This window comes from Centropristis striata, chromosome 22 (genome assembly GCF_030273125.1).
Source record: "Centropristis striata isolate RG_2023a ecotype Rhode Island chromosome 22, C.striata_1.0, whole genome shotgun sequence".
In the NCBI taxonomy this organism is placed as follows: Eukaryota; Metazoa; Chordata; class Actinopteri; order Perciformes; family Serranidae; genus Centropristis; species Centropristis striata.
In genome coordinates this window covers 6,382,842-6,454,930 of record NC_081538.1, presented here as the reverse complement: position 1 = coordinate 6,454,930, position 72,089 = coordinate 6,382,842, and the positions used below count along the sequence as shown (strand labels likewise).

At 40.4% G+C, this 72,089-nt stretch overlaps 1 protein-coding gene and 7 non-coding genes across 8 annotated transcripts; 1 reads left to right on the top strand and 7 right to left on the bottom strand.

Annotated features, from left to right (window-relative positions):
• Nucleotides 1-41,579: 41,579 nt before the first annotated feature.
• trnay-gua (transfer RNA tyrosine (anticodon GUA)) lies at nt 41,580-41,684 on the bottom strand. Its single transcript has 2 exons — nt 41,648-41,684; nt 41,580-41,615 (listed from the first exon to the last, which is right to left on the bottom strand). It is a non-coding gene; the product is annotated as a tRNA-Tyr (tRNA).
• Nucleotides 41,685-42,678: 994 nt separating this feature from the next.
• Nucleotides 42,679-42,783, bottom strand: trnay-gua (transfer RNA tyrosine (anticodon GUA)). The gene is made up of 2 exons: nt 42,747-42,783; nt 42,679-42,714 (listed from the first exon to the last, which is right to left on the bottom strand). It is a non-coding gene; the product is annotated as a tRNA-Tyr (tRNA).
• A 516-nt stretch (nt 42,784-43,299) lies between these two features.
• trnay-gua (transfer RNA tyrosine (anticodon GUA)) lies at nt 43,300-43,404 on the bottom strand. Its single transcript has 2 exons — nt 43,368-43,404; nt 43,300-43,335 (listed from the first exon to the last, which is right to left on the bottom strand). It is a non-coding gene; the product is annotated as a tRNA-Tyr (tRNA).
• A 617-nt stretch (nt 43,405-44,021) lies between these two features.
• trnay-gua (transfer RNA tyrosine (anticodon GUA)) lies at nt 44,022-44,126 on the bottom strand. Its single transcript has 2 exons — nt 44,090-44,126; nt 44,022-44,057 (listed from the first exon to the last, which is right to left on the bottom strand). It is a non-coding gene; the product is annotated as a tRNA-Tyr (tRNA).
• Nucleotides 44,127-44,617: 491 nt separating this feature from the next.
• On the bottom strand, nt 44,618-44,722 carry trnay-gua (transfer RNA tyrosine (anticodon GUA)). Its single transcript has 2 exons — nt 44,686-44,722; nt 44,618-44,653 (listed from the first exon to the last, which is right to left on the bottom strand). It is a non-coding gene; the product is annotated as a tRNA-Tyr (tRNA).
• Nucleotides 44,723-45,361: 639 nt separating this feature from the next.
• On the bottom strand, nt 45,362-45,466 carry trnay-gua (transfer RNA tyrosine (anticodon GUA)). Its single transcript has 2 exons — nt 45,430-45,466; nt 45,362-45,397 (listed from the first exon to the last, which is right to left on the bottom strand). It is a non-coding gene; the product is annotated as a tRNA-Tyr (tRNA).
• A 485-nt stretch (nt 45,467-45,951) lies between these two features.
• On the bottom strand, nt 45,952-46,056 carry trnay-gua (transfer RNA tyrosine (anticodon GUA)). Its single transcript has 2 exons — nt 46,020-46,056; nt 45,952-45,987 (listed from the first exon to the last, which is right to left on the bottom strand). It is a non-coding gene; the product is annotated as a tRNA-Tyr (tRNA).
• A 5,158-nt stretch (nt 46,057-51,214) lies between these two features.
• Nucleotides 51,215-69,639, top strand: gpr37b (G protein-coupled receptor 37b). Its single transcript, XM_059325813.1, has 2 exons — nt 51,215-52,791; nt 66,518-69,639. The coding sequence occupies exons 1-2, from the start codon at nt 51,691-51,693 to the stop codon at nt 67,334-67,336; spliced, it is 1,920 nt and encodes a 639-aa protein (XP_059181796.1). The 5' UTR covers nt 51,215-51,690; the 3' UTR covers nt 67,337-69,639.
• The last annotated feature ends 2,450 nt before the right edge of the window (nt 69,640-72,089 follow it).

Below are 72,089 nucleotides of genomic sequence, written 5' to 3'. Positions count from 1 at the left end.
ATTTTTTCATATTGTGACTTGTCCTCGAGGAAAACAAATCCAAAGTGAGTTACAGATGCCACACTCATCCATCACCATCACTTAGCTTCCTGCCACTCTCTGTACAGTCCAACACATCTACAGCATGTGCACGCTCACGCACCACATGAGCGGCAGTTTCTTTACATTATGCAAGGCCACATTCACATCAGGAAAAAGTCACATATTTGCAAATTACCTGCTTCCTACATACTGTAAACACACACTTCTATACGTACATCTCAGTCACATATAATCACCCATCTGTTCGTCTGCCTGCTGTGTATGGCGAAGGACACGTGTATTCTCCTGAGGGTTTGGATCACTGTGCTCACTGAGCTCCAGCACTCAGCTTCATGAAAGACTCCAGTTTTGTTCCACATGTCACAATACATGTTTGAGTGCAGCACACCTTCCCTTGTAATTACATGAAGGGATTCCTTGTGAGCGAGTGTCTATATGAGGCTGTGTGAAGTCATATCTTTACATTTGTACATGAATGCCTGTTTGTGTTGTTTTATTGCCTCCCTCTATGCATATGGTTATGTATGAATGTGAGGCATGACTGTTTATTGCATCTGCTTTTGTCTGTATGGATGTGAATAAAGAAAGGCATTGTTTGTGTGTCTTTCCATACAAAGAAAAAGGTTAATTCCTCGGTCATGTACATTATACTCATGAGCGGAGAAGATATAATCATCCTGGTTGTGTTAACAAACATTTACTTTGTGAATATTCATCATTCATTCATTCTTCTTAGCCACTCAGCTGAACTCAGGTTGCGGGCAGGCTGGAGCCTGTCTCAGCTGACATTGGGTCAGAGGCAGGTACACGCTGGCACAGGACTATTGCAGGGCAGAAACATAGAGACAGACAACCATTGATGCCCTCATTAGTTGTGTTTCCATCTATTCATTTCTAAGTGCATTTTGAAGATTTGCATGAGAAAAGCTTGATGGAAACACCAAAATTCAATCAAACTTTTTGTTCATAAAGGTTTTTACGCTCTCTTGACACCAGAATTTAAAGGCATAACAACAGTTTCCTTCAGTAGTTTACACTCCTGCGACTCCAAACCTCCTTAGTTTCACCTTTTTATGTTTTTAATAATTTGAGGGAGTCTTACTTTTTCATTCCGAAGAGTCAGCTTTTTCAAAACCAACATGGCTCAGTTCAAAATTTTGTTTCAAAACAAAACTTCTCATCTCTTCTCTGACATGATTTTGACATCAGATGATTTGCTGGATGATTTGGTTCTTGTCTTTTTAGAAAACCAGTTAATGTGCTAAACAGGAGATGGAATCGCTTTTTCTGAATACGTTCTAACTTGGGGAACATTTAACTCACATGACTGATCATCTGTTTCCGCTCTGCTGAAAAACCCAAAAGAAGAAGTTTCTGCTCCTCTCCATTTTCTCTCATGAGTGGCCAAATTGTCCGGTTAGCAAACTCTTTTTTATTGTTGTTTTTTCTCTCTTGCGTAATCTTCTTCTACTAATTACTGACAGATTAGTACAGCAATACATCACACTGCCATCTTCTGACGAAATATGTTTGTGCAGCTTTGCTTTTTCTCTCTAAACCAGTTGATGGAAAGGTCCCAAATTCAGATTTTCTTTAATGCAAAATTTAACTTTGACTTCAATGAAAACATGGCTATATACTGCTACAGACAATTTAGAGTGACCAATTAAAGCTTCATGTTTTTGGATTGTGGGCGGAAGCCAGAAAACCCTGAGAGAAGTCACGCTGACATAGAGAGAACATGCAAACAGCAAGCTGGATTCCCTGCTTTGTGAATATGTAAAGAATATTGGAGACTGGCGGAATGTGATTAAATATTAGTATATGTATATATATAATTATTTATAATATTTGTATGTGATTATACTGATTATTCATATATGTATGTATATACTCACCCGTTAAGGGGTAGGACTAGATACGTTTTTTTACTTCTTCCTACCCCCTTTCGAGCTTGCAGAAAGTGTCTGTTTCTTTTCAATTTTTTCGCTTTTTTGTTTTGTTTGTTATTTATTCATCTATTAATATTTAAACTTGTTTTTTTTATTGCCTGCATGTTCGAAATAAAGACAATCAATCAATCAATCAATCAAAAATGAATGGAGAAAAAACAGGCTTGCTGGATATTGTTCAATAAGTTAGAATAGTCTTTCCATTTTCTTTGGTATAATGCATTTCAGGTTTTAATACTGGGTCTGACTTGAGGCAATGAGGCATTAGTGTTTGGGTATATGCAGAGACACACATCACAGAAACCATGTAGAGAAATGTGGGTAGTTTAATTATTTCAACAATATCCATGACTGGCACCCAAAACATGGTTAAGCTATGTTAAAGGTTAGGTGATATAATGAGAAAACTGTAATGAGAGACATCACTGTTTCCTGGTTACCTGAGCTCACTTATATTTTGCTGTTGCTTCCTCCACTTACCCTTTCCCCTAAATTGCAGTATGTGTGCGTTTCAGCCCGCCAGCAGAGGAGTGCCTTTATCATGGAGCACAGGTGACACCTGCATAGTGACAGAGAGAGATTCTTCTGTGTGCTGCCATAATAAATTATATGCATGGGAACCATGGTATGTTCATGTGGGGAGGTGAGGGTGTTTCACACAGTTTTTGACCTTTTCTTGATGGACATTTACAGAAAAGTGTAGTAAAAGCCTGTAAAGCATCAGGAAAGGTATTACTGTACAGAAGTGTGTCTGTTCTGATGTGAGATACCTCCATGCTGAGCTCTTCTTGCAGAATCTCTTCAGGACCAAAAAGCCGTAAGGAAAAATTGTCAAGGAGAAAGTGCATGAATGGTATCCAAGGGTGGTTGCTTTTTTTCTTTTATGACTTTGTGACATTGACAATCCATTATCAATGGCTTGACATGAGGATTGAGCTGACTTTTTTCCCCTGAAGGACACAGAAACACAGTAATGCAGCTATTCAGAACGTGTCCTTCTGATTATGTGCTGTGTGGAATGTGTTGTATAATGTGAGCTGAAATGAAATATTACTGTTGAAATGTTTTTTTCTCTGGATTTTAAAAGGGAACACCAGTTAGCAACAGCATTACTGGACTTTATTATCTGATAATATATACTATATTTATTGATATTAAATTAAACCAGGCAGATATTAATAGAGAAACTAGACCCTTGTATGCAAGTGATTGTGTGGGAATGTAAACTAACCAAGCATTTTCCTGTGCAGGTGTGTATTTGTGCATATATTGCATTGTATTTTTGCATTTAGCACATTGTGTTAGACGTCATTTTTAGCTGAAAGATGAGATGGAAGCATTGGAAGGGAATTTGCAAAAGATTTTCCTGAGAAGTAGTGAGTAGGGTCTGAAAAAACAGGAGCTGGTAGAAAGGAGGAAAATGAACAAAAAACACAGGGAGCTTGAGACAGTGTGAGAGAGAGGGAGTGAAAAAGGAGGAGACAGGCTGAAAATGGATATCACAGAAAGTGGGAAATCTGGAGAGAGAGAGAGACAGAGAGAGAGAGAGAGAGAGAGAGAGAGAAAGTCGGGGTATGCAGCCAAAATATCAAAATTGTCTTAAATAAAGGAAGAGTAAAATAAGACATAGAGGAGAAATGCAAATTGCACTTAAAAAAAAAAAAGCTGAGCACACATGTTCCCCTCTCTCACGCGCACTCATCTAAACAGTGCTCCCATCTTGACATGACAGTGAAAGGCAGGCATGGGGGACGTCTTAGTTATGTAATCCAATGTCTCAGTTGCATAAACACACTGCTTTTAGATGCGAGCATGCTTTTGTCTGTAAATTCGATCTTCTGATGGTGCTCCAGCTCACCGTTCACATCTACTGATTTTGAATGCAAGCGGCAGCATGTGTGCAGCAACTGAAGTACCACAGCACCATCTGTCGACTGCAATGGGCAACAACAGCTGACAGCAGCAGCAGAGCAAAGCAAAGCTGTGCAACTAGAGGATGAAAATATAGGAAACCCCTCTCTGAGTGGCACTAAACCTCCTCTTATCCTGCCTCCTCCCAGTTATTTGCATAATCCCTTTAGATTGGCTCAGTAAGTTTATATACATTATGAGCGTATGTACTGTAAGCTATGAACTGGTATTAATATTCTCCAGCAGCCTCCCTCTGGCTATGTGATATCTCTGACAGCACTGTCTTTAATTATAGAAAGGAGCATTTCAATATAGATTTAATTGTAGGTGAATACTGCCTAATCCTGAAAGTTTTTTTTAAAGGTGCCATCACATACACAGAAATTGGCATCCATAAATAGTTTTTCTTTCTTTCTTTCTTTCTTTCTTGAAATGATCCCATTAAATTTATGGATGTCCATCAAATTCATAATATGAATAGTAGAAAATACATTTAACATGAAGACATTATATTTAACATCTTCAGAAACAGAAAAACTTCAGTAATGTAAAAGTGAAAAGTGAAACCAATGCAAAAGTGTATTAAACCTGCATTCTTTCACATGGCCAGCAGGGGGCGACTCTGTTTGTTGCAAAAACAAGTCTGATTGTAAAGAAATCTATGAGAAAATTATCCTACTTCTCACTAGATTTGTTACCTCAGGAAACATTTATGGTCTCAATCATTAGCTTGATGTTCATTTGGTAAATTATGGTCACATTTAGAGTAAAAGAGATAATAAAGCAGGCTATTTTGTGAGACACCAGTTTTTGGCACACTGTGTTTTCATCAAACTCTTTCAGTGTGTTTTCAGTTGCAAGCAATATTCATTATGTCATTTGAAATCCAGAGCCAGCACACAAAAACATGAATGACTGGCAGAAAACCTGCAGGATGCACTGTACATCTCCACGTTACTGTTGTGTAACTTGTTAAATGTTCACTGCAGTATTCCACATGTTGAACTTCAAGTGATCACATTTCCCTTTCATCTGCCTTTAATATAATCCAATTTTTTTCCCTTTCTTTCTTTATTGCAGTATTTCTGTCATTCCACTCTGTCTTGCCGAGTCTTTTATTTTCTCTCTCCATCTCACTGTCACCTCTCTCTTTTAATGTTGCCAACATCCACATCTCCCGATCCATCTCGCTCTCACCCGACTCCTGTCTCCAAGCCCCCCAACTCCATTCCTGTTGTCTCATTTCCTGTTTCTTTCTCCCAGAGTCTCTCCCTCTAATCTTCGTCCTTACATCATTTATCTCTCGGTCTCATCGCCTTGCTACCACAGGCACTGACAGCATGAAGGATTTATCAGGGGACAGAAGAGGCTGTCTGTTAGGATGTCCATCATCAAAAACTGTCACTGTCAGTGAACACACATACATATGGTGCATGTAACAAACAGGGACATGGCAATGAATCTTATGCACACAGCTAATGATTCCAAGGTATCTCACTGTTGAGGTAAGAAGGGACAATTTAAAGTCCCCCTCCAGACACGTTTGTAAAGAATACTTTGCTATGATTAATATTTAATATGAGTTTCTGGCTTTTCCACAATTTGAGAGAGGGATGGAAGTACATCTCATCTTTCTCCCTCACTGAGAAATCTAGTCTCTGTATCTCCCGTCTTAGGTTGACCGGTGACAGAGCAGTGTGAGCGGCGCGCAGCTCATGAGCTGCAGACCACAGAGGTAGTGTCTCTGTGTCATGTTACTGAGGTAATATCTCTTAGTCAGCAGAAATAACAGGACAGTAATAAAAACAAACAATTGTAAACAATAATAAATATAGAAACATATCAAATCGCACAGTAGTTAATACAAGTATAAAAGGTAAAAAAGGTGCAAGTCATTCTCCATTAGAGGAAACATCAGAGAGAGCCTCCAGTCTCATGAGGAGTTGGTTGTGCAGCGAAATCAGGCAAACGTATCAGAATGGTAAGTGAAGTTAGCATATTTAAATCGTTTGTTAGCTTGTTAGCTTGTACGGTAGTGGTAGTGTTTTTTTTGCCGTCTATACTGACAAGCCCGCTCTACGTCAGAAGTTTCAGGTTCATTTAATGCCATTTGATCTAGCTTGCCCAGCATACAATTAAATCGTAGATTTTAGGGAAGTGCAGAAATCTCCCCAAACAAAAAAACACTTGAGTGACAAACTCTGCATGGATACAAGTTGGAAAGGTCAAGGTCAGACATTTTGAGGGACAAACATGAGAAAACACAATTTTTGGTAACTACTTTAAGATAGTTAGCTCTGGACTGTCTCCCAGTTGCAGATTGCCTTCATTAAATTCAAAACCCTGTCTCTTGCCTACAAAATAGCAACTGGACCAGCACATTGAACTCCTTAATTCAGATCTGCACTACCTCCTGCTCACTACACTCTTTCAGCAAAAGCTGCCTGACTCCTCCACCACTACGGGCCCTACGTCTCGAAGCTAGACTCCTCTATAGTTCCCCTATTGTTGGAACGAACTTCTAAACTCCATCCAATCTGCTGAGTCCCCGTCAATCTTTTATGAAGAGACTAAAGACCCAGCTCTTTCACACATAATAAACACGGATGGAAAAAAAGAAGCACTATTTGCACCGACTTCTATTGGGCTCACACTTAATCTAACTTACTCATGTGTTGTCTTCTGACTTGATCTTTGCTTATGTTGTATGAACTCTCAAATGTACGTCGCTTTGGGTAAAATCGTCTGCTGAATGAAATTGTAACATTGGAACTCCAACTACTGCAAATAGGTAACACTCTAATCAATGAGAGCATTTCCACCGGGCGCAATGCGTAACGTTACAGCAGCGTCACGTCAGATCGCATCAGACAGGAAGTCCGACTCAGAATCAGCGTAAAACACTTCCGCCCCTTTCAAAATAAAACACGATACGCAGTTCATGCAGCCTAAAACTACTTCACATTAACATTATGTTATGACCGAGGCACCAGATCAGCAATCAATCAATCAATCAATCAATCAATCAAAGGGTCTCAGAGGATCAGCGACACGGACGACAAGAGACTGATTGTTGAAGTGGAACATCATACGATCATTTATGACATAACATATTGTTTTTATAAGGATAGATGGCCAGATCAACATATCTTTCACGTCAGAGAAGCAAAGTAAGTTGGTTGTTGTTGTTGTCGTTTACTTTATACACACAGTTTATCTATAGACTGTATAAATAGAGTTTAGAGTTTATCACGGGATCTTGCGGTCTCCTGTATGGTCAGGATTATCGCTGACGTGACGCTGCTGTAACGCGCCCGGTGTGAATTGACGCCGGGCAGAAGACGCAGCAAAACCGCAGTGGAGCCGTGCTGCTGCTGTAACGCGCCCGGTGGAAATCCCCAGTAAGAAATCCCTCCACATTGGAGAGCTGTTTACTTGTTAAATCGCAGAATCCCAGTTTCTATTCTTACACGTGTAAAATACAAAAGCTGTGAAGACGTTTTTAAGAAACTTGCCCAACGCTGCTGAGTAAACAAAGGGTTATTTTAAGGCTGCAGTATGTGAGAGTGGCTGAGGTATTCATTTACATGTGTTAGCATAACATGTGTTTCACTCAGCCAGTGTTTGAGGGCAAAGACAACAAGAAAGGAGGACAAAAGGAAGCAGAAACACACAGATAAAACAAAATACAATAAGAGAAAAATAATCGTGTATCTTTGCCAAAGTCCCTGAGAGTCATCTGCAATGTCTCTGTTTTTTTACTTCCCTCTCCGCAGTCTTTCAAAACAGAATCTGACAAAAATACACAGCCCTTGACAAAACAGCACACCATTTGAGGTTGGATTTGGTTCCTATACTTGTATTGAAGTAATTCAATAGGGTATTGCTGCTTTTACTCAAGAAAAGAATTTGAAAACTTTTTTTTTCCTCCACTGCTCTTGTGCTCACAGTTGGATGAACAGATTCAATTTTCTGTTTGGGTTTTATTTCTCAGTTTTCAATCTTTTGTCTCCATCTCTCCCATTTAAAAGCTCAGAGACGCAGCAAATACAAACACGCATCCTCACATTGTCCATTCAGGATTGCAATTCTGACGTTTTGATTAATAGCATTGATTGATCAAAGACACATTTTTCTGCTTCTGGCAATAAAAAGGCAAATTTGTAGATTAGTTTTCTGCACACAAATGCTCAGCAACATGGACTCAATGCAAAGAGAGTGACTCATTCCCTCACTGGTCAGCTACTGTATGAACACAGTAATATGCTGGAATTATTGATCTGATGAAAAGACCTGACAGCCCCAGCTGGTCTGAAACAAAGAACAAATCAATGCTTATTTTACCCACTGGACCACACACACACAAAAGCACTCCTACAGATATTCACCTTCTTAACATGAACAATACAGAGCCTTTTCCCACCTGCTGCGCCTAACACACATATACATACATGCTCTGCCTGATGAACACATGCCATTATCCCCTCTGGAGTTTTGGGGCTATTTTGGCCATTTTTGACATTTCATTCTGCCTTTATCTACCACTACCACAAGTATGTTTACCCTGCCACGTTGGTATATATTTTTTAGCACTACCTCACCTATATGACTAGGTAATTATTTTTTCATTTACATTTACATTTAGTCATTTAGCAGACACTTTTATCCAAAGCAACTTACAGGAAGAGTAAAAGCAAACAATCAAGGTATAGTGCAATAAGAGCTATTAGTGGCAATAAGTGCTAGTGACAATTCTTTGAGGAGTAGAATTATCGTGTGGTGCTAGGAGAGAAGGTCCTCTCTGAAGAGCTGAAGGTCTTCAGGAGTTTTTTAAAGGTAGAGAGGGACGCCCCTGCTCTGGTTGGAACTGGTAGTGTGTTCCACCAGCGGGGAACAAGAAATGCAAAGAGTCTGGATTGTCTTGGACCAACGGGGGGCAGAGCCAGGCGCCGTTCATTGGAAGAGCGCAACGGTCGTGAGGTAGCATATGTCTGAATCAGGGCGTTCAGGTAGGTAGGAGCAGTACCGGAGACAACTTTGTAGGCAGCATTAGAGATTTGAATTTGATGCGGGCTGCAACAGGCAGCCAGTGGAGCTCAACAGCGGTGTGACATGTGACCTTTTTGGCTGGTTGTAGACCAGGCGCGCCGCCGCGTTCTGGATCATCTGAAGCGGTTTTATTGTGCTGGCTGGCAGGCCTGTCAGGAGGGCGTTACAGTAGTCAAGTTTTGAGATGACAACAGCTTGTGTCAAGAGTTGAGTGGCATTTGAACATTTTGAACCCAAAAAATACACAATCATGCTCAATAAAGAATTTTAATTGTTGCAAATATAATGAAAAGAGGTGACATGAGGATAGCATCTATACTAACTACATTTGACCTTATCTCCGGTTTTACATTGATTATCATAATCAAACAAAAACTGGCATGGAGTTTCAAGCAGAGGGAAGTTGACAGCAGGGCTCGACATTGCTTTGTTTTTACATCTAGACGTCATGAAGAAGTTGTGATTGTGAAGTTTAAAGCAGATTGTCCAAAGATCCTTGTTAGTGTGCTATTCTTTAAAATTCTGCTCAAGCATGTAACACTGATACTGAAGAAGACTGACCTTTCAAGAATAGTTTGTGCCTTTCTCTTGTAAATTTGAGATGTTGACGTATGTTTACCATGTTTGGACCCTGTTGAACAACCTGGCAATGTACAAAAATAACTGCCCATGTGGCAGAGAGTACTACTCAAGCCGGACTCTTTCTTAAAATTGACTACAAACGCATCCCTACAATCATACTTAGGTTTAGAGAAAGAACATTAGTAAGAAATAATGGTTATTTATCATCTTTGAGGTATCAAGATACACCCAGTAGTCTACGAAATCTACCTTAATTAATAATTTATCCACAAAAAAGGTCTCTGTTCTTTATCCTTCATGCCTATCTTCATCTTTCTGTCCTTTTCCTCTTCTTCCTTTGTAGTTACACTTTGAAAACTGTTTTGTTTTCTCCCTTCCAGTTTAACAGAGTTGCTTCCTGCATGTTCTGAATTAAAGTCTCCCCTTGTTTTTCCTCCTCACAATTGTAAACATAGATAAGAAGTTAATCATTCCTTGAGTCTAATAATCAATTCAATTTGTCCATTTCTTCCCCCTCCCTTTCTTTCCATCATACATTCTTCTGTTATTGCATTTTGTTTATGCTCTTCCCAGCACACAGGGGGAATGAGTGTGTTATCTTTTGAATAGACCTACAATATATCTAGTCTAGTCAGTTTTTCTCTTATTATTTCTTCACAATATTCTCTCTCTCTCTTTTCCCCTTAGATTGGGAATATGACAAACCACAACAAAAAGACGCGGGCACACAAGGACAGTGTATGTACACAGTGTCAAAACTGTCTGCACATGTTGTACATGCATTGTCCTGTGAAATCTAAGGGACAGAGAAGAGAAAAGACATGTATCAATGCACACTATGATAACCATATTGAGTAGGGTAACAATGTGAACATACACGTGTGCCCACAGGAATATAAAATTAGCTTTTGCACACATACACATGTAGGTTTGCATACAGTCATGCAGAAGAAGACGCCCACACACAGTAATACTTTAGGGACGCATGCAGCCAGATAATTGTCAAACAGTTTCAATGGACTTATTTCATCTAGGAGCGTATTGAATTTCTCGCCTTCCCTTATTAAGACGGGGGATTGAAACTAACTCAGATATCAAGGCCAAGACAGAAGCTCTGATTGTCTCTGCCACTCAATGGGAGCTTCACTCCTCCTTTTAAATTTTTTTTTTCCTTCTGAGAGAGAACTAAGAACCAATGCTGAGATAAAAACTGGAAGAAACAGGTTTATGAAAATCTGCTTTGCAAATTTTCCTGTGACCGAATGATTCAACTTCTTTCTGTTTTGGATGAAAACTGAAAAAGTTTCCACTGGTGTTGCTGGTAGGGGAAGCAATTCAACATTACTCAGGTTGTTGCCGCTTGAGGCAGAGCTTTATTCAACAAAAAACTGTGGCTATGTTTCATCATAATGACAATAAGGGAACTTTCCAGTTTGGCATTTGGAAATTAAGTACCCATTAAACAAGTTTAGAATATTTGGCATCTTATTAAAAATGTTCTCCTAAGGACATTTCCATAGTAAAAAATGTATGTAATTTAAAAAAAATTGAGTTATGAATTTGTAGGTTTTATTTTACATACAGCAGGAGTGTTTGAAGAAACACTTACTGCATTCAAATATAAGTGTGTGTGTGTGTGTGTGTGTGTGTGTGTGTGTGTGTGTATGGCCCACAGCCACTAATAATCTTTCTTGTCCCAAATGTCATATGGTCACGGGACTGCAACGTGATAGGGCAACACCTTTCGTTTGTCCTTGTCTCACAGTCAACACACACACACACACACACACACACACACACACTAAAAGGTTTTTGAAGATCACACTTGAAAACACTGTCTCGCACAACAGATTACAGGTTTTCATCTCTCTCTTGATACTAATGTCAACACCTCCATCTCAAAAGTCCAACATGCATTAAATATGTACTGAAAGATGGTAAATGACTCATGTGGTAAGAGCTGCAGGCAAACAGGCTTCATGTGAAAATAAGGTCAGAGAAGTTGGCAAGTTGAAACGGAGGAAGAGCGGAAAGTAGGAAAGATATGATTATATCTGTGACACCAAACATACATCTTTTGCTTAAGTTTAAAGTTCAACATTTTTGGGAAATACTTGTATTTGTTTTCAAGTTCCAAGAGTCAGATATGGTGATTTATTACAACTTTCACGTCTGTAAGCCAAATATGAAGCTAACAGCAGCAAATGGATGCTTTGTTGCCGTAGAAAAAAATCAATGACTTTAATGGAAAACATCATGAGGTCGAGAAAAGATGTGAAGGAGAGTTCATAAGGAGAAAGATGGTCCAAGAGAATCCAACTGCACTCAAGCTACGTTTGCTGACTTAGAACAGCCAAATGGTGTCACATTGTGGGATGGTAGCATCTCCTTCTTTCATAAGGATGGTCCCGTGCATCCTATGCTAAAGGAGTTAAGAAGATAGAAGTGCTTAACTGTCATTATACTGATGCAGCACAGCAATACATGATGAATTATGATGGCACTCTCTGAGTTAAACAAAACGATGAGCATCAAAAACAATATTTAAGACTTTTAAAAGCAATTAAAATGAGTGCAATGTAATGTGCAAAAGGCAACAGACAGTTTAAATAGACATAATAAAGCCCATGGATATATTCATTTGGATAGAGATTCAGAGTTCAGTTAGTGGTTCTTCGGTGCGTGCATGCGTGTGTGTGTGTGTCAGTCAAAGGAAGCACCTTTCCTTAGCTCTTTGAGAATTTGAGCAATTCTCATCATGTCTGACACTTCTTCTGAGTCATTTCACTCAGTTAGGAACCTTCCTATGCAAAAAAAAAAAAAAAAAAAAAAAAAGACTAATGGACTGCAACCTTGTTTGCATACTATTTCTTAGCCAAGCACTTCCTGGAGTCTCTGCTGGCTCACACTGATGAAAAAAAACTCCAAAATAGTCTACAACAGAAAATAATGCAAATGTAATATTTAAAACATAACCCAAACTCCGAACTTTCTGTGTTTGTAGGAGCAAAACTTCCCACACAAACTAAATAATAACACAGTTGCACACTAACAGGCAGCATGTTGCACAAACTAGCTGATTTTTCAGATAAATTCTGCATAAAGTTATTTCAACAAGTGCAAGAGAAGATGACTAACACAAACACACTGTGTACTTCTCAGTGTTAAACTAACTCCAGCCTCACCACAGGGGAGCCTAAGCAGTAATCAGCAGTAGACGATATGCTGCCCATCACTCTCCTCATCATCAGGATTTGTCCTCCAGCTGTATTACATCAACAAGTCTAATTTAAAGTAGCCTTTAATGTGCACCAGGCTATAACCAACAGAGATGGGTGGAGAAATTGCTTCATTTTGCAGCATGTCAAACTTTTGTTGTTAAATACGATGCTGAAAATTAGTGTAATGGAAACATGCGCTGTCCGAAACACCCACTGATGTGTAGAAAATGGCACATCCGCTTAACATTGCATAATTACCACTTAGAATTAAATAGCCGTTGGCAGGCACACCGCTGTGCTGCGAATGGTGTTAATATAGCCAACCGCATTGAACCAAACACTCTGAGACAAATGGCATTGATTTTTAAAGTGTGTGACACATACAAGTCATACTCTGCCATTGGAATTATGACATAAACTGATTATCCTAGGAATTATCTGTGTGTATGGGCATATACGCAGGTGTAGAGAATAAACGAAGCAAACGTCAAAAGATATAATATTGTCATTGATTTCTACAGTAAGTAAGAAGCCTCTAACAGGCTTAACAGCAGAAAGATGGACAGGTAAACTGCATGGGGGAGAGGCTGCACTCAACATGATGATCACTTGTACTTAATTATCATGCAGCTGCTGTACACACAAACACACAGTGCCACTATGAGATTGTGTTTAATTCAGTCAATGATATCAGCATCAACACTTGTGATATCTTCTTGATGAGCCATTACCAGAAAGGACGTAAATGTCACACGCAAAGAGCGCAACGTGTCATTTCAATAACGACTCCTCCTTTTTCAGGTAAGAGGCAGAGCCACAGAGAGGCAGTGAGCATTCGGCGTGATGACTACTTAGACCCAATTTGCATACATCAAACTCGCATGCAGCCCTGCACTCTCTGGAGGATTTGAGTCAGTCACACCGCTGGCAACTCCTCTCATCTATTGTGGAGTCTTTTGTAAAGAATGACAAATGGTAATGTGCGATAAAAAGTCACATGCTCATTTCAGGGACATTGTTCCATTGTCAGTGTGTCAGAGAGGGTTATATGTTGGATGACAAATACGTCTAAAGCCCCCAAAGGCAGCAGAGACCTGAACTAGCACTACGCCACTTATCCCTAAACGCCCTACCACGAATCTGACCTTTTAGAAAACCATTTCAGCACCAGATGTGACGAGCTGCTCTCATATTTTCTCAATGTCTTGGTACTATCATCTTGTTTCTCACTCTAATCCCCCTCTTGTTTCATGTCTCTATTCTCACCTGTGTCACCTTTATTGTTTCAAACGCAGATTTTCTCATTCACTTGTTTGTTATTCTTTCTATTCTTCTCACATTGTTTCCCTTTCACCTCATTCTTTTTATTCTGTGCTTGCCTTTCTCTTAGTTTTCACCATCTTCCCCCTTTTTCATCCCAATGCCTCAAGCACTTCTATTCGTTTTACTGACATTCGATTGTCAGACAAGAACTTGCTCAAAACGGCCAATTTGACCTTATTTTGGTGTGAGGAGAAAATCGCTTACTCTGTTACTCCTCCCTTTTCTCTCTCCCTTGTTATTTTAACTTCTCCATCTCTCCCATATGACAGTGTGGGGTCCTAAAATCTGTCATAGGGCAGAGGTATGCATTACCCCGTCAATCTACCACATGTGCAAAGCAGAAAGTTGTATCTTTACCTGTTAATTCCAGCAAAGGTGGCCGAGCACCTTGAGTTCACTTTGTCAGAATATCTTTCACTGTTAATATACCAGAATAGGGAGTCACACCAACAATGGTATCAGCATTCTCCAACAGTAGAGCATTGATTTGAGCATTACAGCAGTATGGAAGCCAGCTTTGCATGAGCATTCGGCCAAAATGCATGTTCAGTTTTAATGGTTTGAATTCAAATAAATTTAAGCCAATATTCAAAACTATTGTTTTTAGCTCTTCCCACTAATTCAGTTTGTTTGCGCAGTGATGGTTGTTGCACAGCTGCAAAAAAACAAGACGAGTTAGCAATGGGGACGTCATCTTTCTGTGCAACAGCCAAGAAGACGGTGACAGAAAAATTGCGTCCTCAATGTCAACAGAAAAAGACAGAAATGTTTGGGGGAGGAAGAAACAGACAGAATTCAAACATTTGTTACAAGCAGTGAAAAGTGAGAAAATACATTCTGGAGATCCATTTTTTTAAAGTCTGGCCTAAATGGTTTTCTCTACAGTGAAAAAGGGTTTTGCCAGAATATGTTTGTTGTTGTAATACACATATCAGCCACAAGAGGCTGAAGTTCACTAATACCCTATGTTCTAATGGTCTAAAAGAGCCTAAACATCTTCAGACAACACAAAATATATGTACCTTAAATACATTAGAAAAAATTATCCTGAACACCGTTTTTCAACTAAAGACAAGTTTCCATTAGGTACTTTTCCCTCTAGTGAGCTCTGGGTGTGGCTTGGGAGAGAGGATCCGCCCGGGATCTGCCCAACTTCACCGGTTAGCGGCTCAGGTAGCGGCTCAGAAAGTACCTGCCTTGGGTAGGTACTTTCTGAGCCGCTACAGAGTGGCAATTTTGCGCATGTGTAATTCGTTTGCAGACTGATGCAAATTGGATGTTGAGGGGTTAACAGCTCCTGCTCTGCTGACTGCAGCTGGGAGAGACTGCTGCAGGAGGACTGGGCTGCTTGTGAGTGCTTTGGGACTGTGCCTGCTACTCGTTAATAAGAGTAACAAGTCTCCAAAAGTCTCAAATAACACCAGAAACCGTCGCTAGATTTGTTGCTAGTTGCGTTTTTTGAAAAAGAGTCACTAGAGGGGTCTTAATAGTCGCTAAATATAGCGTCAAAGCCGCTAAGTTGGCAACACTGCTTGCCGCGTCGGTCTCTTGTCACATTCGGACTCCGTTGGTTAGCCGCTACAAAAGTACCTGTATGGGAACAGAGGCCGAGGGGAACTAACTAGTGGGCGTAGTCAAAACACTCAGCTGCTTTCAAAAAAGTACTCAAAAAGTACCCTTATAACAACCACACAACTATGTCTGAGTGCTGCACAGCAAAAACTAATCCTACATCATTACAGACGATGGTGTCAGACTGAATATTGAAGGGTTAAGGACAAGGGGGGGAAACGAGTCCAGCGTTTAAAAATGCTCATTGCTCTGTGGTCAGATTCTGTTTCAAAGAAAGCCTTTCACCTGGCGCTCACACAGAAATACACTAAATGTACTTTACTCGCTGTTCTTTTATTGTTTCCTAATTTTTTTTTTTTTAATCTCAACACATTCCTCTCAGTGAACGCAGGTCACACTTCATGAAACCTCTCACCCCTCATAGTCTCCCTTGCATTGCTGTTTCCATGTTGCTTGACACCATAAACTGACCTCTGATCAGTTGCACATGTTCTCTCCACACCTCCCTTTTTTCATCCTGACCCTCAAACCTGACCTCTTCAATGTATGACATGTATGTAACTTTCTGTGGTCACGAAAGCTCTTCATGCTTCTTTCCTTCCTTCTCTCTTTTGAAGATGCTCTTTTGATGTTCAGACCCTCAAACCTGACCTCTACTCCCTTTTAGACCTATTGGCTACGTTTACAATCTCTCCCATCCTTTCACTCCCGGCCTCCTACTCTGTTTTTTTCTTGTACATCTCATGCCGTGTTTCTTCACGTATCCCTCACCCCCCTCCATCTTTTTTTCAGTGTACTCTTTATATTTCCCAGCCTCGGTATCTGACCCCGTCGTTTTCTGTCTGTCAAGGCTCCCCACCTCTGCACTTCTGTTTCTACACTATTTATTTCAACAAAATAACTTCTCAGTGCAGACACAAGAAATGTTCTTTTTTTCCCCCTCCGCCTTCCAACAGCCTCTGCAATGCAGTAACAGATGTTTCACAGAGGAGTGAAGGTTACCTACAGCTGAAGCACATTCATTTATTCTATTGTGTGAGTGTGCATGCATGTGTGTGTTGGCTGGTTGGAGGGTGGATTAACAATGTGACTAAGTGCTCAGTGGCTTGTCTTACTAAATATTTGAACAGCAGCAGGTTTTCTCTATGCTGTTTTCTGGGGATAGTTTAAGTACTTGAATTTATTTTTCTCTTCTCTTTTGTTTCTCGATTATATTCCAACTGTTGTTTTTGCTCATTCATTGACTGTGTTTCCATGAACTTCTCAGTCATGTCAGGGCCATTCATCTTTGGATGGCAATGGCAGTCATGTCTATTGGTTTTAAATGAAGTGCCATGTGAATTTGAACAGATATTTCTGGCCCCCAGAAAAAGACTGTATAAAATGAACGGACATTAGTCGTGTTTCCATCAATTCATTTCTATGCAGATTCTGAAGATTCAATGAGAAAAGTTTGATGGAAACACCAAAATTTGATAAAACTTTCGAAACGTGTGCACAAAAGTTTTTACGCTTGCTTGAGATGTTTTTTGTCTTTTTGTAAATATAATTAGCATGCTAAACCGTAGATGGAAACACTTTTTTCAAATAAGTTAATTTAACATTTAACTCACATGACTGATCAGCTGTTTCCAATCTGCTGGTCAAGACGAGCTGACATGAAAGAACAAGTATATGGGTGGCCATTAGAAACCTTTTTTGCCTTTTTTTTCTCTCTTACATGTTTACTGACGGATTAGCCTACAGTAATATATTACACTGCCATCCTTTGACAAAAGTATGCTCATACTGCTTTGTTTATTCACTCTAAATCAGTTGATGGAAACAACCCTAATTTGCATTTTCTTTCATGTGATTGTTCAAAAATGTCGCTAAAAAAAATTAGATTCGACTTTAATTGAATCACAGCTATGACGACCACAAAGTCACCCATTGGTTTGTGGACCACTGCCTTGAAACTTGATGTTGGAATTTTGGCCACTGGCTTCTTGGTTTATTGGTCCCAGACGTGATATTTGTCAGCAAATATTAGTCCTAGCTTGGTTAGCATGGTGCACCTTTAGTTTCCGTTAATTTTGAAGTACTTCAAAAACAATGAATTTAACCGAAAAAGAGAAGAGCTGACTCCTTGGAGTCTCTTTTAGAACAGCTGATTTTTAGTCAACCAAAATGTTACAATTAAATGTCATTAACTGAAAACACACACAGTTCTAAAACAAAAATAAAGACAACACCCAAAAACAATTTTACGGCTGTTTAAATGCATTTAAACTTGTCAAACTTGTCAAATTGTAAACATGTCAATCACAACATGGCTACACCCTAAAACATACCCTACTTTATATTAAAAATACACTCTGAATAGGATAATAATTTTCTAAATAAGCATCATGCTGTGTTGAAAATGACTTTAAATGAGCAATCAGGACCATAAACTCCAGGAAAATGTTTACTGAGGTAATATCAAGTGAGATCAAGTGAGAGAAAGGATGATTTTCTTATAGTCTTCTTTACAGTCTGTCTTCTTTTTGCCAGTGGAGTCGCCCCCTGCTGGCCATTAGAACGAATGCAGGTTTAAATACTTCCACACTGGCTTTACTTTTCATACTCAAAGGATATATCCACTTGTATACAGTCTGTGTTGCTAAATGATGTGTCTTACAGCCTTTGATGATCTATTTATTGGGCTTTAGTTTCACTTTGGTCAAATCCGTGTTCGGATCCCTGATTTTTTTTTGCTGGTCTTTAAATCGCTCTATATTAATTATCTACCTCTGCCTCTCCTTTCATTTCCCCTGTCTTTTTGATGTCTTTTTGTATTTTGCATTGAATTTTCAACACATCTTACATTCTAGATTAGGTACATTGTAAACAATTGCTTTTATATATATGACTATGTGTGCACAACCTTTTCTCATATGCACATGTAGAAGTGTGTGTGTTGAGCAGATGTGATAGGGCAGTAATGTGTGGGTGTGTGCCAGAAGCAAGCTGACCACTCATTCATCACTCCACTGGCTCCTGTCAGTCCACTACAACTCTTAACACACACACACATGCAGCTCTCTCCCCACAGCTAGACAGCAACGAATCAATGCACATATCCATCTGAATATCTCTCTCTCTCTTGCACAAACACTCTCAGCCAAAAGTTATCTGAATTCCTAAATAAATTGCCTACATTACAATTTCCAAAATAATACACAAAAATGTGTTTTTCGCTTTTTGCAATTATTCATTAAACTATTCCAAAACAGTTAGAGTTCCTGTGTCCTCCAGCTGAGGGTCAAGTTCTACCAGACATGTCTTGTGTTTCTGTTGTAGCAGTCCAACGTTTTTTGTTGTTTTTTGTTTTTTTTTAAATCGATGTCAAGCTCTGGAAGGAAGCAGCCTCGCCGGATGCCGATTTCCTCAGGCTTCAGTGCAGAGAGATCAGTGATCTGAGAGAGTGAGCGAATAGGCCAGACAGGACCGCAGCCAAAGCGAAAGGGGATAGATGGAGAGAGATAGTAGGAGATAATGAGAGAAAGTTGGAGAAAGCCCATAGATACGGGAAAAAAGATGAAAAGAAAAGGGAGGAGAGGGAGCATAGATAATAATGCAGAAGAACAAAGACAAAGGGAGAGGAAAAACAAACGGGAGCAGGACAGAGAGCGAGTCAGATGTGTGCTTTGCTTTTAATCTCATCCAATTCATAGGAAATTGTTAACTGTCCACATAACAAAAGTGCAGTAAACGTTTAATCCCAGTGAAGAAATTGAAACAAGCTTTAAGACTATATGTCACTGATCAAATTGTGTCTGGATGGGAAAGTTTATGTTAGGTTATGTGATTATTATTTAGATGCCCTAGAGTCGCCCATCACATTTAAATTGCCGAACCTAAACTATAAGGCCCCACACACCCACACAGGTGTCAGGATCACATATTTTTACCAATCACTCATTCTGCATGTATTATGCAAATAAGTTAAAGTTTGTGAATTACAGCAATGCTCCACCCAGTTTCAACCTGGTATTAGGTCTAATAAGCCAGAATAAGAAGAATCACCTGTGTAGGAGTACAGGGCATTTAACAATACTATTGCCACAACTTCAAAAGGAAAACATGTTAAAGAGTAGATAACTTCTAAAGATATATATTTCTTCAAGTCAACATAAATGATTGAGTTAAGTAGTCCCATCGATTGCTACCACAACGTCTGTGTCAACTGAAAATGATGTCAATGAGACATATAGTTAGGACAAAATAACCCATAGTCCAACATAAAGCAGCTAACAGAAACACTGCATTCCAAATCACATATTTCTGGCTGACCACCAGAGGAATCAGCCCTATACAACAGTCTGTATCTGAGCGCCATATACTTTCTACCGTGCTGACTGTCTGCCGTCATGTTAGTGAAACATAATTTGCATAGACAGCTGTTTAAAATCACCCAAATATCCCACTGTACATGTGTTTTAACCATATTTAACAAATGTTAATTGATTAAGGCTCCCGGTCTGTCTGTGAGCTCCCCCTCACTCAGTGCGCCGGCTGTCCGGCTTGGGAGGTGTCCATGAGACGTGCGTCTCTCGCCCTCAGTGTGGATTGATACATTTAATAAAATTGTAGCATATCCCTCCGAACAATGGTCCGACACTTCAACTGATGATTTTATGCTTTATTAAAAAATCAAAAACCAACGTAAGAGCTTATGCCTCTTTGAAGTGTTAATAAACAAACATTTAACCTTTTGTTCGTTCTCTTTTGGGTATCGGCTCACTTGCATTACCTTTTTTTTACGTACAGGAAGTCTCTTTTTGTCCTTTCAAAATAGAAATAAAAATAATTAAAAACAGGAAATAAAGTGACATAGGCTTAAGGCAGTAGAAAAGGCAAAATAAAAGTATGACAAATAACACCTGCATTTTAGAGTGAAACAAAACTGAGTTACTTACAAAAATGGAAAAAACTATTTGTTCCGTGAGACGCACAAGTGACAAACGAGTATCACTAAGTGTTTGTCTTACAGGGACAAAAGCATGCCAACTACCAATATCCATAATATTTACGTCATAGACACTACCATTAACTATTCCTGTAACACATTGCGAACAAAATCGCAAAATTGCACTGACCAAACACAGTCAGCCATACGCTAGGTTTTAATCTAGTCTGCAGCTGACCTTACAATGCATGCACTGTTGTATGCAGCTGCATAAAATTGCGACATACTTCATCATAACACTGACCTTTGACCCTCTTGCTCATATAACCATCAGTTAACAATCAGTCTGTCATCAGACTGAGCTCTCTACAGCTGATCATTGTGGCATACTGCAATTGATGTACTGTGTATGGGGACTTACTAATTATGTCTATGGCATACTAAATAGTATAGTAATGAAATGCACCCAATGTAACATAATGGAACAAAAAGGCAATTCTTTCTGAACATCATGCTGTACTAAAGGTTAAAAGCAATCCATAAAACATACAAACTACACATAGTATAGGTAGTATACAGATCTATATTAATCAGTCACAGCATAAACATCTTTAAAAAACATTCCTTCTAGATGCTTTTCTGTCTTTCCAAAATAGTTTTTGAAAGTCTCAAAAACTAGATAACTTGTGCTGAGATTAAATCACACCTTCACACTGCACCTTTAGGCTATGCACCATCATTTGTCACATGCAGATTTCATGCATAATTAGCAAATAAGATTCTTACCCAAGAGGACAGCCTGGAAGCATCTCTGAAAGCTCCATGTTGTCCTGTGGCTCATTTTTTGCACATGTTTACAGTGCTACCTGAGAAAGGAAATGGCGAACAGATGTGGTATCGAATAGTTGATCAGTCTGAAGCTCTCCAGTGACGGCTGCTGGACAGGAGTGGAGTGACAGGAAAATTGCATTAATTACTGAAGCTGGAAACACTGGATGGAGGAGAAAGCCATTAAAAAATAAACACTCTTGACAATATATTCACAGGAGGCAAAAAGAAGTAAAAGTCAGGAACTATTATTTGCTTTTTGCCTCAGGATATTGACACTTGTATCCCCGAAAACCTCAAATGGTTTGATTTTCAAACACTTTTCAAGGAAGATAAGATTTCCTGACTGAACAGGCAACAAAAGATGTAAAAAGATAGACATGTGTAGCAGACAGTTCTTGGCAGATAGTATGTGAAATGGTACAAGATGAAGCAACCACAGCAGTGCTAGGATCTGTTTGGATATGGTTAAAAATCGACACTGTTTTGTCTGCAAGTCTCACGAGGCACCTCCATTTCTCCAACTTTGAAAACTGCCAAGAGAGCATAAAATCATCCAGGGAGACGTTGACAGGTTGGAGCTGTGTTTGTGTGAGTTAACAGGCTGCAATAAGCATTTTGTACAAAGTAAATAATTGGGCTTCCACCCTGGGATGTCATTATATCTTTTGAATTCTTGTCATAGCTTGTTTGCTTGTATATTTTTATGGTTGTTTTTCAAAGCATGCCTGCAAATACGTGGGTATGTCTGTGCATTTGGGCTTTTTTCTTCTATATGTGTATGTCCACCTGTCATCCTAAAATACACAGAACATTTGTATGAAGCATATAATATCCTCTCCATCATGAATATGGCTTTTGTTCCCCCATCACATCTTTTTTCTGCCAACGTGTGTGTGCAGATTTGTATGTAATTTTAGCATGTGTGGCCTTGTTTACATGTCATTTGTGTGCAGTCTTGTTTTGACTTTTCCTTGTTTGTGCATATTCATTGTGTATATGCATTTTTAATTAATTGCTTGCCCGGTTCTGATGTGTTCATTTGTGTCTCGACTCCTACATTACGCCCCGTCCTCTTTTGTCTGTTTCATGTCAAACCGAGATGGTGATTTGCGTCTTTCATGTGGCTGGGTTTTCCCTCTCTCTCCTTCATTCCATTCTAACACGCTGACAAATTCAATCCGTCCTCTGGAGCTGTGTGTTGACGTGTTCGGCGCCGGCAAAAATTGCTTTCTTGCTGTGTCGCTCAGAAAGGTTCTGTTGTGACAAATCTGACAGTCTGGCTGAACAGCTGAGTGGTTTGCTGACTGTTTGTCTGTCATTTGACTTGGTGACACGCTGATTGACTGTCTGCTTTGTCGACGGAGTGATTGACTGGATGTAAATCTGACTGACTGTCTACCTGACTGTCTGTCTTGAGTTGCTGAATGGATGTCGAGCACGCTGAGTGACTGGTCACGTAGTTGTTAAAGGCTGAACGGCTTTCTCTGAGACCAAACGGGTTTAATTGGTGATGGATGCTATTGCCAAGTGATAAGGATACTGAGTCTGACATTACTGTCTTCAAAAGGTTGTAGCGGGCTGTGGATTTAAGTCATAGTGAATATCTGAATCAAAATGGGTTCTATGTGTGTCCACGAGTGTCCCATTTAGAGACAAGTCGACTTTAAGATCATCCAAATTGGGGGGTTTTGCATGAAGTATAAATGTGGTATTTTCACCTATTCTTAAAATGTTATATTTAAATATTTCTGCATACTGGGGACTCTTAACAGTCGGAATTTTATAAATTGGGCATGACTGGAAAGCTCAGACTCTTGTGGATTCAATAAGTCTAATTTATTATTATTTTGAACCATGTTTTGCATGTCTGCTTTATTAGACCGTGACAGAGAGAATAGAAGAGGGGACACAAGGGCTCAGCCTTAGTGGTGTGTGCTCTCAGTGAGCCAACGGGACGACCGATGAGCTAAATTTTAATCATGAGTGATGATGTTAGTCCGCACAGTAGCCATTTCATTGCAGTGAGAACATTTTTTTAACTTAACCCCACTATTTAAAATGACCTGTTCAGCCTCACGAAACTTTACAACAACAAACTGGAGACCTAGAGCATTCAGAAGATGTATGTGCCATAGGTATATTGAAAAAAGGGAGTTTGTCACCAGTTTCCAGAACGAATATTTACCATCCAATTGCCAAGAGTTTCTTTTGTAGTGTTCCTCAATAGCTTGCAGTTTTAATGTGGTATTTTGGTTTTTGTTTTTTTTGGGGGGCGGGGGGGGGGGGGGGGGGGGGGTTCTCCAATTCTCCACTGGTCGTGTATAACAAATTGTACAATGCAAAAACTGCTGCAACTACTAATGACCCAGAATTGAGCATGACAATGGCCACCATGTCCTTCAATCATAATGTTCAATGGCCTTATACACTGAACTTTTAATAACAGGCATCTGACAAAAACACAATATTTTATAAACCACTTATATGTATCATCTACTATTGACCTTCTGTTCCCCTCAAGGATCCTTTGTCCCCCCTAAAAGAAGAAAAATGGTCTATGATTGCTCAAGGGTTATGTTTTGTGGTATTTTCACCTATTCTTAAAATGTTATATTTAAATATTTCTGCATACTGGGGTCTCTTAACAGTCGGAATTGTATAAATTGGGCATGACTGGAAAGCTCAGACTCTTGTGGATTCAATAAGCCTAATTTATTTCTCCAATTCTCCACTGCTCGTGTATAACAAATTGTACAATGCAAAAACTGCTGCAACTACTAATGACCCAGAATTGAGCATGACAATGGCCACCATGTCCTTCAATCATAGTGTCCTTATACACTGAACTTTTAAAAACAGGCATCTGACCAAAACACAATATTTTATAAACCACTTATATGTATCATCTACTATTGACCTTCTGTTCCCCTTAAGGATCCTTTGTCCCCCCTAAAAGAACAAAAATGGTCAATGATTGCTCAAGTGTTATGTTTGGGTCATGTTGCATTTTAGAGTTTGGAGATTCTGTCATTCACACAAAGGCAGGATTGTCTATCTTCTTATCCCAGAAATAACTGCCCTTCTCTGGGTTCTACTCATCTGTGGCTCCTTAACTGGAGCTCTATAGAAATAATTGTACTATTAATTTCTGTCTGGGTCAACTACAGTTCAGATTCAATATACCAAACTTGCTCCAACTTTGGTGAAGAAAAATAATGAATTCACATGCTATTGTTTTAAGTTAGAAGCTGAGTGGGAATAAAACGGTTTTAGGGCCTTTAAATGCGAGTGAGGACTGCATCTGCTGTTTGTGGAATTTGACCAGGTCAGAACGAAGGAAGTGATACTTCCACTTAAGCCAAAGAAAGATAGCAATCAACTTCATCATCCCCTCTCACCTCTACAGTCAAAGTCAAGGTGCTCCCCCAGCGTCCCATCTCTTTATCCCCCCTCCCCTCATCTGCTCTCATTCTCCTTTGCTTCTATCCTTAGAAGCTGCATCTTCTTACCTTCACAGTATTCCCTCTTGCAATCCCTTATTTATTTTTGTCAACACTTCTTTGAGCCTACTATATCTTTTATTCACACATCACTCGCTGCACTTTCTCTCTCTTTTTTTTATATTTCCTCCTCTCTGTCTTTTATTCATGCTCATTTTTTTGGGTGGTCATCTTACTTCTGTTTCAGACTGTTGGTTTCAGCAAAGGAGTGGGAGAGGTAGAGAAGGTCACTGTAGAGATAAATGGAGCTTGTATCAGTCTGGCATCTCCTCCCCTCCAGACTGGTTTCCTCCTGCCCTCTAGTCACACCGATGCATAATTCATCTTGTATTTAATTGTCGATTTTTGTTGCCCTCTTTCTTCTCTCTCCATCCTTTCATCTCTTTTTTGGGGTTTCTTTTTCTTTTTACTATCTGGTTTTTGTCTTGCTCCATCACTGTTTTCGCTCTTTGTCTTCTTTTTCTTTGTGTTCGTACAAAGTCTTCTATCTCTTTCTGTCCCTCTTGGCTTCCATTCTTCTTTCTTTCACATACTGTTTTCTAAAGTCAGTTCCCATGTCAAGATGTTGGGTTGCACATACTAATTAAGCTGAGAAGTGAGTATGGAAACTGGTGAAAAGGGATGGCATAGGAGAGCTCTACACAGCTCTCACCAGAGTTTGACTGACATTCAGTCTGGGAGGGGATTGGCTGCGCAGCTCTCAGCGGATATCACAGTGTTTATAAGTAAACACGGAGCTGGCAAACAGTAGTATCAGCGCTAATTGGGGTTAACTCAAAATCATAAGGGTGACCCTGCTGAGAAAACTGTACCACTACAGATAACAGGCAGCATTATTAGCGGTGCTAACAGCAGGTAATAATGCTGACAGAGCTAACAGTATTAATGGAGGTTAACTTACACTTACCAGGGCAACCTGGCTTCCACCATTATGGCGTCCCAACCCACAGTAACCGACCCATAATGGCGAAACAGTTGGTTTTCAGCTCACTGGCCTGGCATCTGACCGTTTCAAAGGAAGGGACTCACGTGCACGCTCAAGCGACAAGACCTGCTACCAAGACAAAGACAAGAGAAGTCCAGATTGCAACACACCAACAAGGCCTTAAACACACCCAAATTCCCTCACCAGTATACTTAAGCACGCCTCATCCGTTTCCTTCCTCTTGGTCTCCGTTTGTCATATCCCTCCAAAAGAACCCCTTTTTTTCCTTTCGCTTATCTTTCTCTTCGTCAATTTATCCGTCATCATCATGCTAACTCCTCTCTCTGCCATTGATTTACCCAACCCTGGGGTATTCCCGTGCCAAGGCTCGCCCAGAGGCGGTTCCATTCCCCCACCCTGACGGGACTCCCCAAGTTCCCTAACTGTCCAACCCTCAGAGCACCACTCTCCGATTCTCAACCACCCCCTCTCTCTTCCCTACTCTCTCATCCCCACAACCCCTCTCCCCATCCTATCCCCATCACCCCCATGACCCTCACCCCCTATCCCCATGACCCTTCCAATTCAATTCAATTCAATTGGCTTTATTGGCATGACGTAACACTGTACATATTGCCAAAGCAAGCGTCAGGAAAAAAATTCACCTCCTCTTTCCCCTCTACCTTCATCCTCTACATCTCGCATCCTATCCCATCCCTCTAGCCTCCTACTCAGTCAGAGAGAGCTCATCTCTATCTCACATTAAACAATTCCAATGTCATACATCTGTTGGTGTGGTTCTTGTTAGTGAACTATTGGTTGGATTGCCCCTGAAATTTGGTCCATTGATGTTTCAGGAAATTTTGGCAAACCACAAGCTTCCCCCAGGAGGAGCCAGATGTTGTGTGAGTGGAGAGGAACACCTGGAAGACCTTGCTTAAACTGATGCCCCACCAAAAGGCTTTTCATGTAGTTTCATTATCATGCTTCAGGTTTAATCCATCCAATATTTGGTTTATGACCTAATACCTGCCAAACTGAAGCCATCAGCCTCAGCTGGGTTTCGTCTTAATAAGCAAATATTAGCCTATATTACATTAATGGTGTGTGCAGTAGCACCAAAACTTTATTTTTCAAATCCACTGGGTGAGCAATTCATTGAAATTAATGGAAGGCATGCAAGGTGTTGCATCCAGTTCTTATTATAGATCCATGGTAAAGGTCCACAGGGGCACCAGTGTGGCTGGAGACTCTTAGTCTTGTTTTCTTTGTATGCATGTGTGGCCTCTACCCAGATTTATTTGCTGTCGCTGCATCATCATTACTCTTATCCACTGTTAGTGCCCTAATTTTGAGCGAGACTCTGTTTATTGCAACCTAATGTTTGGTTTTGACATAAAAAATGGCACTAGCACTTTCCCATTTGCAAAAGAGAAAGATGTCTCTGTAGCGGTACAGCACACTGTACGATTTACACACACACACACACACACACACACACACACACACAGTACACAACTAAGTGTTTCACCTCCTGAATTGTTCCTAACAAATGAGTGTAAATACGGCTGTTTAGGTGTAAGTGTGGTACTTCATCATTTTTCCGCGGCAATAATTATTGGACTCTTGTTTTTTTTGCCCATTTCCACTCAATGCAGAACCGGCTGGCTGGTTTGAATTATGCATGTTTGTTTGTTGGTTTCATTACAGAAGCAGATGTCTCAGCTGGAATAATGGAAGATGTTAGAGTGTTATTATGTTGTTGTTTGTTTTGGGTTTTTTCCCCGTCGTGCTCTCTGGTTGGAGGGATGATGAGCACTTTGGGGTCTTTCAGTCCGATATGAATGAAATCTTCCGATGCCGCTGCTTAGTGAAGGGGTCAGGGATGGGTTTGCTGTTGTGCTGCCAGTATGGATCAAGTCTCATTTATGTATTTCCACTCAATATTTCAAATCATCCCCAAGCTTTAGGCCATAATGTTGCTTGGACCAGAATTTAATATCTGTATTGTAGTTCTCATTTCTCTACACGAGCACGAGGCTGAAACATAGATGAAACACAACTACTGTACATCATGCATCTCTGTCACCCACAGACATTACAAAAGTATTTCTATAATCTGCTGCAGAAATAAACCAATGCAGACTAAATGAGTATCTCTTTGTGAGCAGCCTTTATAGCTGCAAACATATACTTTCTAATAATGACATCAATATGATAGGTTGTTTTTTTCAATTAGGGCATGTAATAATGCCCTGGTGAACTTCTTTTTCCTTTTTTCCTTCAAACCTTATAAAATCTGTAATTGTAATTTGTCATTCAGACTGGGGTAATTTGTACAAATAAATGGTAACTAAACTGAAAGTAAAAACTCTGCCTTATTGAGTTGCATACCCCGCTTGCATAGTCCATATCCCAACTGACTCAAAGCATTAATAAAAAGCTTCTCTCATATGTCTACTTCTGTTATCTCTATCTGCACTTTGGTAATTTTGAGTTTCACCTCCTTCTCTAAGTTGCCTCAAGGCTTAAAAGACCTTATTCAACCCGTCTGCTTGATCATCATGATCCCCCTCAGGCCAAGCTGAAGCCTGAAAATGTGTTTGAATTTCGTGTTATGCCCAATAATGTAAGAGGCACGTAAAACATTATGTTTAAAAATGTCTCCAATAGGGAACAGTTGGCTTGAGGCGGGGCCAGCGCAGATATTGATTTAAGTAAGATGTATGATTTCAGGGAGGTAAACAAAAAAGATACACTTTTACTTTGAAAGAAAAGCAAATGATGCTCAGAGCTAAAAACGATGGTGGAAAAAGCTTTTACAGTTAATTTGTTGTTCTATCATTGCATCCAATTTTTGATGAAAACAAGGTCTGTCAGATCCTAAAACCAGATACATAATTTAAAAAAACAACTATTATAAATATCTGCTTTCATGTCTGACTCACAATTCAGTTAAAGTACAGTATCAAAATGTGTGTGGTCACATTGTCCTCTCCTCACGGCTGGTTGAGATCCCGTTTCAACACTCGTTGCTTGTCATCTTGATAACTTTGAAACGACATCTAGCCTGAGGAGAGAGTAATTCACACAAACACAGCAGATGTTAAAGAGGTACACAATCAACATAGCTTATGTGAAACACAAAAAGCAATGAGTTAACTGTGATTTTCTACAGATTCTGCATTATACGACATTCTGTCAGCAGCTACACTTATGTCTTACTCATAGTAAATCGTGTCTGCAAGATTACAAAGAACAACATATCAGCATAATGGGAGTTTAAACCTGAACACATATGGAAAAATGCTCCCAAGGCACTTCTTTTATGAATTTTTAAATATTTCATTTGATGCAACTTGTACTCCACTTCTACTAGGAGGGAATGAGTCACCCTCAATTTCAGTGGAAAAACTGTACTTGTGTTAATACACAGATATGTATTTATATGACAGGTTACATTGTAGATTTGGATATTAAACACAAAATACATGAAGTACAAACACAGCAAAATGTGCTGCTGTAGAATAAACTGCCACTTCAAAATAGTCGGAAATCACCGGATATCACAGTGTATATAAAAAATGGAGCTGGCAAACAGTAGTATCAGCGCTAATTGGGGTTAACTCAAAATCACAAGGGTGACCCTGCTGAGAAAACTGTACCACTACAGATAACAGGCAGCATTATTAGCGGTGCTAACAGCAGGTAATATTGCTGACAGAGCTAACAGTATTAACGGAGGTTAACTTACACTTACCAGGGCAACCTGGCTTCCACCATTATGGCGTCCCAACCTGCAGTAACCGACCCACGGTGGCGAAAAAGTTGGTTTTCAGCTCACTGGCCTGGCATCTGACCGTTTCAAAGGAAGGGACTCACGTATACGCTCAATCGACAAGACCTGCTACCAAGACAAAGACAAGAGAAGTCCAGATTGCAACACACACAGAGGAAGCGTGACTTCATTCTCTGCCCAGCACAACATTACTCCATGGTATCTTTGCTTAACAAATATTTTTTTACTGCTTTGTATACTTTAAATGTCTCAGTTCAGGAACAAGGAGCAACAAGGCCTTAAACACACCCAATTTCCGCCACCAGTATACTTAAGCATGCCTCATCCGTTCCCTTCCTCTTGGTCTCCGTTTGTCATATTCCTCCAAAAGAACCCTTTTTTTTCCTTTCACTTTTCTTTCTACTCGTCAATTTAGGTCTTTTGTCACCCATAATGACCCACATGGTGCTCATGGTACAGAGCGGAGCGTTCTAAAAATAGCACTCACATTATTACACATACACGTATGATTCGTGGTTGTGAAAAAAAGGCTGCAGTTTCTTAGAATTTAGGCTACAAAACCACTGACCTACACTACCAGTCAAAAGTTTGCTACTCTTAAGAATCTAAAATCTAAAACATATTCAGTATTTGTTTAACACTATATAATTCCACATTTGTTGCATCATAGCTTAGATTTTTCAAAATATTAATCTACAATATAGAAAATATGATCAAAAATGAAGAAAAAACATTGAATAAGAAGTTGTGTCCAAACTTTTGACTGGTAATGTAGGTTTAGGGCAAAAAGCTTCCTGGTAAGGCGTTATAAAAGACAGTTTAAACACATTTGCGTAAATGTCTGACGTGAAGTAGTTACGATGCTGACGTGACGTGACATGGTTATATAAAAACGTTCTGCTTGGAATATCAGTGATTTTTTTAATTTAAATTGTTTTCACTAGGGACACAAACCTTATTCCTCTGGGTGAAAGTCCAACGTGGTCTTCAACCAGCCCAGGAGAGCACACGTCACTCCGCTCCTCATCTCTCTGCACTGGCTCCCGGTCACAGCCAGCATCAAATTCAAAGCCTTGTCTTTTGCCTACAAAACAGCAATGGGCACAGCCTCTTCTTATCTGAACTCCTTTGTTCAGGTCCACAAACCCTCCCATCCACTACGCTCTTCGAGTGAAAGACGTCTAGCTCCTCCGCTGCTGAAGGGCTCTGCGTCTCAAACCAGACTCTTCTCATCTGTAGTGCCCCGGTGGTAGAACGAACTTCCAAACTCCATCCGTTCCACTGAGTCCTTCTCAATCTTTAAGAAAAGACTGAAGACCAATCTCTTTACTGAACACCTTCATTCTTGATCTACACTGACGACTCCGACAAGTATCACACTGACCGATCTTGCGACCTTAAAAGCACTTGTATCCTAATGGACTCAAACTTAACCCACGGCTCTTACTCTTGCTATGTTTATTGACTTCATCCTTACCTGTGTTGTATTAACTCTCATTTGTACGTCACTTTGGATAAAAACGTCTGCTAAATGACATTGTAGAATTGTAGAATTGTAAACGTAAATATGGGTCATGTTTTGCTGCTTGTGCAGGGGGAGACCAGTCTCTCAATGTAAGTCAGTATTTTTTTAACCAGAATCAAAGTGAGAATAGTTTTTATTGCCAAGTAGGTTTTCACAATAAAGGAATTTGCTGTTGTGTATTGGTGCATAAGAACAAAAAAAATCACTTAAATATAGACGTAGATTATTGTTAATAATAATAATATCCTGCCACTGCCAATACCAACATTGTCACTTAAACAGGTGATTTCAGTGATGTCATTGTCAGTCATGTCATTAACTTCACCTCCCCAATTTATTACAAGTATATATTGAGATGTTATATTTTGCAGCCATAGTTTTCCATTAGAGCGTTTTGTTAATGATGACTTTTCCAACCGTACTTGAAGGTAGCTTTTTTGCTTCACGGCAGCTAGAAAAAACGATGTTGGGACTAAGCTTTGTGCTGGAGCTTGTTGCAGGAAACATGCTGGTGAACTCCCTACAGAATAATTCCAACAAGCATCCATTTAGTCAGCTGTTACACAAACTCCTGAGCAGTTGGCAGTAAGTGCTTGTGATTCAATTTTTTTTTCACCCTTACGGTTTTTTGAAAACTTTCATGTCCAGAAGTTGTTTTACCCCGTTTAATGGCAGCGAGAGGCAGGATGTTTGCTGTACACTCTTGCCGAATCGATGGTTACTAGATTGGCATTTCTCCTAAAGTTGATTCTGTTCCAACGTTTCCACCTAAGGCCACGGCAGGGTTTTTTCTCCGGCATCCCCTGCGGCACCCACCCCTGCAGCCACTAACCCCACTCAACTGTCTTTTCACTGCACCACCTGCCATGTACAGCCTAAGGCACAACATAGGCCACGTGGCCCCAAATAACTTAATCCACCCCTGGTCATAGGGTCACAGTAAACTACATCCTATTTATTATTTGTATGCATCTTGAAGCTTTACTGCAATGTAAGTTCAATTAACTGAGCAAAATCTAATATCACAAAATATGACTGAAAACCTATTAAGGAAAGTAATTTCTAAAATATGCATTAATGTCATTCCATAAAGCTACTGTATGAGAGCAATATTCAATCTGTCTGATAACTACCACTTAAATCCATTCCTACATGAACACAGGGTATGGTAGAAATGCAGGGTTAGCTGTTTGGAGCTGTCAGGCAGTAGACAGTATGCCCAGCGGGACCCTGGCAGAGTTAGCTTATCTTTCCCGGCGTCTTCCTTCATGTCTGGGTCACGGACTTCTCCTCCTCCTCCTTGCTAGTTGGAGGCCACAGGACTCCCTGGTGGTCTGTAATGAGCTGCGGAGTCAGCAGCTTCGACTGTACACACACAGAAATGTGTTCACACATTGACATGCACCCATGTCTGAAGCCAGGCGTACAGTACAGAAGCAACAGCATGAAAAACACAAAATGCAACTTGAAAGTATTGTGCCTACAAAAACCAAACACATACGTAGATGCTGTAACTGGTAAAACAGTGTTCTGGCACACTGTGTGTGTGCACATGTTTGTGCACACACTTGTGCTGAAGAGCAGCCCTTTGGAGGCAGGACTAATGAAGCAGCAAACAAGGCCACACTGAGCTCCAGCCTGCTCAAGCTCTTCTGTTGCTTTGCTTTCCTTTCTCTATCTCTTCATTTGTTGGTTGACTCCACACATCTGTGCTACTGACTCCCTGCTTCTCTGTCACTCTATATCCTATACCTCTCTTTTAAGTGTATGTAACTTAATTGTTTCATCTGTTGTCCGATGGACTGAAGAGGAGAACTAAAAGTAGCTCAAAACTTACAGGCTCCCCCTCAACAAGCAGTTAATTATAGTTAGCCGGATTCCCAGCTAGGTTAAAAAATAATATTTGGTAACTTAGCCATATCAACCAAGTTGTCTATCTACCTATAGTCTGCATAAAAGAAGTAGCCATAATGTCAGCCATTGGTTTGTGGACTACGGATTTGAAATCTTGAGTTTGCCATCTTGTTTTTTTTGGAGGCAGAAATTATCATATATTCAGTGTGGAACCAGGAACGAGAATACTAAGTTATCAGAAAATGCTAGTTTTAGCTGGATAGCTTGGTTAACAAGGTGCATTTGTAATTACAAATGACCACATGACTCCATAAAGTGTTTTTTTAGTACAACTGAATGCTGAACACAACATTTTTAGGCGACCAAAATGTTACAATTGATTTTCATGAACTGAAAACACACAATGAAAACCCTTTGATGAAAGCACACATAACAACATGGTAGCATACCCTTCCTCGTTGTCTGTTTTACTCTAAAAGGGAACATTTTACAGAATGAACATCATGCTGTATTAAAGATATATATATATAATGTGTACTGAAGAAATAACTAAATAGAGCGAGAGGTATAGGGTCATTTTCTCATAGACTTTTGTACAGTTTGACTTATTTTTACAACCAGTGGAGTCGCCCCCAGGCCAAGTTGAAACTCGATAAATAAATATAAGGAACAACACATACGCACAGAGAGAGAGAGAGAGAGAGAGAGAGAGAGAGAGAGAGAGAGAGAGAGAGAGAGAGAGAGAGAGAGATCACACATCATCATTAGTGTATAAGGATAAGCATACATATATATTTTAAAAAATGCACATCCATGCACAGAGACACCACAGTTGGAATTATTTCACAATATCTGTAAGCAGAGCCAAACCCATGTTGTATCACTTCATCCATAACACCTAATTGATTTCCTATGCAGTCTCTCTGTCTTGTCCAGGTAGGACAGTAAATAGAGCCATCTGTAATATCATTAAACTACATGTCGGAGTACACATCCAGATCAGCTGCATTTAGCAGTGATTGTGTAGAAAACAGATGATCAAGCTGTTGAAAATAAGCATTGTGTTGAAGGTTCTTCTATCCTGCAGCTGCCTTAAACTCTCATTTTCTGTGACACAGTGACACCTGCTGGCCAACTGAGGAAGTACATACAGGTAGTTTAAAGAAACAATAATCATGCGGCAGACAGCAATTCCCCACTCACACACACTCAAGTGAACTCCTATGCAAATATGTGCACACACACGAACAGCACACACGCTACTTTATAAAGACAAAAACAAATTTATCTTGACTCAGTCTTCCTGAAAAAAGAAATATGCTGAAGATAAAAACTGGGCTTCATTTGCTGCTTCTGTTTACCTTCTCCACCTGAGCAGGAAATGGTTTTCTCACTGTGTTTAAATAGGCAGTGTGGGGAATCTCAACCATCTGTGCTTTATTTCGTTTTAACACAAACTGTGCTGAGCTCGTTCAGCGTGAGGCAGACATGTGCATGGAGGATGAAAAGACAAAGTAAGAGCATCAGGTGGGCAGCACAGTGCCTTGTGACCCATCACCTCTGAAAAACTTCAATGCCTAGAAAAATATTGTAATTTATATAGTGAATGACATTAGATGGCTGCACAGTAAAGGCAGCAGGAAAGCGCAGAAATATACTTCTCAGACCTTGAAGAAAAAATGTTTACTATATTTTTATACATAATTTAAGGTATAAGGATGTAAGAAACATATTGTATTGAGATTTGTTTTTCAGGAATGTTGTTTATTTCTATAACAAGTCCCTTGTGTAACTTACAATACAGTCTATTTAGAGGATGGAATTCAATTTCCTTTTAAGAAATGTAATAATAAAGGTATTGTTACAATACAATACATATACATATACATACAAATAATGTATTTCTGGCTCTTCTCAATACATCTAAATCGTTTCAGCCTCACTCTGTGCTGTTTCCTCAAGTTTGGAAAACAGTTGTTCCTCGCAAAGGACGTGGGTTAAAATGTTTTTTTTCTGATTGCCTTACAATAAACATATGCTTCTAAAAAACCTAATATAATATAGTTAGGACTTTCATGAAAGAACAGAGAAAATATAAATTTGATCACTTATCTTTCTGCCTATAGTGTGTTTGCTGCAATTCCTCCCATTTCAAAAAGAAGAACAATGTGTTCTGTGGGTCACAAACCCATGTGTGTTACATCAGTAAAAAGCTCAGGATGTGCTTTTTAAAGTGGATCACAATTCAAATGGACTGCATGCATGGTGTGTGAAATAAAGGTCTCAGAGACAAGTCCACCACAGGAACAAATATGAAACGGGTGGTTTGAGGAGGATATTACTTACCCACGTATTTATCATCAGCAAACATAAATTCTGTCGGGCTGCACTTTTAATGGAGTTTTGGGAGAAATTGGATAAGATTTTAGCTTGCAAAATAGATATAAGACATAGTGAACAGCTAAATATGTCTATATTAGGTTAGATGAAACCAAACAAATGAGGAGCAGCATCATTGTCATCACGGCAATAAACACTGAGATCAAATAATTCCAGTCTTGGGAAAAGAGTTGTGAGGTTTTCATATAAACAGCATCAACAAACACACAAAGATAGGAAAAAGCAAGCATGGCTGTGATCTAACCAATAGGGGATGCTGTTGCTCTTATTTGGTAGAAAGTGAACCAATGCTAATGTAGAGTATAAACCAGGCGGCAACCTCTGGGAAGCGCCTTAAGCTGCATTCTTCCGAAAATTCCAGCAGGAGGCGCTGACGGCGGCTGCAAAAGCATTTCGGTCCACCTATCTCACTACAAAATAAGAAAACTTCTCACTTGATTTATTACCTCAGAAAAAATTTTTAGGACAACACTATGGTCTCAATCGCTAGTAAAAAATCTTCTTCAAGACAATTTGATGTTAATAGTCTAAATAATTTAGAAGAAAATAGAAGATAGAGAATCATATGATTTGGGGCGTGGCTACCTTTGATTGACAGGTCACTAACAAGGCGAGCCGTCATCAGGAGAGAAGCAGAGCAATGCGTATCCATGGCAACGTGTCAATAAAGTTATACATAACGTTATATACATTTTTTAAAAAGGCCGTTTACCGGTTTGCTCTCATAACTTTGACCCTTTCACACTATATTTTCACTTAATGATGACAGTTTATTTCAATGTTTTGTTCATTAAAAATGTCTTGTTCAGCGTTTGGTTGGACTGACAGATCATGTTCATTTTTCTGATGTAAGTAACATACATTTTGTTTTTGCAGCAATTTGCAGCAACTTTGCTCAGTCAAGTTGAGGTGTAAAGAGGTGTGTAGTCAGTGTCGTCAGATCCCTCTCGCTCCTTCACAGTCTAAATACGGTCCCGTAAGTCCAATAACAAAACACCACTCGGGTTCAGATCGGGCAGGCCGTTCCTCCCAATCACCCCCCTCCAGGTACCATCGTCGTTACCCACGTGAACGTTGAAGTCTCCCAGAAGAAATATCCTTCAAGGACACTACCCAGGGATTCCAAGAAGGCCTGGTACTCTGAACTGCTGTTCGGTGCATAAGCACAGACAACAGTCAGAGAACTACTCTGTGCGAATTGCAGCCACAAGGAGGCGACCCTCTCGTTCCTCAGGGAGAACTCCAACACAGCGGCACTCAGCTGGGGGCTTGTGAGTATCCCCACACCGGCCCGGCGCCTCTCATCCTGGGCAACTCCGGAAAAGGAGAGTCCAGTCTCTGTCCAGGAGTTTGGTTCCAGAGCCCACGCTATGTGTGGAGGTGAGCCCAACTATTTTTAGCTCTTAACGCTCCACCTCCCGCACAAGCTCGGGCTCCTTCCCCGCCAGCGGGGTGACGTTCCACGTCCCCAGAGCTGGCAGGCCTACTCACACTGCACCCGACCCCTATGCCCTACTCTGCGGGGGGTAGGCCCACAGGTCTGTTAGCACTCTATGGATTAGTCTTTTTCTATGTATGAGTGTATACGCACGGGCATCAAAAGTAAATTCACTTGCATATATCTCTGTTTTGATTTAGGATCATTGCAAAATGGAAAAACACTGGCAGAAAGAGCAAGGGGGAAACAATTAAGATTAAATAATGATCATAATAAGCTTGCCGAATATAATTTAAATACTCTATAACAATGCACTGAACCCCAATCTGCTTCACTGAAGCTAGTCAAGTGACAAAATACATGACTGTGGGTGTTCTCAGTCGCTTCCAAACCTACAAAGAATAAAGTATGTATGAAGTGAGATTAAACTTGATAATCAAATACAACAAATAGAAATAGAAAAGTAAGAAAATAAAAGAGAATCTGCAAAAACAACCAACTATCTAATGGAAGGAACTTAATTTGACCACTTTTCACTTTAAGTACGATAAATGCTCCAGTTTACTCACAAGAGGACAAAGGAGGCTCAGATGATGCAGTGGCTCGTCTCCTGCATTCACTCACATAACACTTAGACTCTCTATAACAGACCACTTCTCATTGATCTCTGCTCTTCTTTCAATGCCGTCCGGTGGCACCAGATGATTAAGAAGCTCCTTAAAGCACTTTAAAGCTCTCAGCACTTTCCTTTAACACACATTTAAGAGGTAAAGGTTGACAACACCCTGTCAACCACCAAAGCCACTGTCATTACCCAGGACTGTGTGCTTGGGCCATTTCTTTTTTACTCTCCATACAAAAGGCTGTCACAACCCATCACCTGTTGCACCAACAATCCTCAAACGGCCATTTGAAATGTCATCAGTCCATTTAAAAGGCCGGTATCAGCTGTTAAACACAGTCTGGGCTTTTTGGAAACGATTTTTGGAAGGGATTTTTACAAATATGTTCTGACTGAGAGAAAATTTAACTCACATGACTCATTTTTTTAAGCTCTGTCGGAAATCCTAAAAGAAAGGGAAGCTGTTTCCACTATCGGCGTCTTTGCTCCATTTTTCTCTCTTGTGTGGCCAAAGTTGTCCGATTAGCAACCTATTTTTTGTTGTTGTTTTTTCTCTACTTCTACTGTTTACTGACGGATTAGTCTACAGCAATAAATCACACAGCCATGTTCTGACTAAAGTACATTTATGCAGCTTTATTTATTCGCTCTAAACCAGTTGATGGAAACATCTTTCATTTGCATTTCAAAATTTCGCTTCAAAATTCGCTTAGACTTTAATGGAAACAAGGCAAATGGCTTATCCACTGAACAGAAATACAACGTCACCAGTGAACAATGTTTTCATTGCAATAATCTTCTCGAATGGTATTGATTGTTCCAGGCATTAGCCAAACCCTCAGGTGTTACGAGGGAAACATTTTGATTGGATTTAGATTGCGAAATGCTTTAATATATATATATATATATATATATTTTTTTTTTTTTTATTTTATTTTTTTTTTTTTTTGTTTTGTTTTGTTTTTTTCCACTTTGGTAAGTGACCTTTGTATAAGCGTGATAATGCACTTCGAGGTGTCTATAATCAGAAATTAACTTATCACTATCTTTATAATGCTTCAAAAGGGTAAACTGTTGTGAAGTGTGTCGTAGTATTAAACTTGTGGTTATGGTTGAGCATTGACACAAAAGTACTTGGTTAGGTTTCGTAAAACTTAAAGGTTAAATAAGTAAATGGCCTACGGAGCCAATAAGAAAGTAGAGTATGGCCATACTGCCTCACACTATGCTCCTTATAACATTGATATTGAAAAGATGTGCCTCAAATGCAGTCACACCTATTAGTGGTATTTCTTAACCCACCAAAGGTGTACTTTTAGTGTTTCCAAAGCACCGCCTCCATCCGTATGGTCCTGATTCATATCACCAAATGTGTGTAAAGCTATCAATGTCACACAGATTGCAACCAGTCGCTAAAAATTATTCCCTTTTTATTAATCCAATTAGTTGCAGATTCCAGCTTCTGATGCTAATGCCAGCACCCAACCTTGACCCTCCTGCTGGCACCAACATTACAGCTCCATCAAGTGGTGCCAAGAGTGTTATGTTTCTAACCAGTTTAGGGATTTCATCCCCTTAACTGTGCATCAAAGAACATTTTCGGAAATACATTTTTCATGGTCCTATCCAGAGTCAGATGAGGAGATCAGTGTAAATTTGTTGGTCCAGGATCTGGAGGCAGGATCCGTTCTTCTGTCAACTTTAACTTCACAAGCAATAGGAACTTTATTGTCCCAAAGGGTAAATTTGTCCTGCACTCAATGAAAAACATAATGCATACACAGGTGAATACACAATTCCATTAAATTAAGTTTGACCAAAAGAATAAAACAGCTACCAGCTAACATGATGAACTAAGTAAAAGTAAACTTTTTTAAGGCATGTAGACATGGTGAAGAGGATCTGCCAAAGTTAAAACCAAGAATAATTCAGAAACTGCTGATCTCTTCAGATTTCAGATGACTTTACTCAAATGGCCTCAAAAGTCAACAAATCTTAAATGGGGTGGGACGAGAGATTCTCATCATTGATGTCTAGTCCTCAAATCTGCAGCTGTGTGATGACATCATGTCAACATTGACTAAAATGTCTGAGAAATGTTTCCAGCACCTTGTTGAATCTATGCCACAAGGCACTTCTGAAGGCAATGGTTTACCTAAGGTGAGTGTATTTTTATATAACAACTATCACCTTACTCTCTAATTTAACTGACCTTTCAGCAGCCAAATAAACACTTGTTGGTCCATTAAATATTAGGTTCAAGAAGTCAAGTGTTTCTGTGTCATGTTCAACCACTTGAAGCACATCAGGATCAATGGCAGCGCAATGACACAATTTACTACAGCAGCAACTCTGTGAGGATGGATAACTGCAATCATATGGAGTCTTTAGCTAAGTAGTGATTTCTGCACATAATGAATATCGTGCAGTTACCTGCTGTGAGAAGAAAACAGTGTTTCTCAACCTGACAACGCCACCTACTCTCAACATCTTATGGCATCTATTTTTTCATAGATGCAGTAAGCTTTAGTCCAGTTGTAATCCCCATAGGCCCAATAGTAAACCCAGAAATGTTGAGTACCTTAAAGTTTTATTGCAGAAATGTCATCTATAGGCCTAATGGATGGAATTTAACTTGGCTGCTAAAAGTTGCACTTTGGGCAATTTGCATAATTAGCATAATAAGCTAATAAAGTTAAAACACCACAGGTGAATAGGGTAAAAAAATCAAATATAGATATCACCATGAAACTTTCTCAGTTGATTACTTATGTTAAGATGAGAAAAAATGTCTCCTGACCAGGTTCCCTAAAGGTTTTCACCAACTCAGACTCAACTCAGACCCCCAAGTATACATATTTACTCTTGGAAAAAATATTTTGAGCAAGACTTTCAACTATCAAACGATCTGATTTTGTCTGTATGCAAATGAGCGCATATTTGATGAGATATGGCCTAATTTGCATATGTAAACATTAAAATAAAATAAAAACATGCAATACATTTTTTTCTCATCTTAACATAAGTAATCAACTGAGAAAGTTTCATGGTGATATCTATTATTTCATTTTTTTACCCTATTCACCTGTGGTGTTTTGACTTTATTGGCTTATTATGCTAATTATGCAAATTGCCCAAAAGTACAACTTTTGGCAACCAAGTTGAATTCCATCCACTAGGAATATAGATGACATTTCTGCAATAAAACTTTAGGGTACTCAACATTTCTGGGTTCAAGAAATTACGACTAGACTACTTGCTGGTTTTGTTACTCAGATTTCCTGGCAGTGTGTGTGAGCTTTTTTTTGGATGGGGATGTTTCATTCAGGGACATACAAAGTCACCTTTCCCGTTGCTCTATCTTCTTTCTTTGTAAAATATCACTTTGATGCTAAATAAGATAACCTTTTCACCTTTAATGGTAGAATAATCATGCTCTCAATCACAGCTGTGATGGGTTACAGTGGCAAGGGGAGACTAATCAAAGACTGAAAGGCAAGATGAAATGAAAACCGATATCAAAGAGAAAAGACATTAAGATATATTCTGGAAGATAGCAAAAGAAAATCTCCTAATTTCTGTGTTCCTGACAAAAGAAGAGGAAAAGTAAAGCAAAGTAAAAGGTGAGAGAAACTCTTCAGGAAAAAACAAAATTGAGAGAGACACAAGGAGAAAAAAGACTAAATGAAACACATCATGGTGAGGATGGAGGCAGAGACAAGAAGTGACTGACATTTTGATATAGAGACAAAAGGCACATTCAATGTCAATATAGTTTACACGGTTTTACTATGGTTCCTTGACTGAATGACATACTTCCTCATGATGGTGTGAAACGAGCTTTGAGGATTGTTTTCTCTTGTTTCGTGGGGGTATCAGATGTTACAATGGATGGATTACTGAACAGGATGACACACGCACAGGCCCAGGGGCCCAATGACTACAAAAAGACCAAAGCACAGAGAGAAAAAATAATGACCACAAAGATACACAAAACAACAACAAAAAGTATTACAGCATGCAAAACTATGAACTCTGTGTATTTTGCTGCAAAAGGTCTAGTCTTTGTTAAACACTTTTTACATACACTTAAAAGTCAGTCCTTCGAGCCGGATTTGAACCAGCGACCTAAGGATTCCTATGACTACCAGATTGTGCAGTTTCTCCACTACAGTCCTCCGCTCTACCAACTGAGCTATCGAAGGGGCATAAGTGGGCCAGCCACTAGCCGATCTGACTCTATTGTCACTATTACCAAAGTAGCTCTCATTATGGAGGCATTCCTGAACTGGCCCAGGGTCTCACCTGGCCTACACTAAAGAGTCACTCCATCGAGCAAGATTTGAAGCAGCAACCTAAGGATTGCACTACAGTCCTCCGCTCTACCAACTGAGCTATCGAAGGGAAACGATCAGTGAATAGCCACAAGCAGCAACATTTCTACTATAAAAACAAAGTAGTTCTCATCCTGGAGGCATTCCTGAACCAGCAACCTAAGGATTCCTATGATGACCACCTTGTGTGGTTTCTCCACTTCAGTCCTCCACTCTACCAACTGAGCTATCGAAGGGAGCAGGCAGGGACCAGACATTAGCAGGAACATTTCTACTAACTGTATTGTCACTGTTAACAAAGTAGGTCTTGAGTTGATGGATTCCTTAACAGGCCCAGGGGCCAACCTGACCTTCACATACAAAATGTCACTCAAAGCGACACTACCAACCAGGAAGAGACACAAAATGGCCAAAAGAACCATAAAAGACTACAAGGAAACACAAAAACACAAAGATCAAAACAGCTGCATGGAGACTCACAACTACGAGAAGTGTCAAAACAACTACAAAAAGACACAAAACAGTTTTAAAGATACATAAAACAGCTTCAAAGCGATGCAAAATTAATAAGAAATGGCCAAAACAGCCACATGGAAAAAAATAACTCAATAAAGACCAATTCGATTACAATGTGAAACAACAAAAAGACACAAAACAACAACAAAAACAGGTCAGCAGGCAATATACTGTAAACTCTGTGAGGTGGTGGAAACTTCTGCATATCTGTGTCAAGGTGATCACTGTTTCATAATTCACTGAACATTTGAGCTAGTTACAGGTTATATTGGGAATGTACAGTTAGTTTGTTCTTCCCTATTAGAATCTACTCTTTGTTGAACAGTCGGTATGTACATTTAAAAGCTACTCCTTCGAGCCGGATTTGAACCAGCGACCTAAGGATTCCTATGATGACCACTTTGTGTGGTTTCTCCACTACAGTCCTCCGCTCTGCCAACTGAGCTATCGAAGGCAGATGAGCTGAGACCAGCCAACAGCCGGAACATTTCTACTGACTGTATTATCACTGTAAACAAAGTATTTCTCACCATAGATGGATAACAAAGACACACAGAGTGACACAAAACAACAATGCGGCTAACAGGCAGAAAACACCCATATAGTTAGAGCATATATATATATATATATATATATATATATATATATATATATATTAGGAATATGCAGAAGGTTTGGTGTTCCCTGTGTGAATTTAGTCTCTGTTGAACCATATTTGCAAAAAAAGTCAGTTCTCGAGCAGATTTGAGACAGCAACCTGAGGATTCCCAGGATGATCACCTTGTGTGGTTTCTCCACTACTGTCCTACGCTCTACCATCAAAAAGATGCTTAAAGGCAAAAAAATATAGAAAGTTACAGCATAGACATATTAGGAATGTACAGTAAGTTTGGTCTTCCCTGTTTGAATCTAAACTCTTCAACCAGTTTTACTCTTTGTTGAACAGTCGGTATGTACATTTAAAAACTACTCCTTCGAGCCGGATTTGAACCAGCGACCTAAGGATTTCTATGATGACCACTTCATATGGAATATGCACTACAGTCCTCCGCTCTACCAACTGAGCTATCGAAGGGAGACAAGCAAACACCAGCCACTAGCAGAACGATTTCTACTAACTGTATCGATACTGTTAACAAAGTAGGTCTTGTGTTGATGGATTCCTGAACAGGCCCAGGGGCCAACCTGGCCTTCACATACAAAATGTCACTCAAAGCGACACTACCAACCAGGAAGAGACACAAAATGGCCAAAAGAACCATAAAAGACTACAAGGAAACACATGAACACAAAGATCAAAACAGCTGCATGGAGACTCACAACTACGAGAAGTGTCAAAACAACTACAAAGATCCACAAAACAGCTTCAAAGCGATGCAAAATGAATAAGAAATGGCCAAAACAGCCACATGGAAAAAAATAACTTGATAAAGACCAATTCAATTACAATGTGAAACAACGAAACTACAAAGAGACACAAAACAACAACAAAAACAGGTCAGCGGGCAATATACTGTAAACTCTGTTAGGTGGTGGTACCTTTTGCATGTCTGTGTAAAGGGGAGCACTGTTTCATAATTCACTGAACATTTGAGCTAGTTACAGGTTATATTGGGAATGTACAGTTAGTTTGTTCTTCCCTATTAGAATCTACTCTTTGTTGAACAGTCAGTATGTACATTTAAAAGCTACTCCTTCGAGCCGGATTTGAACCAGCGACCTAAGGATTCCTATGATGACCACTTTGTGTGGTTTCTCCTCTACAGTCCTCCGCTCTACCAACTGAGCTATCGAAGGCTGGTGAGCTGAGACCAGCCAACAGCAGGAACATTTCTACTGACTGTATCGTCGTTGTAAACAAGTATTTCTCATCATAGATGGATAACAAAGACACACAGAGTGACACAAAACAACAATGCGGCTAACAGGCAGAAAACACCCATATAGTTAGAGCATATATATCTATATATCTTAGGAATATGCAGAAGGTTTGGTGTTTCCTGTGTGAATTTAGTCTCTGTTGAACCATATTTGCAAAAAAAGTCAGTTCTCAAGCCAGATTTGAGCCAGCAACCTAAGGATTCCCAGGATGATCACTTTGTGTGGTTTCTCCACTACTGTCCTACGCTCTACCATCAAAAAGATGCTTAAAGGCAAAAAAACTATAGAAAGTTACAGCATAGACATCTTAGGAATGTACAGTAAGTTTGGTCTTCCCTGTTTGAATCTAAACCCTTCAACCAGTTTTACTCTTTGTTGAACAGTCGGTATGTACATTTAAAAACTACTCCTTCGAGCCGGATTTGAACCAGCGACCTAAGGATTTCTATGATGACCATTTCATATGGAATATCCACTACAGTCCTCCGCTCTACCAACTGAGCTATCGAAGGGAGACAAGCAAACACCAGCCACTAGCAGAACGATTTCTACTAACTGTATCGATACTGTTAACAAAGTTGGTCTTGTCATGGATGGATTTCTGAACAGGCCCAGGGACTCATCTGGCCTTCACATACAAAATGTCACTCAAAGCGACACTACCAACCAGGGAGAGACACAAAATGGCCAAAAGAACCATAAAAGACTACAAGGAAACACATAAACACAAAGATCAAAACAGCTGCATGGAGACTCACAACTACGAGAAGTGTCAAAACAACTACAAAAAGACACAAAACAGCTTTAAAGATACATAAAACAGCTTCAAAGCGATGCAAAATGAATAAGAAATGGCCAAAACAGCCACATGGAAAAAAATGACGAGATAAAGACCAATTCAATTACAATGTGAAACAACAAAACAACAAAGAGACAAAAAACAACAACAAAAACAGGTCAGCAGGCAATATACTGTAAAGTCTGTGAGGTGGTGGTACCTTTTGCATGTCCGTGTAAAGGGGAGCACTGTTTCATAATTCACTGAACATTTGAGCTACTTACAGGTTATATTGGGAATGTACAGTTAGTTTGTTCTTCCCTATGAGAATCTACTCTTTGTTGAACAGTCGGTATGTACATTTAAAAGCTACTCCTTTGAGCCGGATTTGAACCAGCGTCCTAAGGATTCCTATGATGACCACTTTGTGTGGTTTCTCCACTACAGTCCTCCGCTCTACCAACTGAGCTATCGAAGGCAGGTGAGCTGAGACCAGCCAACAGCAGGAACATTTCTACTGACTGTATCGTCACTGTAAACTTTCTCATCATAGATGGATAACAAAGACACACAGAGTGACACAAAACAACAATGCGGCTAACAGGCAGAAAACACTCATATAGTTAGAGCATATATATATATATATATTAGGAATATGCAGAAGGTTTGGTGTTTCCTGTGTGAATTTAGTCTCTGTTGAACCATATTTGCAAAAAAAGTCAGTTCTCAAGCCAGATTTGAGACAGCAACCTAAGGATTCCCAGGATGATCACTTTGTGTGGTTTCTCCACTACTGTCCTACGCTCTACCATCAAAAAGATGCTTAAAGGCAAAAAACTATAGAAAGTTACAGCATAGACATATTAGGAATGTAAAGTAAGTTTGGTCTTCCCTGTTTGAATCTAAACTCTTCAACCAGTTTTACTCTTTGTTGAACAGTCGGTATGTACATTTAAAAGCTACTCCTTCGAGCCGGATTTGAACCAGCGACCTAAGGATTTCTATGATGACCACTTTGTGTGGTTTCGCCACTACAGTCCTCCGCTCTACCAACTGAGCTATCGAAGGGAGCAGGCAGAGACCAGACATTAGCAGGAACATTTGTATTAACTGTATTGTCACTGTTAACAATGTGGGTCTTGTGTTGGATGGATTCCTGAACTGGCCCAGGGGCCAACCTGGCCTTCACATACAAAACAGCCACATGAAAAAACAACAACTACATAATTGAGCACAGTACCAGGGGCCCAAAGTATGCATATATGTATGCACAGCAAGAACAGTTGACTGACTTCCTCCTGCTGATGCATGTCATGTTTGGCTGTGGAGTATGGGTCATCTTCTTGCTACTCCTTTAAATACCACCAGATGGAGGCATCGGGCTATATGTTGCCTTGTGCTGAGCCACTCTGAGTCATACTGTATGTTTACCATGGATACAGCCTGGCAGACATCATCACTAAGAGCCTCCTGAAGATGTGCTCACACTATGGGAAGATGATTATATCCATCATAAAGGCTGGAAGCTGAAAAGATTACAATGACTTTGGTGACAAGCTCTCAGAACAACAGCCCATTGAGTTGGACTGTAAGAAGTGGTAAAGGCCTCAGTATGAATGAATATCAATCAGAGAGGAGTAGAACTACAGCAGATAGACATCTATAAGTGTCATTGATAGGACTGCAGTTACAAATGATGAAAAAACACCTTAATCAGGGACAATGCCAGGATTTTTTTTCTCCCGGTGCTGAGGGGGGGGGGGGCTTGACAGAGTTGTTAGGCCAGCTGATGAAACTGTAGCTGACTCATTCTATTGATTTAGATAAACAACTTTTACAGACAATGCTGCAGGGAGGAGGAAGCGTAAATAATTTAGATGAGTAAAAGTATGAAAACTATTTCCCCTGCATTGTAATGCAATTGAATCAAACTGACTGTTTCTATAATTTATTGAAGCCTCCATGAACTGCAGGCTTGTGTTTTGGGGTCTGTTGTCTGTTTTGTTGAGCCTGTGTGAATGCACAAAGTCATCACGTGCCTCTGTGTGTGTGTCTCTGAATACTATAGTGGTTCAGTTTGTGTATGTGCATGTGTGTATAATTTATTTCCCACATAGCACATATGCATCGACATCCATGAAATCTTCATGGTCCTAGCATGTTCTCCCTACCGCCTGCATGCCCTACTAAACTCAAGACTTTCACCCACTGTGTGTGCATCTGTGTGTGTGTATGTGTGTGTGTCCCGCTGTGTGCACTTATTTGCGTTTCATGTGTGTACACGCATGGTGTGTGCCCTTGATGTCCCTCTGTGTCTGAACCGTTGAGTGTTTCCATGCATGAGTACATCTGTGAAAGAACCTCTCTTCTTTATCTCCACCCACACACACCAACTAGCAGTCTCCCTGGACCACACACACAATAGACATGATAATTACATGTGGAGTGTTGCCCTGCGCCTTCCAGCTGATTAAAATGGCACCGTAAGTTGCTGTGGCGGTATTTTCAAGGTCAGACACACAGTGTAATTTGAATGATTTAACCTGTGAAGCCCGGTGGATGCTGAAGAATTTCTTGAGTGATGAGTGGCTCATTTTAACACTTTGAAATCAAAGAGAAACAAATCAAGTGTTTCCATTAATGTGATTGCATGACTCAGTGGCAGCATGCACTCTGCAAAGAAGCTGCAATGCAAGAAGTAAATGAGAAATACTCCATCCTGTATATTATTTTACTCACTTCTGCTGCAGGGGTTATTAAAATTTTATTCTATCCAATATACTCACTGTACTCTGGGTGTAACTTTATATGTAGAACTTCTTTCTTTTAAATTGAATCCAGGTCAGATGAAGATATTGGCAGGAGCATTTCAAGTTATCTATCTTCAGTATTCTCCCCCCTAGTGAAACTTGGCTGTGTGTGGTGCGAGTGTGTGTTTGTGTGTTTGCTTCCCTGGTTGGAATTGGCTCCGATCACCTATTTGATGTAGAAGGTCACCAGCTAGATGTCCGCAATGTCTGCCAACTTGCTCTCCCCGTCTCCGTCTCTCCCAGTACCTGCATATGTTTTTGGACAAAACATGCACACAAATACACAAGTAAGTATGGCTGCAAATATGTAAGTATTTGTATGTTTGTGTTTGTACAGTACATGTGCACATACTTTCATTTCTAAAAATGCATGTTTGCAGATGTGTATGTCCTTGCAGGTTGTGTGTGAATATGTTCTGTACTTTCCCTTTTCCCCACATGGTTCAGATTGCAGTCTGTGGTCTGAGACTGCAGCAGTGTGAAAGGTTCACTTACAGTACTTAGGGCACTTGAGACATTATGTGTTCATTTCATTTAGTCTTGGCAGTCTCTTGAATTATTGACTGAGCTAGTGGACATATACAGTACTTAGTCACAGGTTGTGGCTTGTGTTTGTGTGTGTATTTAATCACTGCAGCCACATATTCTTGGATACTCTGATGTCGATTAAAGGGTCCTTGATTTTATATGACAGAGCTGTGGGGGTAATTACATTTGTTTATTTGTTTGTTTGTGTGTTCATTTTAATCACTTAACCAAATTACTTTTAGCTATTTCACAATGCATCCATTACATTAAACTAGATGCCTAAACACTGTCTCAACATCTATTTTAAACAGTACAATTAATATTCTTAGCTATTTCATCATTTACTTAACAGGTACTTTAAGATGATTATTTAAACTGTTCGTTCATTATTCTATTTTAGCTTTCTATATTAATGATTGATCCATTCATTTTGGCTAGTTATTTTTGATCCATCCATCACTTTTAGTTAACTATTTTTACATCTTCTCTCACTTGCTAACTAGTTTTCAAACACTATACCAGCTATTTAGGTGTTACAGGTGACTTAGGTGGTGACAACTAAAGGTACATTTGTTTGGACAAATATAATGATAACAACAAAAATAGCTCATAAGAGTTTAAATTAAGAGCTGATATCGAGCCATTTTCCATGGTTTTCTTGATAATGATTTTGGTTATTATCAAGAAAAATTTGTGAAACCTTTAGTTTACCAGGCATTAAAATGAACAAGAAATTGAAGAAAATAATGGTCTTATATTTTTTCCATAACTGTAGGTTTATACATTTCAAACAAGAAGCTAACATGGAAGAGCCAAAGCCTGCAGTTCCTTGAACGGCCATTTGAGTCTGGCTCCAAGAGCGAGTCAATCCCCATAGACCCCAATGATAAAATGCCCAGCTTTACAGCAGAAATAAACATGTTTACAGCCAAGATTATTTGAAAATTATTTTGGTCTCCGTAGCTGATTTCCCAATTCTTGACAACAGTACAGGGAGTACCTTTTTTATGACTCATCCCCCGGTATGTTTTGGCAACTGGGCTTTGGCGATGAGTCAGGCACTGCCAAGAAGGCGACAGTCGGAGCTTCACAGGTGATCTGCAGAAACCTGTCACTGTCATCACAGAGAGTATTTCCATGTTTACACAGTCTATTATTTACAAATCTTCATTTGGGTTTGTTTTTGCAAATTACTTGAGCTAAATTTCACCATTATCTTTCCACATCCCCCCAAGCAAAACCCACCTGGATACAAGAACAAGTACAGTACCCCTGGTTGGGAATCCCTCAGTACTCTAGATAAATATCTACTGGTATGCAACGTATCATTATCTTAAAGTGAACAAAGTCTAGAAATTACAGTTAGGTAGTGATTCATGCAGACATATGTTGGAGTAAAGACAACATTTAGTTACAGTGCATTATGACAGTGGGTCACAATGCACTTTACATGAATTATTACAAATGTTTCCTCTCAGTAAAACAATATCCAACCTCTGTGGAATCTCCATTTTAAGTCTGCAGGTGTCCTTCACATAGCCTCTTAATAAAGCCCGCAACATTTAACTTATCGTCAAATGTCTGTTTGATGGGCTCATTAAATGACCTCAAGCACCCTTTTTAATGGAAGAGCAGACTTGATGGGGATATGGTGACGGTGCAGTTATTGATGCATGCAGCTGTAGAACAAGCTGCAATCAATGTCCATATCCCCTACAGTTCAGATCAATCCAGAACCAGCGGAAGATCACTTTCAGAAATGGTTCTTTTGCATACTGAGAAAGTTGTTGAAATTGAACATGAATGATTCAGAGCAGACAACAGGCACAAGGCAATGAATAATGAATCTACATTTTACTAGTGCCTTAAGTATAATACTTAGTTTGAAATCTTGTTTCTTTAACATAAATAAAAACATGCCTGGGGGAAATTAAGTGCATTTATACAGTGTAGTGTTGGAGAGGGCACATCTATGGAAGCATAATGCATTCACAAAACTGGTCTGCTTTTCTGAACTGTGTTAATCTCTGAATTAATAAACTAATTAGAATTCTGAGAAAAGTTTTCATAGAAAGAAATATTCTCCATATCTCATTATTTGTCATTTAAAGTAAGATGATGATCTATTAATTAGCATTATTAACAGCAGAATGTTCAAGTTTTTCTGAATTGATTAGAAAATTGTGTTATTTTTTTCTGAATAATTAGATAATTATCTCACTAATTTAGAAAAACAAGGGCAGAATATATTGCTTTGAAATCCCTGCTCTGTTTTGTAATTAATTATTTAACTATCTCATTCATTTAAAAAAAAAAAAAAAATTTCCTTTAAAAACTTTTCTCAGAATTCCGACATCACAATCTTATGAATTAACATTTTTGTGTGGATAGACGTGGATACATCTCATTTATAGTTATCTTGAATGACTAACTTTTTAGAGTTGCTTTTCATTTGTAATAAGTGCAACTGTGTCTCCATAATGACACCTTTGCTTTTCAACTTATTAGAGAGGAGGGTTAAACGGAATATGCGTAAACGTTTTCCAAGCGCGTCGATATCACAGCGCCGCCTGTGCGTAAAAATAAAAGGCTGGGTAATATATTTATTAGCACGTCTGTCGGGCGTGGCTGGCTTGTCTGCCGGGGGGCTGTAGCCGTAGTCTGCTCCGGGGCTGCTGGATGCTCCGTGATGGATGAGAAGTGACAGATCGGGGTTAGCCGCCAGGGGAGTGCATTTTCTTCCAGCGCACGGTCCTATCCGAGGAGAAAGCAGAGAGGAGGTGAGACACTGGACGCAGAGGAGGAAGGGACGAGAAACAGACCGATTTCCACCCCTCCTCTTTTTCCCTCTCTGTCACTCTCTCTCTCTCTCCACTCCCGCGCATCACAACCTAGTGGGCTTTACCCGGACTGCACCGCATTGCCGCTGCTGCTGCTGCTGCTGCCAGCCGACCCAGCCCACTAAACTAACGCACCAACATACAGAGAGCAGAAGGGAGGGAATCTGCTCTTTTTAGATGCTGTTAAACACAGCTGGAAACTGGATGCTGTGTGGATTGTGTGGCTGGATATGCAGCAATCCCATCTTCACCTCTCTTTGCCTCTTTCTCTCTGGATCCGGACTCTGATTCGCTGTCCTGCTCGCTAATGTCAACACTTCTTAAACGGGAGTGACTCCGGGAGATTTGGAGATTACTGCATAGCGCAAGACAAGAAAATTAGGATATAAGTTTGTGCACAGCTCACGTCATGAATGTAACAGCTTACTTGTAACCGTGAGCTCCCCACTGTGCTGCTTCCAACATGGGTGTTGACTGAATGGAGGAGTCTCCCCGCGCTGCAACAGAGATATGAAGATGCACTTATGAGGATTAAAACTGCGCTCAATAATTCCTGGACCATGCAGATTCTGCCACCTAGGACGTTATTTGTGTTATTAGCCCATGCACATGTTTTATTATCTGTGAGAAATAATGGTGAAGTACGAGTTAAAGAGGACAGCAACACCAGCACATACTCTGCAAGGACTTTCCACGGGTCACTCCGGGAGAGTCACCAAAACAAAGCCTGGGATCGTGCGCTCTCGCCGGGGTACGCCACAGGTGCGTCCTCGGCGGAGATGCAGGCGCAGCGGGCAATTATCCGAGGGGCCCTTAACTCCACTACTCATCCCTGGAAGAGGGTAATTGCTGGAGAAACGAGGCGAATTGGACACAACAAACGCGACTTCACTAGGACTGTGACACCCGTGGAGGATCCCAACGCTGTCTCACATTGGGACCCGACGCGCCACCACAATAAGAGGATAAAGTTGAATGGCGGTCTTAGTAGTACGGGGACGCCAGCAGGTGGACACTACAATGCGGCTAAGCTCTCTTCAATGGGCCGGGGAGACGAAGGAGGGGGACCCGAGGAGGGCGACAGGCACAAGAGAGGCACAAAAGACGAGCAGAAGAAAGCCACGAAGAGGGGGAGAAACCGGCTGAACAAAAGCTCAGGGGTTTTGGCTCAGCCTCACGCGTCGCCGTGGGAACCCATCCCCAAGCCGGTGGCCCTCACCTCCACCGACCTGCCCTTTGACCTCTTCACCAGGAGGAACGAGTTCTTCACTTTCAGAGAGGAGAACCCCTGGGACGCCACGCCGATCACCCCTCCCAGCTCGCACGATTTCGGGGACGAGATCAAGAACCCCTTTTACCCGGTGACAAGCGAGACTTATGGCGCGTACGCGATCACATGCGTCTCCGGGGTTATTTTCTTGGTGGGGATAGCGGGCAACATTGCCATCCTGTGCATCGTGTGCCAGAACTACTACATGAAGAGCATCTCCAACTCACTGCTGGCCAATTTGGCTGTCTGGGATTTTGTGCTCATCTTCTTCTGCTTGCCCATGGTGGTTTTTCATGAGCTGACAAAGTCCTGGCTGCTGGGGGAATTCACCTGCAAAGTGGTGCCCTATGTGGAGGTAAATGTATTATTTTTTTTCTTATTGTATGCTGCTATGAATGAAACAATTATTTCATGTGGGAGGGAAGTTTTGAAGCAAAGCCTGCAGGCGGTAGTGCCTTCTGCAGGGATGACAAGTGATAAATGGGGCTCAATCACAGCCATTTACACATTATCCACCTTGTCCAAATGTGATCAGACATCTTTAGGCGAGGCATGGGGCAAAAATGTTTTTCGTGCACTGGTCAATTTTAAGATTGTGGGCTACTTTGCTTCTATAAGATCTAAAATGCACACTTAGGAGTTCATTTTACTACCTTTGTCCAATGGATCTATAAAAATCTCCTAAATTAATCAAAAGTTAGCATTAGATAATGCCTCATTTGCATTTTTAAACCCAACATTTCAGAAAACTTGTAATACAAAAAGTAATTGTCTTATTATAAGTAATTAACTGGGGGAAATTCATGGTGATATCTATTAGTTAAAAATGATACCCCATTCACCTGGTGTCTCTAGCCCTCAGGGACAATAGACTGATCAGTTGGTCTGTCGGGTATGGAAATTAAGTTTCACACTCTCGTTGCCTAAATTGACTTAAAGAGTTGAGTTTCGCCTTTAATCCCTGACTCGTCAGAAAGAACACAGCCATGGCTATAGGATGTCGCCTCAGCCAATAACAAGGAGACTCTGTTTGTCACTTGTGCACCTGCTACTGGAGAGAGAGAGCCTCACCTAGCCCTCAAGGCGTGTAGGCCACACACACACACACACACACACACACACATATACACATACACACCAGGATGTAAGGTAATAGCTCACTATCTGCCATGCCCTCTGACTTAAACATAACACTCTTCTCCTGTTGATTTTACGGTATATACAGCTGCTAGGATATAATAATATAGGCAACCTGTCCACACACACTTTCCTTGTTCTTGTTTTTCTGTTCGTGTTGAAGAGGAGCGGATGGATGCTAGACAGGTTGTTTACACCGTGTTGATACCTTTCCCTTTGTGTGCTCACTGCAATTACACCAGTGTCAGATTCAGCAGCAGCAAGGTGAAGGTCTTTTGTGTAAAACAGGGGTTTCCAGCTCAGGGGTCTTAAGCCTGTTTTTTGAATGGCCATTGTCACAACATGGCTGTAGGAGGGGACAAAGAAGGGAGATAGAAGATATGATTTTCAAGGATTTGTCTTCATGAATACATCATAAAGTTAAACATCTAAGCAAATTGAAAGCAGTGAAGTTAGTTGGCATCCGAGGTGCAGAAAAGGAGGACAGAAAATGTGATCAAACTCAGAAAAGACTAGACGTCAGGGGAGGGAGAGAGTCTGACATCTTCCAGCTTCTATAGCGAGCCAGAACAGGTGACAGGAATGTGACTCTCCGCCCTCCAGAGACGACAGAGCCGGCAGACAGGGACGGCTGTCACATCATGAAGTGATAATGTGAGCAGGTGAACAATATGTTATTATCCACAAACCAGCTTTCATGCAAGAATATCCATACCTTATTAATTTATGGAGGTTGGGATTGGATTTTCACAAAAACTCCCATAGCTTATTACAGACAGATGCAAAGGCCAGCTTCTGGAGCTGCATCATATATTTTAATAAAATATATATTTCAGTGGGAAAGAGTCTTTTATGAATCCAATCCTTTTGTCTGGTCTTTTGTAATGCAGGTATGTAACCTCTAAGACGATGATGCCACTAGCTCTGCAGGAAAATAGGTCACAACTGGAGAAAGACGAATATGCTTTGTAGTCACGGCCTACAAGTATGCTCATGTTCACATTAGGGCTGGGCATGGAGAAAATCACAGTATTTTGATATTTGATATTGATACAGCAACAATATTGCACATTTGTCTGTTCGTGCTTCCACAATATATATATACCCAATTAACTGTTTGATTAATAATCATCAGTAATGTGGATATAATGATTTGGCCGGTAAAGACAAATAATCCAACAGTTAGAACAGTGGTTAGTTCAGAAAACTTTACTGAAATGCAGCTTTTAAAACCAGGGAAAAGACATTATATATTACAATATCCATAACCAAAGACCATAATAGTCTCATATCAAGATGTTGATGTAATATCAATATACTGCTAATAATCTAATTCACATAAAATTGGGGTGCAGTGTGAGCAGGAGCAGCCTTTCTAATGCCAAATCATCAGATTATCTGTATTTGCACCATCTTTCTGGCTCCCCAGGCTATTTTCTCACTGACCATACAGTATCTAATTTGCAATTTTATTAACAAACACCTTGTGAGTGCATACAGTGTCATGTTTTTAATTATTGGAGGATCAGGGGAAGACAAAGCCCCTCCCTATGTTATTGCATATGAGCTACCCAAGGACCACAGGATATTATTTAATAACTTTAATAACCTACTTCCCGCACATAGATGGACCAAATGGCTACTTTTAATGCAGGGTATGCATGTGTGTACTATAAAACACATGTTCATATGGAGTAATAAATGCACAGAGACAAGTGAATATATATCAGGACATGTGCACTGGGGGCCTGTCTGTGCTCATAGTGTCTTCACTGTGTGTGTGTGTGTGTGTGTGTGTGTGTGTGTGTGTGCGGGCATGTGTCAAAACAGGCCGTGAGTAATGCAGCCTGGGGTTCACTCTCTCCCTGTGGAGCATTCAGAGAAACACACACACACACACACACACACACACACCCACACACACACACACACCCTATGAAGTGACTTTATTCTTCACTTAACCCAAATTCAGTCAGGGGGAATGTCAACATTTGGCCTCAAATAAAGACACACATTGTCACACAGGCTTGAAATCTCCCCACAGCACTGTCACACACACACACACACACACACACACACGAAAACCCAACTTCATGTGTCCATGCATCCATAATCAGAAGGTGGTATAGATAATGTATTGCTGTCCCCCTGAGAGAGGAGCCTCCCATTGTGCTGCCTTCAGTAAATCTTGTTTTACTCAGTGTTTAGTAGAGCGTGGAATCGTCCAAACCTCAAAGAGAAAGCAATTTTAGGTGTGAGATGTGAGAAAACACAGCAGGGAAATTGTAAGAATGCTGCACAAAATAAAGATGTGGGTTACAGCCAGCCTGCATTATTTCAGATAGGCTCCTGTTTCATGCTGCTGTCATTTCAAACGACCCCTCTAGGTAGTGATGCACAGAGCAGAAAATTCTGGCAAAACTAATGGGCAATAATTGGGTTTTCGCACCTGGCAGTTGATTAGGATAAGACTTGAAAGTAGGCTAAAATAACAAATAACCGGTGCAGTAAGCATTTCTTAACCCAGAGGGGGAAATGAGTCATTTGTCAAGGTTCATTCAGAACTGTGCTGCTGTAGCGCAGTGATTTTACAAACTTTTTGTCTAATTACCCCGAAATAAATACATGCTGACGAATCACTATCTGAAAAGGCAAGTACAGAATGGTAGGCTTTAGTAGAAATGTAAAAAAAAATTGTATCATTATCATGCAACATTGCTTTTTATTGGGGGATGCCTATGGGCTCAATATTTATTGTTCAGCAGCATAAAAAAAACAGGTGTTCACAAGAACATAATGATGATGCTAGTAAATAAAATAGACACTGGTTGTTGTGGTACCTGGGAACTTCTAAGTGCAGTATAAAGTGTGTATAGAATGTGTAGATGAACTCATAAAACTATTTATAATGCAATAAATAGACCTATATAATTTATATAGGCATGTTTCAGATTTGTAAAACCCTGCTTATATGGTCATGATGCATTTTTCTGAATTATTAATGACTGCTCCTATTAGTAGACGGAGACTGTCTGTGTTCACACCTTCTTTTTTAAACCTGATTTACAGCTAATTGCAAATCTCCATCATGGGAGATAAATCTAGCAACTCCCTGCAGACTCATTGTCTCCTTAGTGGTATATTGGCAATTCCACTAATAGTCCTGCCGTGTCACTGTTACCATACCCTGTGTAGTTTCAGCCATAATGGCTTGTACTGGTTGATAGTATACATGCAAAGATAGGTTTTCTAATTTCAATTTCAAGTTTACAAATTTCAGTGATAATTCCTGCTTGGAATTTTTTTTTTCTCTACTGGTCTCCCCTCAAAAAAGACCCCATAGGTTTGTACCATTCTGCGGTTTGTAGGCAGCAAAATAGACTCATATTTACATTTTAGATTGTCTTCAGCTGCCCTCTAGTGGCCTTAATAATATGAATGACAGCGATGCAGAGTTTAAATCAGAGTTGGATGGGCCACACAGGCGACTTTTATCCAGGAAAACTGGGTTTGTGTTCCATGTGAAAACAAAAGTAAAGCAAGTGATTTAAACATCACGAAACTTCCATGCATCACGTTTTGTGCATCACATGTTTACGTAACTATGTCACTTCCGGTAGTCATGTTACCCTCATAATTACTTCACTTCTGGCATTCACATACATTTATTTGCTGTTTAAAGTGTCTTTTGTAATGCCATACCAGGATTTTCCCCCCTAAACCTAGGTCAGTGGTTTTGCCTAAATCAAACAAAACTGCAGTCTTATTTTCAGCCACGAACCTACGGATATGTTTAATGACGTGCGCTATTTTTAGAATGATCTGCTCTGTACCGCAAATGGGCCATTATGCGTGGTTTTGATAAATTGCCTATTCTGTCATTCAGGTTGGAGATCTTGTCGGATGGACACATAAACTAAGCACAAATAAAAAATAATCGGCCACGAATACTTCACATGAACACTATTCATACAAGCAGCTATATGAATTTACGACAGTTGCAACATCTTTCCAATAAAAGGATCCAGTAGATTTGTGCAGACGCTACCTTCAGGAGAGTCCTGAACTAGACTCATGCTTCCTCCGATACATGAGGAGCTAGCAGACCGCTTCTTGTCACCTGACAGGTGGAGTTTCCCCAGTAGGACGTAGCGCGTGGGAGGATCACAGTATTCCCACCGGTTCTTTTCCACTATAGGAGGCACTATAGCGACCAGGATCACTGCATGTTTTTGTGAGAGAGAGAAACCTCACGGGACAAGGGGAGCACATGCAAACTTGCCGACCCCAACCAGCCCCATGGGCGTTGGTGACGTGGAGGACACGCCTCCAACGCCCACAGCGTAAATGTTTACACAGTGCATATGTCTAGGACATTTATTGTGAAAGGTATGAACAGAACGAGTGGATCAACAGGTCCTATTGTTTTGACCTTGATGCCTTTATTTTCAGTGCAAAATCGCAGGGGAAAAAAAGACTTTATTACAGAAAAAAAAACCCTGCTCACTGTCATATTACATCCTGTTTGAAAGTACTCATGAGACAGTGTGAGAAAATGTATTGAAATGCTTATTAATCAAGCAAAAGAAATGTCCCCAGTTAGTAAGTGCCTTAAGTGTTAGGTCACTGTTTGGAAATGTTATTAAGTACTTATATGTTAAAATATGAACTTAAAGGACAGAACCTCCCAATTAATTTCCAGTTGAATTCCCTCTTTAGCATTATTCTTCTCCTAATACTTCACCATATTAACTGCCTGGTGAATCCTTTACTTTGTCTGCCTATACTCGGCTGTGCAGTACAGTACAATAGCCTATAGTCAGAAACTGTAGGCTGTCTTTGCTATGGTACAGTGGGCTTCAGTAGCCGGAGAGAGAGAGAGAGAGAGAGAGAGAGAGAGAGAGAGAGAGAGAGAGAGTGAGAGAGAAACTGAGCAGGAGAGAGGCTGAGGAAAGTGAGAAAGAAATAGATTGGGAGAGAGAAAGAGAAAAGGACTGCATGGAGCCACAGAGGGCCAGAGGTAGACCCATGTATTGTGCAGAAATTGGTGGTAATGGCAGGACATACATCAGCTTGACACATTCACATTCACTCTCCTGACTCACACACACACACACACACACACACACACACACACAAATTCTTTCAAGTCAGGATTACAAATTCGGTTTCTCTGCATGGTTCTGTAGGAATATGTGGCCGTTTCTCAAGACCAGGAGAGGCCTCGTCCAAATACTGATTTTACTCCTGTATTCTAAAGCGAAAACTTCTCCAGATGAGCAGGATAATTACTATCGCTATCACTGTAATTTAATCTCCTTTTTACGTTAAGAAAGTCGATGAAAAAGCTCCTTCTATACATACATGTTTATCCATCTAGCCCGTAGACACACACACACACACACACAAACACACACACACACACACACACACACTGATCATCCAGATGGGTGGGATGGCCTTCCCTCTACTGATCACTGCCCACGGCTCCTCCCTCCCCCCCTCTCTCTGCATCAGCTATCTGTGATTAGAAACAGGCCTCAGGGGGAACACACACACACACACACACACACACACACACACACACGTACTTACAGTATGGAAGCCTTTTGGCAAACACACAGACAGATTTTTGCTTATACGCTGAGTGCACACATACAGTTACAGTGCAGACACACACAGAGTTAGAGCACCATCACACACTCCTGGTCTCGTGCCCTCTGCCTTTCTCAGCCCGTCTAGCAGACACGCGAATGATCGTTAATTGGAAGATATGTAAATTATTCAGGGTATATAATTAGCGGCTTTCCATAATGCATGACGGTGAGTCCATTCAGTCAGCTCTTTGTCCGTGGATGAGTAGATATTGTGTTTTGAATGATGAGACAAGACCACACAACAGCATGAAGCGAAGATTAGGGTTGCTGTTGGATGCAATTAACCAAATTGATAATTATCCATCTAAATATGAAAAATTCATTGGATGATTACCATTATGAATTAGGTTTGTTGGTGAAATGAAAATGAACAGCGTATCAGTTTCAGATTGACGCAGAACAGGCCGACCTGTAGCTAACCTCAATGGAATAGAATAGAAAACAATAGAAGAGAATATGAGAGCTGCATTTTTGTATTGCCTCCAGCGTAACACTTTTGGGCAGGGATCAATGATTTGGAACTTGACTTTTCTAGCAGCTGCTGTACGCTGAGAGCAAAATGATTTTTTATTTTTTTTCGTGTCTGGGGGAGATCTGACACAGGTCAGGATATAATTTAATGGAAGAGAAATTTATTGGGCCCCAGACATGCTGTAAAAGGCTGTAAAAGGCAGAAAGCAACACCATTGAGCCAAACACCGGATGAATTGTTGCTGTTAATTTAATTGAAGAAAAGAAAGATGAATTTTTTTGTGCTCGCCCTAGTTTTTTTTGTGAATTCTATGGATGTCTGTTCCCAGCTGGTACAGACTGTTCTCATTCTGTTCATGGACTAGAATGGGTTTGAAATGAAAGTTTGTTCTTTAGCTTGGAAACAGAAGCCAATCTTAGCACACACCTAATCCTGGAGCTTTCGATCACATCACACAGTTGTCCCACATCCACACCTCGAAGCTGCCCAGTACCATGGCAGTCTCATCTGCTGGCAAACTGAGCAGCTCCACTGGAGCGATTGGGGTTAACAGGGCCTTGCTCAAGGGCACCTCAAGGGTGGAAATAAGGGAGGAAACCACTGCTCATTCACCTACCCAAACCACTTTTATCCTTCCAGTCTGGGGGTGGAAACGACGAGCTTCCAGTCACAAACGTTGGACATATCAAGGGGAATTTGTGTTGATAATGTTTTTGTCAAGCTAGAATAGAATAGAATAGAAAATAATATAGTACAGTACAATGAAACACAATATAAACTGTAACAAAGAGAGCTATGGCCTTTCAAGTTCTACCCTCTAACATCATCAGAGAAAGATCTTTATCAGCCCAGAAGGAAGGATTTACCGACATGTCTCTCTGCCTTAATAATTCTGCATAAATGTGGAGACACACTTACTCATAAATGTGCATGCATGCTCCACAACATCAGTTTTCTGTCCCTCCTTCCTGCACACACAGCCCAGCTGTTAGACGGATGGTCGCTGTCAGTGGCAGGGTGTCTCTGGTTAGAGTTATGGTCTGCTGGAGCCTGCACTGGGTCACACACTACAGATGGAATAACCCTTTGTGTCCCTGGCTCATTGCTATAAGACTGAATGTGTGTGTGTGCATTGCTGTTGTTGTTGTGTCTCCACATTAGCCCATTCATCACCTGATAACGCCCATTACCCACTGACAGTGGCGGTAGTCACAGTATGGCCGCACAGGCTCCACCAGTCCTTGTTAAAACCCAATTAATAACAGGAGGCCTTTGTGCCACCAGCTCACAGGACCTTTAATCAGAAAGTTAATGGGCCGTTATTAAAACAGCACCAGGGGAAAATGTCTTTCTCACCTGCTGCGCCGATAGACAGCTAGACATGTGTTGTGGATGAAAGGGCTTTTTATGTTCTGTTTTTTTTTCCATTTCAGTCCTTGAAGTCCAAGGTTGAGAGAGAAATATATAATGTGAAGTGGGAAAACAGCTTTTCACAAGCTGTATGTCAGCAGACGAAGGTAAAAGAGAGTAGGTAAAAGGCAACAGGTAAAGAAAATAGTTCAAATAAAAACACGAAAATACGGAAAACAGCACGTAATAGTTTTTCAAAGTCTACAGGATGTTGCTGACGAGTTCTTGGCACAATCTCTACCCGCCAATCCCAGAACACTACAATAAAAAACAAGAGATAATGTACTCCGATACCAGGGATCCCTGTCTTTATCTGCCACCCAAATCACAAATCACCCGCCCCCCCAATGTCTATTCCTGGGAGTGGTGAGCTAAAATAAGCTGTGACAAAAGCCCCATAAGTCAAGGCCCCGGCCACCAGACCCTGGGGATCCTCCAAACACAGGTGTGGCACTAGAAAGGGACACCAGTTTCCCTTCTCTGGGTGAGGTGGGTACAGCTACTTTCTGGATGATTCATATTGGAGTCAGTGAATTGCTCTTAGTGCAGCCCTTCCCCTGGGAACATCTTGGAAGACCCCACCAAAAGCTATTGCCCCCAACAACAAAGCTCTCAGGGTCACAGGGGCACTGACCATTCCACCACATCACGATGGGGTCTTGTGGGGACACTAATTTAGGAAACGCTCCTATGGGTTGTAACAAACAAACAAACTGTGTGGTCGAATGATTAGGAGAAGTGGGATTTCCCAAAATGTCTAACTTTTCTTTTAATGAGAGACTGGGGGCATATAAAGTGAATTTTGCTCAATGGGGAAAATTCATAACAGTTTAAATAAGAAGTAAGATTTAAATAATATCTTAGAAGTGTTATTTCCACCCTGACGCGAGCAGGCCTGTCATATGCCAGAAGGTGAAATGAACACGACAGGGTCAAGCCTGCTGTTTGGGGAAAATGCCACATTAACATTGTTAATCATTCTGCACATGTCATGGCTTATTTCTCTGTTCCTGTCACTTTGGACTGCTACTGTCGCTGATGTGTTCCCCTGCTATTGTTCTGTAATCGCTCATTTCTTTCTTTCTTTCTTTCTCCCACTCTTTTGCCTTTTCCATTCTTCTGTCCATATTTCTCTGTCCCCCATTTGCATAACCTCCTTTCACAAACACGCACAGCTTCATCACCACCAGGCCTGACTCTTGGACTCTTTCTTTCTCTCTCATCTCTCCTCCAGTACAAAGCTATGCTTGTTCATCCTGCCCTCACTCTCCACCCCAACACGCTGATCAAAGCTGGGTTTCCGGGTCTTCCATGACAGCCTTTAAAGCCATTCCAGTTCTGTTGTTCCAGCCATGAAATATTCACTATGTGCAAGCACCTGTCCATGTGTACTGGATAGGTATTACTGTGTTCACGCAAAGCCACCACATATGGGAATACAGGTTTTATTGTTGCATATGTTTACAGATAAAGAAGTGGATCACAAGGAGCTTGATATGATGAATATTTTACTATTAGAATAAAGAAAAAAACTTTACTTTTTAGGGATGTAGAGCCAATCTCCTGGGGCCAATTAAAACATTTTTAACTGACAAGAACCAGCTGTCAAAAACACCTCATTGTTCTCCAATAAAACACTAACAACTATTCGTAACACGCAGTGATACAATGTGTTAGCTGCGGAGTGGGATGGAGAAATAAAATAGCAGAGAGCAATTTCAGTGAATGGTATCCACACTGACGGATGAGTCAGAGAATGAAGTGAGCAGAATTGCTGTGGGTCTGTATCAGTGCGTTTGTATATTATTCATAGTGGAGACAGGGAGAGGCTGTCAAAATCCTGTTTAAACTTTAGTGCCATAACTGGCAGTACTTCAGGGATTTTACACAAAACACACCAGGGCACAATAAAGAAGTTTATATTTCATTACGCAATAGAATTAATTGGATTTTAATCTTTTCCCCTAGGTCAAGGTGCCATCAGTTTAAAGGGCCATTTGAAACTCAATATCTGATAGAGGTGAGCAGAGGTGAGGGAAAAAATCGATACAGTACAGCATTGCGATATTTTACGTGTCAATATTATATTGATTCATGGCTGCTAAGAATCGATATTTAGCGTTCCAATGGCCGACAGTATTTTCTCACTTTAAGGACTATACTGAAATGGCATCATATGAAACTAGAATTTCTTAGGAATCTAAAACCACCATGTATGTAAGGATGTCGTGTCAGGAAGTTGTCGAAATAACGCTGCAAAGTTAGGCTTTTTTTTTTTTTCATTCAAAAAAATTCAGAGTAGTGAAGCTTAAAGTTGAGGAAAGTTTGAGAAAATGCTGCAATTGTTGTCACCCATACATGTTTGATATCAGTTAAGTTCCGTTTGACTGAATACTTTCTTGGTCAGTCTGTGGGTTTGACTCTCATTGTGGAGGAATGACTGAAGTGAGATGAATAGACTAGAATAGAGAATTTTCATAAGATGACGGTAAACAGTAAATCGCAATATTTTGTGCTTTAAATGCTTAAAATCCCAATAATATCGTATCGTGATATCGGGATAAAATTGTATCATGGGTTTATTGCAATATCTACATGTATTAAAGGACCAAAGGTTACAGATTGCACCCAAGTGAATATCTTCTGCTCAACCCTCCCTTTCCATGAGGGTTGGAGAACTACGATGACCTTTAGGTAACGTAAAAATGCAAAAGGCCATTTCCAAAGTCAGTGTTTGGTTTGTCCCTTTTGGTCTTCTGTAAAAACATCATCCCTATGTTCCCTCAGACCTATTTTATTGTATTATTAATCTGAGAGAACATAGACACACTCCCAACATTGCTGGGCAACATGGGGGACTCCATGGAAGACAGTAAATGCGAGAACGTAAACTAAGCTAAGATAATATCAGAATAAGCTCAGTGTGGTGGCTCTGGCTGTCACTATCGTGGCAGTACCTGACTCTGCCGAACTCCTGATCCTAAAATGGGTGAAGAGGTGGATGGTGGCTAAGCTGAAGCACTGAAACACTCTCTGACAGTTCCCACCTGTCACTCGAGGCCGCCATGCCCTTAATAATGCATAACTTTAAGCCTTAATATAATTTAAACAGGTGAGTTATATAAGAATTAACCCCTGTACAGTTGTTGTGGACTGGTAAACCAGCTGTTGAGACAAAAAACATTTTGTTGTACCAGGCTGTAAACAAGTTTATTTTGCTGTAAAGTTGAGCTTTTCAACATGGGGGTCTATGGGAATATGGGGCCAGCCTCGAGTTGCCATTCGAGGAACTGCAGTTTTTGGTACTTCAGTGTTGGCTTAATTTTCTAGCTTTTGGTGATTAAACACTAATGAAAACATTCCTGTGAACATTATATTCCATTTCTGCTAATAGATTCCCCTTAAATCCTACAGGCTGCTCCTTTAACTGCTTAATTCATGTTGCTTTAACTCTGCCTTTTGGACAGTTGTAACAGCTTGTCTTTCTGTGACGCAAGTTTTTTGCAACTAGTGCAATCAAAACAAATGCAAATCCTTGAATTTAACGTGAGCATGATTGACTCTGAGCTCTTTATAATTTACCATTTCTGTTGTTTTTAACAGCACCTGTAAACACTGATCAAAATAAGCTTAGCTCAAGCCTGCAGCACAGTCACCTGCTTTTATTCAAATTTTTTTGGTGCCTGGCTTTCCGAGCAGAAGTAACGAAGTGCAAGATGACAACATCTGCAAAGTGCACTCAATATTATGACACCTGCCCAAAACACCTAAAGGATTAATCTGTCCAGAGTGTGGATAAACCACTCACATAAACAGGCTTAAATGTACTGGAAAAATTGCTCTTAAAAAGCTAATGAATAATTATTGTTCTGCTTTGGCTGAATTTCAAAACAATTCGCTACAATGACAGGTACAAGAGATTGTGGCGCATGGGCAGGTAATAAACTGTCACGGTCACATTGATCATAGTTACAGTACAGAGTGCTGGAGCATGTTAGTGGTTTATCTACCCCACTTACCTCATCACTGTTTCCTTCATTAGTCCGGTTAGGCAATCATGTGTGTCAGAGGGTCAGTGTGTGTGTGTGTGTGTGTGTGTGAGGCCTAGATACACAGAACATCTTGCAGTGTGTGTACATCTATATCTGTCCAGGAAGTATGTGTTTGGAGCACTAAAGCCGTGGCTCACTGGGGCCATCTGGGAAGCTGGCTGTTGTAATTAAATTTGATATGAAGGGAGGAAAGGAAGGAGGGATGTATAAAGGGGAACAAAGGGTGAGGGGGGAAAGGAGAGAAGAAGAAAAAGAGGAGGGATAAGTGAGTCAGATGGAGAAAAGGTACATGTAAGCAAGGTGAGACAGGATGGAGGTCGAGGGGGGATCAGTGGCTGCTCTGGCAGATTTTAATGCTTGAGGCAAAATCGTGGAGGGAGCTGGTTCATGTCAGGACACACACACGCACACACACACACACACACACACACACACACACACTCCAGCTGCAGAGGACTGGTTTGCAGGGTGCCCACTCTGCCAAAATGACTGTTAATCCAACAGATGCTTTCACATGCTGAGGAAATTTGTCAGCTCTCTGACAATTGCAATTGCTTTTTTCTTATTATTTTTTTTACATCAAAAATGTGGAGGCGATGGCAGGCAATTAGCTTGTTACATGAAGGTTTTGAGTGAAACATTAACAGGAAATCAGTGGATTGTTTAGGAAGTTTGTTAATTAGGAAGATTCACTGAAGAAGCAGTGTGAAAATGCATTTGAATGAATGAGTGCCATGCTTATAATCCACCCTGTCACTTGCTTGCTCTGTCTTGTCTCACTCTCTTCCTGTGCCTCTCTCACACAAACACACATTCAGGGATGCTACACAGTGTTAAATAGCAGCTTACAGCCTGCCATTGTGCTTCTGTTGCTCCACTGCTTGTAATTGCACCAGTGTCAGATGCACCGAAAGACCATTACTGTGTGTCCTGCTGTTTATTTATGTGGCTGGTGGCTGACTTGTCAGCCTGCAGAAAGTCCTTTGTTCGTGTGTGATGCCAGGGGAATACATGTTTACTTCACCTCCAGCAGCCCTTCTTTAAGATTCTGCAAGATAATGTCAGACATTTTCTACATTTGAGATAATTTTGTCAGTTCCTTGTTATTCTTTTATTCATTTAAGACTAGGGACCTGACAACCTCAACAAGCCCAGCCCATCTGGCAGCTGAAATGACTAGATTATCTCTAGAATGACGCTATTGTTAGATTAAGTTTTTCTCTATTATGTTTTCCTATAGCCTTGTGCCATTTCATGCATAGAGTTTTAAGATAATAAAAGCTCCTGAGACAACTTCCTGTAGATGTATTGTACACACTGATTAAAATGACTCTTCTTTGTGTGTTTCCTCAGGTGGCCTCCCTCGGTGTGACTACCTTCACCCTGTGCGCTCTGTGCATCGACCGCTTCCGTGCAGCCACCAATGTCCAGATGTACTACGAAATGATTGAGAACTGCACCTCCACTACCGCTAAGCTAGCTGTCATCTGGATCGGTGCCCTCCTATTGGCCCTCCCAGAGCTCCTCATCAGACAGCTGGTGATAGAGGACACAGGAATCCCAGATGAGCCTCCTGTTGAACGCTGTACTATCAGGATATCCACCTCGCTCCCCGACATGCTCTACGTGCTGGGTCTGACCTACCAGGGCGCTCGACTTTGGTGGTGCTTCGGCTGCTACTTTTGCCTCCCGACCCTCTTCACCATTGGGTGCTCTTTGGTGACGGCCCGCAAGATCCGGCGTGCGGAGCAGGCCAGCGTTCGCAGCAACAAGAAGCAGATCCGGTTGGAGAGCCAGATGAACTGCACCGTCGTGGCGCTGGCGATCGTCTACGGTGCGTGCGTGGTGCCCGAGAACATCTGCAACATCGTTTCTGCGTACATGGCGGCCGGTGTTCCTGAGCACACCATGTCTGTCCTCCATCTTCTCTCCCAGCTGCTGCTCTTCTGTCGGGCCGCTGTGACGCCGGCGCTGCTGCTGCTCCTGTGTCGCCCGCTGGGCAGGGCCTTCCTGGACTGCTGCTGTTGCTGCTGCTGCTGTAACCACGCGCCCTCCTCGGCCACCGCCAGCGACGATAATGAACACGAGTGTACCACCGAGCTGGAGCTGTCGCCGTTCAGCACCATCCGCAGGGAGCTCAGTAACTACACACCTGCAGGCTCCAACTGCTAAACTGACATTCCTCATCAGGGATGGAGATTTCACTAGCCTGCCATTCGCCTTTGGCAGACTCGGCTAGGAGAGATATGCCTTACCTAGTCACATTTTTAAATGGGTGCATGAATGAAGTCGGACACTGAATAATCACCAGTGTCCTACGTCGTCAACTTTCATTCCTTACAATAATTCTGTACATTTACAGTAACTGTATAACCCTAATTTCCCAGGAAAGCTAACAAAATTGTCTCTCACTCATGCCCTGGGGTGCTCTTAAAACAGGGTCAGTACATATTTTTATCAATCCTGCCTGAAACCTTTAAAACTTACAAACCTCCCTGCTGTAGACCTTGTATGCCTAAATATCTTTGGACAGCTGGGATGGCCTCTGAACCTGTCTGATGTCCAGTTCCTCACAAGAGTTTGGATCAGGTGGATTCTTTTAGATTCTGAAGCAGGAAAACATGTTCCCCCACAGGTCTCATGATGTAAGTGGCAGGTAAAGGTAATAGTATTTAGACTGTACAATGTACATAGGGAAATATACAGAAAAAATCACAATGTGTTCTGTTAAAAATGAATGAAACAGTTTCTGATAATAAGTGTATTCGGCCCCCATAAATAATATTTATGTATGGGAAACTATCTAAAGGGAGACATAATTAATGCCAATCACCTTCTAAATGTGTCACTGTTGAAATTATGGGCTAATTAATCACAGAGTGCAACCTTGTATTATAACTCAAATACAGCATCCAGCAAAACATGTGGGCTGACACTGCCTATAGAAATACATGACTGGATTTACAGTCATCAGCTGTAAATGTACAGTTCGTGTAATGCTGCACACACGGGAACAAGGCTTACGATAATTAAACTAGCGCAGGGCGTCTCTGCAGTGATGACAGTTTGCCAGAGGAAACCACAGAGGGGAGAGCGGATTTGAGGATCCAAATGTACACAACAACACTTACACTGTATATTGAAAAATATCCAGGTGACTCAAACACAACTGGGCTGGTCTCAGAGATACACAACCAAGGACTCAAGTGGAATTAAAAGGTTCGGAATGGACTAATTGAAATCCAATTAGAGTTGAATGGAGCGGAATGGAATTGGATGAACCACTACAGATTAAATGGAACGGAGTGAATATGAAAAGTGATGGAACATAGCAGCGTGGAGTATAATTGAAAGGGATGGACTCAGCGTGGACTGGACTGATCATAAATATCTGCACTACACTGTTGTATCATGTTACGCCTTACACTTTGGGCTGTATATATACTGTACACTTTCTTTGGTGCTCTTATGATGAATGCACTGTAAACAACAAATCCATCGGGTCGACTTAGAATCGCAAGTAATTGAGCTGCGCACTACCTTTTTGGTCAAGAAGACAGATTACAGTTGTCTGTGGGTTACATAAGCAAAAGTGGGGTAAAAGAAAAATAAAAAAATCAATGTGGGAGCTTCACGGAGCTGCCATGTAGACCTTTTGGAGAGATCGCCTTAATCTTTGAGAAGAAATACTGCCTTTAGTGCCGGTTGTTAAAAAAAGTAAGGTAGCACTTTATTTCACAGTACAGCAATTACTCAGTGTTTGGGAATTAATGTATGAAAAGATAATTACTAAAGATGCAATAATTAACTAGAATCCACATATTTTTAAATATGACATTGGTACAAAAATATAATTACGGGTGGTTAATTATTGTGTAACATATTAACAGGGACAGCAATTAGCAATCATTTACTAGGTAATTACAACACATTATTAAATTATTCTGACAAAAAAGTGCCAATACTGCTTAATAACAGTGTAAATACAACTGCTGGACTTTAATTTTCAAATGTATAGTAAATACAAAGTAGCTGTTTCATGTTTCTAATTATCTATTTACAATTCCTGAACTGGAAAATGAAGTGCTACCACTAGTGGGTAACTTATCTTGAAGGCAAAGCTGATTGAAAAAACCCTCCCCGAACAGTGATTGTCCAATCACAACTTAGCAATCATCTGGTGAGGAGGCCAAAGTTGCATTTACACACGCCTCAGATTTTCCCATTTCCTGAGTTGGAAAGACGTTCTTCCAACTTTGGTGTGTTCATGAACTTTAAGTCTTAATGTAGAAACAACATGGACACTACTAAATGCTTTAATCTTGTTCATTCCCTCAAAATACAAAAATAGTATGGCTTTACCTGGTGTGCTATCAAGGTTAATGCTAACAAATAGCTTTTCTAACTATTCTAGGCCACCCAGCTAACAGCTGGACAGCTAATGGCTACAACCGAATACTATATTACTAATTAAAATTGATATGCATTGCTTAAATCTCACCCAAAGTTTAATTTCTTTAAAATGTTTCTGTGTGAAACTACGTCAACTTCTGACCAACTTTCCAAGTAATTGAGGCATTTATGTGATGTCAAATTATTCCAATACCACATGAATGCAGGGTAACTTCATGCCAGGGACATAGCTTCAGTCTTTAAGCACATAATTCTGCATTTAGCTATCAAGTGCATATCAAAGATCCTTTGTACAGGGTTCTTGTTTTCAAATGAGTCAGACATAAGGATTAAAAAGTCAGCCAGAGAGTTTCTTTTTCAACTAATTCAGGCTGCTAATTTTAACTAGTTAGTTAGCTAACTAAGCTAGCTGCTAATTAAAGGTATTTAGCTAGCAGGTAATAAAATTTTCTGCAACATGCTGTTTCTGGCAGAATAATCGACACTTGCCAGCTAGAAACTAAAGGCTGCTTTTGAGTGGTAAATCTGCCATATATGCGAGAATCTAAAGCTTTACAGGCGTACCAACAGTAACCAAAGGGGGTGGGGCTTAATGGATGGTGAATTTTACAGTATGTCATCTCAAAAATCTTGCTTCTTGACCTCGAATGCCCTTTGCAGTTTCATTACCTGAGTTTTTAAGGCGAACCAATGAAATGTTTTTCACAGTGTATAAATTTACAAGTGTATTGTACTGTAAATCTGTTTTCTTAATCCCACCAATCAGACCTGGGTCAAAACAAGGTTCAAACCACTATTATGAAGTTATACTAAAAACTGAACAGCCTAAACATTTGGTACAAGGGTTGTCATGGTAGTATGTAAAGAGATTTTGGGGTCGATCAAAATTAAGCTTAAAGCCTTTATTTTGCTCGTTTAAGATAATAAATATTGCAATTGCTTTAAATATTTATAACTAAAATGACTGGCTGTGAACACTGTGATGACCCAGGTGTGATGTTCATTGGTATACTGTATATTGCAATGAATCTTTTGCATACGATTCTGCACTGCCAAACACCTTCTCTCTGTCTGTCTCTTGTGCTCTTGTGGTAGTAGCACACTATCTCTGGGTGTCTCTCTCAGCGCGGAGGTCAGTTTGCCCTCAGCTCCATCAATATAGAGAGAAGAATTTTACTACAGAACATAAATCACTAAAGGTTTGACAGCACCTAGGGCCAGTCATACTAAAAATATACACATAGTGAGAAACTGTGGATAAAGGGTGTTTTTTCCCCCCCTGCCACGGCTGGAGGCAGCAACCCTTTGGCTTTAATGAACTACAGTTTATGAGCTCCAAGAGATCCAGGTGGATGTAGCCTCTGGTTGGTGCGGCCTGCAGTTCTTCAGCTTAATAGAGGAAATGGGCAGGAACACAGCACCACTGCAACACGATGCCCCGCAGCCTGTTTGACAACTCTTTTTATTACCACCACTATCAGGCTATTGTGGGCCGATGTGTAAACCTGTCCAGGGATCCCAGTTTATATGCCCTTGCACCAGCCAAGTTTCTACCATTAGATCGCTTCAAGAGCTTTTTAGTATTTGTTTTTTTTGATGTGACAAGCGTAAACTGACCTCCTGAATCTGATTCTCTTTTTCTGCATTTTTCTGGGAGTATAGCTCATTCTAAATGGCTCAGTGTGTAGTAACGTGGTTCAAATTATTGATGAAGTGATTCTTGTAAATCAGTCAGTGAGACGTTTATTCTGAATTTTGTGAGTATCCTCTTCACTCTGAGCAAATTGTGTCTGTATTTGATACCTGAAAATGTAAGCACACGACCACTATTGTCTCTAAGTCTAGTCACTGGTTTCTAAATAGCTTTTTATATAACCAAAAAACTGTCCCTTTGTTTATCAAAGAACTTTATCTTGAAAACTGTATATTAAAATCCTAAATGTACTATTACTGCTGTGTTGACTTATTGTGTGTATTATGGTAATCTTTGTCTGTGCTGAGAGTAAGGAAAGTTGTGTTTTAGAGTGCCATCATCTTTAATCTTGTATTTTTTCACTTGACTAAAACAGAACTCTTTATAATCCAAATATCTCCTCCAGTGTATTCAAAGCAAAGAAATAATCCAGGCTCTTGCCTCCCTGCCAAAGAGTTATTGCTATGAAAATAACTGATGTTAAAGAGGTACTCCAGTGGGCGAACTTGGGAGAAAGAGACTTTAATTTCACTGTTTAGTGCGACAAAAAGATATTTAGTATGTCACATTGCATAGTATGTGGAATGCAGTAATGCCAAAAGTACCAGGATGTCTTTCTGCATCTAGTCCTATTTTGCAGTATGCAAACCAGCATGTTTTTCTGGCAATTCTGACCCACAATCCTCTGCACGGCAGAGCATACATCACATTGACTGAGCCCCCGAGACACATGACAGCTTGATGACTGGTCATTGAGCAAGAGGGTTCAAGTTCAAGGCACAATGTTATGTTGCATGCAGTGGCAATATCATGAAAAGA

Excerpts from the sequence above, each read along its gene's own strand:
- gpr37b (XM_059325813.1), top strand. The coding sequence starts at position 51,691 with ATGAGGATTAAAACTGCGCTCAATAATTCCTGGACCATGCAGATTCTG. Across the intron at positions 52,792-66,517 it reads AAGTGGTGCCCTATGTGGAG|GTGGCCTCCCTCGGTGTGAC; the intron begins GTAAATGTATTA and ends GTGTTTCCTCAG.